This window comes from Polyodon spathula, chromosome 6 (assembly GCF_017654505.1).
Source record: "Polyodon spathula isolate WHYD16114869_AA chromosome 6, ASM1765450v1, whole genome shotgun sequence".
Taxonomy (NCBI): domain Eukaryota; kingdom Metazoa; phylum Chordata; class Actinopteri; order Acipenseriformes; family Polyodontidae; genus Polyodon; species Polyodon spathula.
In genome coordinates, this window is record NC_054539.1 from 34,120,336 (window position 1) to 34,192,424 (window position 72,089).

At 38.7% G+C, this 72,089-nt stretch overlaps 1 protein-coding gene across 1 annotated transcript; it reads right to left on the minus strand.

Moving 5' to 3' along the window:
- Window positions 1-5,596: 5,596 nt before the first annotated feature.
- On the minus strand, window positions 5,597-42,058 carry lbr (lamin B receptor). The gene is made up of 12 exons (XM_041252776.1): window positions 41,920-42,058; window positions 25,667-25,845; window positions 25,041-25,238; window positions 18,002-18,079; window positions 17,392-17,581; window positions 15,995-16,191; window positions 15,818-15,872; window positions 15,239-15,433; window positions 14,639-14,742; window positions 6,619-6,744; window positions 6,112-6,280; window positions 5,597-5,717 (listed from the first exon to the last, which is right to left on the minus strand). Exons 2-12 carry the CDS (start codon window positions 25,829-25,831, stop codon window positions 5,629-5,631), a joined length of 1,566 nt encoding a protein of 521 aa, XP_041108710.1. The 5' UTR covers window positions 25,832-25,845; window positions 41,920-42,058; the 3' UTR covers window positions 5,597-5,628.
- Window positions 42,059-72,089: the final 30,031 nt, after the last annotated feature.

The window sequence follows — 72,089 nt, forward strand, 5'->3', positions numbered from 1 at the left end:
ATGACATGTACCTTTATAGTTAGAGATATCGCCACAACAGTGAAAAACAGCCAAAAAAAGCTAATACCATAAAGGGTCATGTATTGTCTCGATTTTACACAAAATGTTTCAGTTTGAGACGTGGCACGCCGCTGGACACAACACACATTTGACTAAAATACAAAATAAAACTCCTCCCTCTCTATAATGCACATATAGTGAAGCAAAAATGTAACTTTCTATGAATTAACCATGCATAAAGCACTGTGTAATTAACACTATACACTTCTGAATCATTTTAAATTAGCAATTTTTAAACTATAGATAACTTGGCTAAATGGCGGTCGGGAGTTCAGTTTGAAGCGACAGACAAGCAAACTAAGTGCGAGAAGGTGAGCAGGTCAGGAGAAGGGAAGAGGCAATGGGCTCGCCCCAGGTTTGGCTGCCGGAGCGGGGCTGAAGCATCTCGGCTCTCCCGAGAAAGCCGCAGCTCCTCTCCCAGCAAAAAAGTAAATACATTAGGAACGCCACATAAGGCCTAACATTTATACAAAAATAAAACAAATGTTGATAAAGTGCCAGCGTAGCTTTTCTTTAGTTCAGATACTGTATCAAAAGGGAGAGAAAAACGGAAGTTAGACCGAGACGTTATTTACAGTTTGAACACCGGTACTGTATTTACTGCATGAACCATTAGTATAGGAAATTGGGGGACACACTGAAGAAGCGTTATATCCAAGGCGTGTTATAACCGAGAGCCTTAGAGCGAGAGACTACTGTAATAAATAATACATTATAGTAACAGTATTATAATAATACTACTAACAATGGACCAAATTCATAAATGGCAAAATTAAAAAGGAACCAATAAATGTAAAAGATGATAATAAAATGGGTAACACGATCAGCAGCAGTTAACTGGTGCATTATTGTAAGTGTAAGACATTAGCCTGTAACGAAATGTGTCTAATAATAAAGTTTGGGTGCCAGGGAAGTATATATAAACTTCCCAATAAAAAATAACCACAGCTCGTTACTCGGACCTTGTAGCAAAACTAAGTTTCTACCTACGCGACCCTACAATACAGAAATTACAACTGACTTGATAACTTAAGAGAACAGGGCTTTAAGTAAACAACAATCGACATTTATTACATAACCAGAACTGTTACTTATTTCTGCACAGCACTCAAAACATACATTTTCAAAAGTATTCTTCCTCAACACCTTTAGTTCTCAATTAGTTTCAAATTACTGTTAAAAATATATCTATTAAAAATAACAAGTGTATATTTCTTAATTTACATAATTATCCTTGCAACAAGAAATTAAACTGAACAATAGCCAATAAGATTTTGATAGTTAAATGGAAAGTAATTAAATTAATCGTATTGAGCCCCCCAAATGATTGACTTTTGTTGTTGCTCAGGTACATTCCATTATACCATACATAATCAAATTGGAAAACATTTCAATTGTCAAACACGACCAAACATTTCATATGTAAATACAATTATGTCAATTAGCAAGAAGAATTTAACAAATTAATTAAGCAACTAAGCAATAATACTATATTTAAATATGGCATTCACATTCATATCACATGTTCAACCAAACTTGTGCAAACAGCAATTGTAGCTTTAAGTGATTCATATGCAAAGAACCAATTTATACAATTTTAAATAGAGAAGGAAATACATTAGTATGAGAAATATTCAATAACTTTCTGTAATCTGATCATAGATATACTTGGTTTTCAAACAGGCAATATTTTTCAAAACATTACCCAGACAAACACGCTATGAAACCAACAACAAACATACAGATAATGAACAAGGCTTTTGGCATCAAGGGAAGTATCAGCAATAATGACCGAGACGCTAATATAGCAAGGAAAATAACAAAGGAAGCAACATAGGTCTGAACAGTCACTTTCCCAAACAAGAAAGAAGGAAAAAAAAACGATGGGATCTTCCGTAATAATAATAAGAAATACTGTTTAAATCCCGCTACAGATGTCAGCAGTCCTCAAATAAATTGTAGGATAGCTCCATAACGATTTTCTGTAGGCAGCAACACACACACACACACACACACACACACACACACACACACACCTACCTACCTACCTACCTCCAGGTCTGTTGGTGTGAAGAAGTTTGTAATCTAGAAATATTCTTCTCCTAGCATTTCATCAACATCTTATATAAAAATGTCTTCCATTTCTTTTGGATCAGTAAGCTTTCTGAGTCTTGCAAAACGACTTAGAAACCTCTCCAGTAAAGCACTGCGCTTTGATGCCATGGTCTACGGCGGTGTTGCCAACTCCACAAAGCAGAAGTCGCTATTTAGACATTCTAAAGTTGCCAGAAACGTCACTAGACAATTTACCACTCTTGGAATCACTTAATCAGAGTAAACACCAATATAAACAATAATAAATGTATTAAATGAGGGTTGATCATTTTTAAACATCCTATTTATATTTGTCTGGATTATCTATAATGATGATTTATACAGAGTTAGTCTGATGCAACTGAATTTACTGTAACATTATACATCACTTATCACTGAAACATTATGTTTGTTTAAATAATTAATGTTGCTCGCTTCCGCTAACAAGGGAGCAGGAGCTGTAGTAGTTATTTGCATTACAATTAGCAGGTCACTTGTGATCTCTATGGTTCACAGCCGCAACCAGCTCAACTTTTCAAAGCTGTGCTGGGCTGCACAGATTTCAGCAGGTGGAGCTGAATGACATCACGCAGTAGCCCTTGAAGAATACGCATCTCTGTGATTATGTCCGGAACTCTGGAAATCTGCACTATGTAAAGAACACTACCACTGTACTACTTCAGGACAAGTAGCATAGTGTATTGAGCTGTGTGTGACTTATGTTGTGATGATACAATTTGGCGACTTTTCTCTGAAAATCCCTGTGACTAGTGAAAGTCGCTAGTCACTTTGACAATGTTTTTGTCACTAGGGAAACCCAAAAGTCGCTGGATCTACCAACAAAAACCACCAAGTCTACGCAGTAATCTCGAGTAAACACTGCAACCATAGACACTGAAATGCTGTACTATATCCAAAAACTCAGCTCCACTGGTTAGGGGCTTTAATGAAATACATTTTGATTGGTTTGTCATGCCTGACGTTTGTCACAGATATTTCACTACAGTAAATGTTGTGTTTGCTTATAAACATTTTGGGCGATTTAGTATGCAGTCAGGTAATTCTTTGTACTTGAACACACTGTGATCGCCAAATCTCCTGGCAGAAAAAAAAAAAAAAGTTGCTAAAAAATAATATGAATATCGATCTTGACCTACAGAGCAGACTAACTGTGGGTCAGTTGATTGTCTGAAGTCTAACGAAAGTGTTTATGATAATTTGAAATTTAAAAAAAAATAAAAAATCCAAAAGATATAAAGCGCATGTCTCTAGTCGTTTTTTCTCCGGAAAAAGTCAAGAAAACCTTCAATGGCCGAGGTGCGACCGATAGGAGCCGAATGAAGCCGAAAAAAAAAGGGACCATGCACTAACAGAGATAACACAGACATAAACAAAGGAGATAGCAGAGCTTTTTGGAGATGTTATAGTAATAAAATAATGACTTGGATCTCATTATTGAGGAGTTTGGTGATAAAACGAGTGATCAGGAGAGGATATATCAGCATCCACGACTAGAAAGAGGTATGGGAAAATACAGCGAACAAGGGTGGGGCTTGGCTGTAGATACAGTGACGAGTTTCCCTTTTTTCTGTTTTGTATTTGTAATTAAATTTAGAACAATTTGTAGATTTTATTTTTCACTTTGACATTATGGACTTTTTGTGTTGATCAGTGGCAAAAACTCCTAATTAAATCCATTTTGATTCCAAGTTGTAACACAATAAAATGTGGAGAAGTCCAAGGGGGGTGAATACTTTTGAGATCCACTGTATTGCATCAATATAGAGTCGGTACCGAGTATCTACTCTAAGGTTGCGTCCACTCTTGTACCAAGGTACAAAGAAGAAGATGTCAACCTTGTGCTAAAGCGCAACAGTAGCAAGGCAATCCCATAAAAGCAGGAGATCTCACGAAAAGATGTACGCCAGCTAACTGCTCCAATCACTGGATGCTGGCTTACTGTCTGTACCTATTATTCAGAAGAAAACTCGGTAGAACAAGTGGTAGAACCCATTTCTATAGCCTGGCATTTTCATCCAGACGAGGGGATATCCTCTTGCCCCCATACTGTTCCCTCTGCTTTATTTATTTTATTTTATTTTTTTCTAGATTAAAATCATATTTATATAATACAGCTTATTATTCTGTTTTGTTTGTTTTTTTAAATGCAGTTCAGTAATACTGTACTACTTCAATTCGGCGTTTATTTTAAATTGATCAAAATGATTGCGGCCCTTAAACGAGGGCGCCGATAATACGAGAGTGGCCTTTATTAATAATACTATGCTTTACATATGCTGCAATATTTTATTACATGATTTTAGGCATTTTAGAAGCGGCGCCGTGAGAGGCTCCGATCTGCAGCACTATACTCTTGTGTGTTTTTGGGGCTTGAATACAGTATATCTACTGCTGACAGTTAACGAGAGCCTATTAGATGAGAGTTGGGAGGTCAGTGGAGTACTGTACCAGCAAATCAGGAGTGTGTATTGTTTGCTATGGGGCAGGATAGGAAGAGGAGAAAAATTACGGTACGGTAGTTGAGTGTGATGCAGTTGTTTTTCTTAATGAAAAATATTACCTCTGAATATCGGTTTGATTTCTGTTAAAAAATAAAATATATCCTACGTGGTTATTTTTTTTTTCCCTCACTGAAATTTACCTGCTTGTTTGTAATTTCACTAAGAGAAACCAAAACTAAATCTCCTCATAGATAGTAAGCATGTTTTTGTTTTATATATAAAATTGTACAGGACTGAGTAAAATTCCAATTGAATGAAAAATAAAACAACTAAACCCCCTCCAAGAAGATATCTTCAGCCAGCTTTCGGATAGCGCTTAGAGTGACCAGCAAAGCTGTAAGTTCCTAGTCTTACGTTTTCACCATCCAAGCTGACGACGAGGTAAACAGACAGCCCTTGTTTTATCCCCTGCTGTGTTGACACTGAACTGTTAGAAAAAAATGGACATGAAGCACTGCTGGGCTGTAAGTAGTTCATCTTTGGCTGTATGCTGGGACTGTACCATAAAATAAAATGTGTTTACTGAGGTGTGTGTGAATTAGTTTGTATTACATGGTGGATTGAGGGTGCAGTCTCTTTGGGGGCGCCACATGTACATAGCCAGCTTCTTTATTTTATGAGCAGGGGTAGACATAAATGACATATTCTGAGAATAAGGGTAAATGCATAAGACAAAATAGCTTGCAGATGTTTGAAACTCACCACATGGCAGGGACCACGCAAGAGCCATGATGATGTCACCCAGGTAATTAGGGTGACGAACAAACCCCCACATACCAGAAACCAGTAAACTCTTCCCAGTTGCAGTAGGAATAGTCCCAGTTTGCAGTAGGATCATCAGTCAGTCTATATATATATCATATATATATTAAAAAAAAAAAAAAAAAAAAAAGGAAAAAAGTTAAAAATGGCCAAAAAAACAACAAAGTAAATGACAGACTATATAGATGTGTTACTTACGTGCAACTTTAGGGTCATAGGGATTTCTTCTAAAAGCATTTTTTTGAGAGTTGGCTTTACGGAACACAATGTAGCCAATGACTATGAAACAAAAATCAAAATTAAGTATTTAACAGCCTTACACAAATGTATTTACCCAAGCTTATGGGTCATCAGAGAATACTTAATATAATCATAAGTCAAGATCCCCCCCCCCCCCCCCCAAAAGTAATCTCAACACATATTACAGTATTAAATGTAAAACATGCTCTACATGAGGACATTTGGCAAGTTTGTGTATTAAGTTTAGCAAATTCAGACTGACGTTTTGTGTTTTAAGGTCAGCAGTCGTGGCTGATGAATGAATACAAGTGCATTCCCCACCCCCCCCATCATCCCCAAGATAAGGTGTTTTTTTTTTTTTTTTTTTTAATCCAATTAGAGACACTGAACTTAGATATAACATTTAATGTGCAATCGATGGACTCTTACTTACAGTTAAGAGTGATAATAGCTGCAGCGAAAGGCCAGGAAACTTCATTAGGATGATTAACCAGGTAGAAAGCCTGCAAACTGTAGGTGAAGGGAACCCAGACTAAATCTCCAAAAGCCAGCATAAATCCAAATCCATCATGAACAATGTCCATAGTGGTCAAGATAGCTTCCTGAAATGAAAAAATGTAGCTACAGATTTAACGGAATCTTACTTTTGTTGTGCAAATTGCATGACCCCAAAATTCAAGATGTGCAACAATTTGAGGACACATTTTAAAAGTTATGGTTGCACTAAAACATGAGGCCAGGAGATGTCACCTTTGGAAAGCGCCCACTTAACAGTACCAGTGTTAACATGGCTTACAAGTAAGCAAATTCAAGAGTAAAAATGGGTTTCACCATATATTCCTTAAAATTATGTCACGGTGCTTCCAATGATACAGTTACTACAAACAAAAAAGGTGTCAATATAGTGAAAATATAGTTACAGTATGGATCTGAAAGTTACCTCATTCCAAAGAGCATCCAAAACATAGAGAAGCTGGAAACTGTTAACCAAAATCATAGCCAACGATGGATATTCAAGTTTTTGCAGCTTCATTTCAGCCAGCATCATTGCAAAGTTAATTACAACCTGAAAAGGTAAACATTAAGTTTACAATCCATTAAAATGATTAAGTCCCCTACTACATTAAACTGGCATAATAAACTATTGAACCTGTATTTACTCACCATGGCATCAGCAGTGTACAAATTCTAATAGTGTACAAATTCTAGTTTGTAGCTCTACAGTACATGCAATACTTTGATCCATAATTCCCTAGACACACTAAACAGTCAGCGGTTACATTCTGTGGCATAGATAAAGCGGAATATTGGGTTATCATACCCATGGTTCCCTTAAATAAAAATGTAACCATTAACAAATGGGAGTTTACCTGTAAAGATCCCAATCCTGAATCGTATACCAACGCTGCAGGCAAGCACCCATGATGTAGTCATGCTCACCCCCAAGAGCATAACAGGACTACAGACACAGGTACTAGTAATCATTTTTCCTTCAAAACATGCTGCAATCATGGGCGCAGCGACCTTGAAGGTTTTAACGGTTACATTTCTATTTCAGGGAACCATGGTTATAATAATAACCCAACGTTCCCTATCAAGTACGAAATGTAACCATTACCGAAAGCCAGGGCAAAGCAATATTACAGAATGACTGGACTTCTACAAAGCTAAGCTAAGGCTTCCTTGTGCGTTACCATTCAGAACCCCAGTAACAATTACCTAGGGCTAGACATTGAAGGAAAACTCAACTCTATGTTATGTTGTAAGGGTTGACCCTGAAGCCACCCTCAACACTCGTTCCAAAGCCATACATAATCTTGTAAAGGTATGGGGAGTAGCCCAAACCGCTGCATTGCAAATGTCATTGACACATGCACCCTGGAACAAAGCCCACGAAGTTGCCATGCACCTGGTGGAATGGGCAGTGAGCTTTTCTGGAGGGGACAAATTGGCTCGCTCATAGGCAGTCCTGATTGCGTCTTATCCATTTTGATAGCCTCTGTTTAGACAGGGTTTGCCCATGGGACTTAGCCCCATAAAAAAGAAAAAAAAAACTGTTCAGACTGCCTCCAACTTTGTCCATATAAAGCTAGTGCACAGCGTATGGCGCTGTTGTTCCCTGTCAAACTGGAAAGGAGGTGGATGGTAAGCTTCCAATTCCACAGATTGGTTGATGTGAATGCCGAGATAGTTTTAGACAAAAAAGCATTGATGGTACGAACCGTAACCTTTGTCCTGGCTTCTGAAAAAATTAAATCAGGCTTTTGCAAATTGAAAATGCTTGCATCTCACTCACCCGCATAGCGGAGGCGACTGCAAGCAAGAAAGCCGCTTTAAGGTAACAAATTCAGCTCAGCCGAATGTAAGGGCTCAAATGGAAGCTTAATGAGTACATCAAGAACTATGTTACGCCTCCAGCAAGGAACAAGCTCCTTTCAAAAACTGCCCTGCCAGGAAACTAAATGGCTGCCAGATAGAAAAATCGAGCTTCGTCAAATAGGGACTGCAAAAATTGCAGTATTACTGTCATGGGACAAGTCGTAGGGTCAAACCCACAAGGCAGACAGCAGTCTGAAATACGCCCCACTTGTACCTGTACTGGGAACGCGTGGACACTGCTCTGGAATTTTGCAGGGTCAATGTCTCTACTGGACAGACCTAGACTGCTTAAATGGAGCTGTTCAGGGGCCAGACCGAGAGCTGTAGGCTCGTTGGATCAGGATGCTATAAGGTCCCCCATGCCTAACTGAGCAAATCACGCAGGCAGGCTCCAAGGCTGGCCACTCAGAAGCTGCATCGGAGCCGAAAACCAGTCTCCTGGGCCAGTAAATAGCACGGCTATAGTCTGCACTCTGTTGTCCGACAGAGTGGACAGCATGGAAGTAGATAACTGCATAGGTGTGAGCTGGCTCTGCATGATTCACCATCAAGCACAATCGATGATTGTGGTCAATGACGAGTTCCATGTGGGCCTCTGTCTGTGCTGGAGACTGGGCACAAATGAGCCAGTCGTCCAGGTAATTGAGCACTCTGATGCCTCAGAGTCTCAATGGGGGCAGGATAGCTTCAATGTGATTTGAAAAAGCATGGGGAGCTAGAGGTACCAAATGGCAGTACATGGAACTCATACACAGTTCCTTGGAAAGCGAACTGCAGGTACTTTGGGGATGTGGAAATACGCGTCCCTTAAGTCCACCGCAGTGAACCAATCACCTGGCCTGGTTGACTGCAACAGCTGTCGCATGGTCAACATTTTGAACCTCCACCGACTCATAAACAAGATAACCTGCCTGAGGTCGAGGGCTGGTCCGAGGCCAATGCAAACAGTTCGCTTTTGTAGCAGAGCTGTCACCTCCCGAGGCAGTACTGCAGCGTCTCATGGGTCTAAAGTTGTACTCACACACAAAAGGAAGGAGGACCATGCTTGAATTGGAGAAAATAGCCGGTCTGTACAGTAGAAAGCACCCAGATGTCCATGGTACACTGACGCCAACACTTCAGGTGGTTCCCTGAAAAGGAAGCCACGGGCCGGTTATGAAAATCCCCTCTGGCTGTAGGCTGCTGGGGCCTTAAGCGCCAGCTTGTGCACCTGGTGTGGCCGCTTGAGAAGCAGACACACCTGTTCCTTTGTGGACTCCCGTGCACAGTGATAGCGCTGCAGCATCTTATCCACCGCAGGACCACAGGTATGCCCCCAATGTAATCGGGGCGTCCAACAGCGGCCAAAGCAGCAAGATACCTGCGCACAGCCTGTCCGTTCAGTCTGGAGATACACAGCAGGTTTTTATTCACCAAGTGCAGCTCCTCTAGCTGCTGTGGTGAGGGTTTATGACTCTCAGGAAAGAGTCTTCAATAAAACAGGTCTGCTAAACTATTAACATGCGATTACAGTTACCCAGCCGTGCAGTGAACGCACCGGCTGTGTAAGTCTGCTTCAGAATGTTTTGAGACCCGACACTGTTTGTTAGGGCAAGTAGCGTCCTTGGTCAACAGCACTAGTTTAGGCACCTGCACCAGCAAGGCAATTGCAGCGTCTACGGGAGGAAAGTCAGCCAGCCCCAGTTTTTCTGCATCATGCAGGCTGCATAATGACCCCATCAACCGGGAAACAGCTGGAGATGTAGCAAGGTGATGTCATGACAATTCTGCTTCAAAAAGAAAATCAGACTCATCGTCAATGATGGACTGTTTCCTTGTCCCATCCACAGGCCAGGGCACTAGCAATTTTGCAGTGGCCCTCTTAAATAAGGAGAACAGCTCTGCCGACAGGGATACATTAACTGGTAATAGGCTGTCAGAGTCTACCTCCCCAGAGGGAAACTGGGCCGTCAGCTTCATCAGAGGCGGCGATGGCCAGCGTATGCTCGTGGTGCCAGTCTGTACTTAAAGCCCTGTGTTGTTCCAAGGGAACAGAGTGGGCAGGCGATCACGCAGCAGCTCAGCAAGCACTGGGCCCTGATGGGAAACAGCTGCAGAGTTTCTCCATTTTTCGGAGTCAGACAAAGGAGGAGGAGAAGGGGAGGCAGAGGAAGATGAAAGACGACCGTAAGGATGGCTTCTTAGGTGGGCTCTTGCCTTGGCACAGAGCCATCTGCAGAGGATGTAGCCACGTCTTTAGCCGGCGATGGGGGAGAGCCCTGCCCAAGTGGAATGGACATCTCTTCAGAGCAGAGACACACGCTTTTCTAGAGTATGCTTAAAAACTTGCAGAAGCTGCAGTCAACAAGTTCCTGTCTTGCATGCTCTGGCCCTAGGCAGGAAGAGCACCTGCCATGCTTATCCTCCACTGGGAGACTGGCCTTGCATATATATGTCACAGGAAACCGGCATGATGCAATAGCAGCACAGTGAAAACCTGTTGCCTCAGTCTACCCAAGCACCACTGGACAGTAATATACCAGTACAGTACTCTCTCAGGCTGTTCAGCAACAATACCACTGTACAGAATGTAACAAGACAATAATGAAATACTGTGGGGGAAAAAAAAACAAAAAAACTGCTGTGTCAGTCTGCTTAGCAGCAGCACCAATGTACATAATGTAACAGGGTGGTTGCAGTGTACAGTACTGTAAAACTGCACAGTAAACCGAAACAGTAAAAACTGAACAGCCTCGGTGCTACAGGAACCTGGGTACAGTACAAATGCAGTGGCTTGCACCCCCGGCCTCAGTACTGCATACCTGCAATACATTGCACAGGCCCGGTACGGTACTTGTCCGGTAACCTTGCCCTTCGTTACCACAAGCAGTAGTATACAGGGTGCTTCTGGCAAGCCCACAGTTGGAAAACATGCAAACTGAGGGCAGCTTGCTGTTAGCCTAAACAGTCTTCATAATGGTGCTGCAAACAGCCACCAAGACGGCAGTTATATACTGTGGCAGACTGCAACAATCTACTTGAGCTCAGCAGCTGTAACCGTGTTTATTTATTTTAAAACAAATATACACAAGAGAAACTCACAGTAAACAGTAATCACAACATCATAATTAGGGCTCTTGTTTTGGGTTTTAGTAATTGTAATTTTCGGTGCTTTAATTTTTGATACACTGTATGAAATTAGTGTTTTTGGTTACTTTTCAAAATGCTTGAGCTTTTTTTTTCTGTCGAAATGTGTATATTAGTAACTCAACAGTACTTGCACACTTAAATTGTACCTTGTTTCCTTTGCTATCTTCCAAAACGAAATCCCTAAAGTCACAGGGACATTCTTCTGGGGTTTTTGTGTGTAGGCATTTTTGTACATTTCGCCACAATTCGGTTTTAAATCGTCCGTATCTTAACTGTAATAAAGCTTTAAATCCTGCTAACAAGCCTCCATCCCGTTTTAAATCCCATTTTGAGTCTCCAATAGAAATGTAGGAATATGCTGTCTCTCAGTAGTTGGGGCAGGTTTAAACTATTCAGAACGAATCAATGACAGATGCAAGTCAGGAAGGCGGGACACTGCCCAGCAGTACTGGGAAATGTATTTATTATTTTTGTAGTAGGTTTTATTTTTTTAATAGAAAAAGGGTAAAGTCAACATGAATTGATTAACCATTTCCACAGTTTTACACAATATACTTAAAACACAACTCTTGGATTCATTATTTTACCATTTCATGGATTCATCATTTTTTCATTTATGGTGGATTGATCCACCAATGTCTCAGAACATGAGGTGGTCTAGATGCAACTTATCCAGGAGTAAAAGTCAATAAATCACCTCACTGGAATCTAAGTTGTTCAACACTCTCATGCAAATTGTACATAACACACTTTGTTTTAATTTTGTTTAGTAATACATTTTGTTTAATTTTGGGATGTCATTATTTACTGCTGCTGCAGCGGTCGTTAGTGTAACAAAATACACTGGCGAGTATTGGAGACACGGTCACTGCCAATAATATTTAATTACAGTCCTTCATATTTTTGGTGTCAAAGCAGCCACTGAAACTTCCTTTGAGGAACCTGAGGCATTCATTTGTGGCATCTATCATGGGCCGTGCAAAGAAAGTCAGGAAGACCTTGGAGTCTGTGTTGGGTTGCTTTTTGACACTTTCTCTCAGACCCATTCAGAGTAATCAGTTCTTTAAGTCTGATTTTACAGAGGGAACACCTAAAGGCCCTTACACACCAGATGAAACGCGATTTTTACTTGGGCGACACGACAAAATTTACTGGGAAAACACAGTGCACCCCAGAAGCGATCACAGAAACGACGCGACAGCTGGAAATTTGCCAGATCTTTCAGAAAGTATGATTACTAACAAACGCAATAGAAAATGGCTGCTGCTTCTGGGAAATTAGGTACTGCAAGGGTTAAAAGGAGTATTTCTACTATAAGAAGCCTGAAGACACAGCCCCTGCCAATTGGTCTTTACAGGAATTTCTTAATTGTGTAGCCTCTCAAGTTACTTCTGGAGATGTGCATCAGGTCTTGTTTCAAACAGTGAAATTATCACTAAATACTTAAAACCAACTGCAACCAGTGTTGTGTCTGATACCGAGAGCCAGATAAACAAAACAATCGATCTGACAGTAAAAGGCCTCTTAGAAAGGTTTGAAGACCTAATTGGAGCTGGAGAAGAAGTGTTGCCAGATGCAAAAATATTCAAATCTTTTAAAGTGTTCAGCCATGATTCGTGGCCCAATGAAGATGATTTCTTGTATTATGGAGATGACAGCATTGCCTTTCCTCAGACTGGTTTGAACCTGTGCTGAGGGAAAATGGCTGGGGCAGTCAAATTCTGATCCAATGGAGGAGTGTAAAAGCTCTGGTATATAGTAATAATCCTATAGTAGTGTATTATTAGATTATGCTAACCAAGCTTCCTTACACCTCTAGGATTTAAGGAATTCATAAGAACATAAGAAAGTTTACAAACGAGGAGCCATTCGGCCCACCTTGCTCGTTTGGTTGTTAGTAGCTTATTGATCCCAGAATCTCATCAAGCAGCTTCTTGAAGGATCCCAGGGTGTCAGCTTCAACAACATTACTGGGGAGTTGATTCCAGACCCTCACAATTCTCTGTGTAAAAAAGTGCCTCCTATTTTCTGTTCTGAATGCCCCTTTGTCTAATCTCCATTTGTGACCCCTGGTCCTTGTGTCTTTTTTCAGGTCGAAAAAGTCCCTTGGGTCGACACTGTCAATACCTTTTAGAATTTTGAATGCTTGAATTAGGTCGCCACGTAGTCTTCTTTGTTCAAGACTAAATAGATTCAATTATTTTAGCCTATCTGCATATGACATGTCTTTCAAACCCAGAATAATTCTGGTCGCTCTTCTTTGCACTCTTTCTAGAGCAGCAATATCCTTTTTGTAGCAAGGTGACCAGAACTGAACACAATATTCAAGATGAGGTCTTACTAATAATAATGCATTGTACAGTTTTAACATTACTTCCCGTTATTTAAATTCAACACTTTTCATAATATATTCGAGCATCTTGTTGGCCTTTTTTATAGCTTCCCTACATTGTCTAGATGAAGACATTTCTGAGTCAACAAAAACTCCTAAGTCTTTTTCAATTCATCAATGTGAAAGGGCATTTTCTTCCCAAAACCAAACAGAGTGACCATCGATCATGCTTGTCTGTGTCAGTCACTGAACATCATGAGAATTTCTTCACAAAGATCTAGTTTGGATAATTTTAATCCAGAAGAGGCTGTTGATCTTTTTAGCAGTGTAACCAGGAGAGCTCAATACAAGCAGTGCCCTACAGACATGGATATTCATTGTACTCTCACTAACTCACCTTAACTCATAGACAGACTCTGTGGACTGGTTTACGACAACTTCAAACAACATTACATTTTATTTTTGTTTAGTTTTTTTCACTATATGATCTGATATACAGGTGACATCCCTAGCTTGGTGTTCATTTACTTTTGATTAATTTAGAAACTGTGATGGAAACTATTGAAACCTGTTTTTCTTTTCTTTTTTTTAAATGAAAGAAATGGGCCAATAAAGCAATGCACAAATTTGCCAAACTATAAAAGGTGTTTGTTTTGGTACTGCCTTCATTAAAATTAAGAAGAAAAAAAAGTTATCTTGTCTGGAAAAATTCTCTAGATGCCAAGTATTGTGTGTTTATTTAAAAAATAAAAACACAAACATGCTTGAAAATGCACATTTTTGTTCTTTGTTACTTAATTATCAAGGTTTATTAGTTATACATTTATATGGTTATTATTTTGAATAAGTAAGTTTGCATTTAGCTATTAAAAATGAAGTGCAATAATAGAAGTCTGCAGGCTCCAAAAATAAAAAGCTTTTGCAGTCAAGCATTGCAGTGTCATAAGATTGCAGAAAAAAAGTTTCTCATGTTACTGTAGTTCCTTGACTTTCATCCAAACATAAATTACCAGCAACTAAGAAATGCAAAATTTGTTATTACAACTCAAACCATTCCAAAAATGAATAAAATAAAAAAAAAAAAAAAAATGAATAAAGCTGTGTTGATTAAATTACTTACCCAACCAATTAAACCTGGACGGAGCTCACAGAAGTACTTCAGATCAAAGTTTTTAATACGAGGGTTCAGCTCATGTCCGATGAAGAAATCGTAAATTAAGTTACCTATAAAAAGAATACATTCTTCATACAAAACCTAGAACAAGTTTTCATAATATTTTGAAGAAAATGACTTCATTGATGTTACCAAAGCTTAGTTTAAGTACTCATATGATTGCAACTTTAAAAGGAAGACATCTGTACTTAGTATGAAAAAAAAACTGTAAAATAGTGAAAAATGCAAGATATTTACCTTAATTACAGGTTCCACCAGACAATAAGAGCAAAAAGGTTACATTCTTTAAATGCCTTAAATACCATAAAGATATGGTTTAGACATAAGCAGCATGTTATTTGAGCTATTTTACATAATATTTAACACAGGCAAGTTACTGACAAACAAATAAAACATAGAAAGCCACAGTGCTGTTGTATTTTTTATGACTGCAGAATTATTATAAATTCATAATTTACTTTGTCAAAGCAATCCCTATTTCTACATTAGACAGCAAATACATTAGCTTGACTCACAGCTTATGTGATAACATATGCAAGGTCTTACCCGAGTTTCCACCTGGTGCTAGTTCATCCTCAGAAGCCCAACGGGATCGTATGTAAAGATATATACCAAGTACCAGAGAAAAGGCCATTGCTGAAACAGCAAACTGCATGAAGTGCCCATGGATGTAGCTCAAGTCTATTCCATGGTTTACAGCTGCCCCCACCAGAACTGCACTTACACAAACTGCATAAAATCCTAGAAAATGCAAAAACACTTGTTTGTGTCAGAGATCTTTAGAAATTAATCTGTGTACATCAACGGGAGTCAACCTTTTTTTTTCTTTTTTCTTTATGCACTCAAAGGCGGCAATATGGAGAGCAAATATTTTATATTTTGTGACTGGTGTTTCATGCAACATTTGTTGGAGTCAAATCATATCAGTTATCATATCATACATCAGGCACTGCCTCATCAAGAGCAACATTTTAAAAGTTTTGTCCAATTTCTTTTTTTAACAGTTAACTTTTTTAAAAAATTCTAGTCATGGATATTTGAGGGGGGAAAAAGTAACACACTGACAGCTTATATTACATTTCTTTATTATTATTATATGACGGAAGCACTTTAATAAAAACTTACCATTAATCCTGTATCTCAGCCTGTTCCCATTTTTAAGAGGCAATCCATCCACAACCTTTAAAACAGATTTTTCTTTTTATTAAACTGTCTTTTGCATGTATCATTTTCTAAAAAAAAAAAAAAACTATCCTTAGATGGAAAATAAATAAATCCATAAAAGTTACTGAATTGACTTACCTTCCCAATCGGCAGTACATAGATCAATGCTTGAACGAGAAACCACAGAACAACAATTCCAAAAACTTGGTTGTCCCACAACGTGTTGAGTGCAGGCAAAGCAGGAGGGAAATTTAACACACTGGCATCCTTTCTACCACAGATCAACAGGAGAGTAAACACAGTGGCTGGGAGAAGAAGCAGCATAAAGAAGGCACCTGTGCAATGAGAAAGTTAGATAAAGACACAGCACTTCACAAGAATATTTAGTTCTAAATATGCTGCATTACACAGTTGCAAATACCCATTAAGTGTTAAATCAATGTCTAAACCATAGGGCTGCAACAAAGGGTCCATTTTGACATTTGAAGGATCGTAGCACATTACCGAAGAAAGGTTCGAACCTTCAATGGTACTAATTTGCATAATTTACTGGCAACGTCACCATAGCTACTTGTTTATATCCGACTAAAACTCTTATTGTTCTACAGATAAATCCATAGAAATGTAATAAAACATTCCCATGTAGTTTAAAAATATGTTATATAGAACAGTAATCATGTTTTTAGAATTTAAATAAAAATACGTTTATGTACAAGTAACTGATGCCGATTGCGATATATACAGTAAGCTTGCATTGCAGCAACACCTTATTGCGGCCAATTAAAAGATCTGCACAAAAACACATCTTGATTTAACAGTCACCGTTCAAAGGCCTTTTTTCAATACAGCTTACGCTATACAACGCTTTGCAGTCAAGATAGTAAAATAAATTAAAGTTCTGGCTCTAGATAACACAAGCTGGAGGGGGGAGGGGTGGACGGTGCTCAGTTTTCAAAATGAATTATTAGTGTTGGTGTATATTTTTTAGGTTTCCAACATATTCTAGTATAGCCCTTCTCTTACACTGTCTTGTACACTAGGTATTCAGTACACATTTTGAAGCACTGCAGCCACCATAGGTACCTGCAGTACTTTGGCATAATATAATATACCCTGCTCAAACATGGCAGCAGCACCATACAGGGTTGTTACATAGAATGATTTGGTAGTGGATTTTAATATAACTTTTGTTTAAGTAATATGCATTATACAAATCAAAAGATTGAAATGTGCATGACATGATATTTAAAATGTGTGATTTATATTATTCACAAATTGTTAAACGGTTTCTGTTAACAGAGAAACACACAGTGCATGCATGCCACCTGACGAACTTTCGAAGGTTTAGAACTAACTTCGAACTCCTGGCTAGTGATCAAACCTTCGAATCTTTGAACACAGCCCTAGTAAACCAGTAGACAATTGAAAAGTCTTAAATTTATATTTAAAAAAAATTTGTTTCTTGTATTTCAAGTTTAAACTTTGTTTGTTTTATGACACAGAACAGAAAGTTGTAAGCGAGATAAACCACATACCTATTTTCCCCCCGAATTCAAGTTCGGTTGTTTTAGGCACTTTGTATTTATGAGTCTTCTCAACAATGTTTTCCATTTTTCTCTCAGGCTCTTCACTCTCCATCACTTTACCAGCAGTCTCCTCTTTTCGTGGACGTAGGTTGTAGCGCACGTCTAAGCGGCTGCTGTCCAATTCTGACTCAATTTTATGCTTTACAAAGTAAAAAAATTAATTAAATAAATGTATTTTAATATATTAAAACCTGTTGAACAAATGTATTGATGCAATTTTAGAAGGCATTTAATAATAATAATTTAATATCAAAAACTGACATTTTGTCAAGTCAAAACATCAGATTTTGTTAACAAGGTTAACTGATTTGTTCATTTTGGGCAAATGTCTCCATTAGATTCCCGTCCCTGTCATTCTACCAGTTTTTTTATTTTATTTTTTTAAATGATTCAGGGAAGAGCACAGAGAAATCTAAAAACTTTTTGAAAGGATTGGCAAATATTATAAATTGTTGGGAGAGGATCCAGCTACATAAATAAATACTGCTAAAAGGATTGAAAGTTGTGGTATTCCAGCATGTTCAGATATTCACTTTTTAATGCATCTACTAGAAATTACCTCAATGTTTTTGTGGGCTGTATCATTCACCTCTTTCTTCATGTGCGGATTATTGATATTATTTATGACAGACTTCGGCTGCAATTAAAAATATAAAAGATATAAAAAGTTAAGTTATTGTCATAACCCTGGTTCTCTCAAATAGAATTCTAACAATTACAGAATGGGATATATCTCTTATAGCCTGAAATACCTGAGCATGCAGTGAACGCATCAATGTTGAAGGGTACTAGTTCCATTTCTAACTTCAGGGAACCAGGGTTATGATAATAACCCAACGTTCCCTTTCAAGTAAGAAATGTAACAATTGCAGCATGGGTAAGTGTGCCAAAGCTGTTGCAAAGGCAATACTGCAGAACAACTGGAATGCTACAAGGCTAAGCCGTGCGGCTGCCTTGTGCGTTACCATATGGAACCCAAGTAACAAGTAGCTATATAATATCTCAAGACAATAATAGGATAGCAAGTTGTGTGCAGAACAGACAATGCTACATTAAATCCAACAATTAACTGTCAATAGAATATTATTCTGATGATTTTATTAAAAAAAACAAAAAAAAAAAAACACATTTACATGAGAAATGTCTCGTGTAAAATGCTTTCTTGGGTTTCTGTTCACTCAAGTTTATTTCACTCTGGTAAACCGGGCTTTTCACCCGACGTCATGCAAACAAATGGCAAAGGTGGTGGTTGATATGTAAATGAGCTATGCATAAAGTACTTGTTCTTTTTTTCAAGATTACTAGTGAAATTTTCTGAAAATATGGTTTCCATGTGAAGAGAATTGGTACATGAGAGAATCTAAACTGCTCTAATAAAGCAAAATACCTTGTGCCTGGTTGGTTAATAATGTGCTTTACTGCTCTTGCCAAATTGTTTTTCAATGTCATTAGTGGGGTGTCATGTCAGTAGTGAATACTGTTTCAACTAATTTATCTTCCAACTTGAATTAAAATGCATTAAAATTGTTTTTTTTTGTTGTTTTTTTTCATTTATCTACACATCTTACCCTACAACAATATTCTAAAAATTTGTAGAAAATTAATAGCTTGGTTGGATGAGTGTCCACCCCCCTTGTAATAGTAATCCTAAATTAGCTCAGATGTAACCAAACGCCTTCAAAATCACACACCAAGTTAAGGGACCTACACCTGTGTTAAACTGTAGTGATTTACATGATTTCAGGATAAATTCAGCAGTTCCTGTAAGATCCCTCTGCTGGGTAGTGAATTTCAAAGCAAAGACTCAACCATGAGCACCAAGGTGCTTTCAAACAAAGTTATGGAAACGCACAGATCAGGGGATGGGTATAAAAAAAAAATATCAAAAGGCCTTCAATATCCCTTGGCGGTCAAGAGGATTATTAAGAAGTGGAAGGTGTATGGCATCACCAAGAACCTGCCTAGATTAGCCCGTCCCTCCAAACTGGATGACCGAGCAAGAAGGAGACTGATCAGAGAGGCTACCGAGAGGCTAATGGCAACTTTGCAAGGGCTACAGGCTTTTATGGCCAAGACTGATCAAAGTGTGCATGTGACAACAATATCCCAAGCACTCCACAAATCTGGCCTGTATCGTAAGGTGGCAAGAAGGAACCCATTACTCAAGAAAGCCCACCTTGAATCATATTTGAAGTATGCGAAATAAAATAAACTCAGCACTCTGTAGCTATGTGGCAAAAAGTTTTGTGGTCTGACGAAACTAAAATGGAGCCTTTTGGCCTAAATACAAAGCGTTATGATTGGCGCAAACCCAATAGAATGCAGCACCCAAAGAACACCATCTCTACTGTGAAGCATTGTGGTGGAAGCATCATGTTATGGGGATGTTTCTCATCGGGAGGGACTGAGGCACTTGTCAGGAAAATGAATGGAGCAAAGTACAAAGAAGTCCTTGAGGAAAACCTGCTGCCCTCTGCAAGAAAGCTGAAACTGGGACGGAAGTTCACCTTTCAGCATGACAACGACACAAAGCACAAAGCCAAAGCTACACTGAAGTGGCCCAGTCAAAGCCCCAACCTAAATCCAATCGAAAACTGTGGCATGACGAAGATTGCTGTCCATCAATGCTCCCCAAGGAACTTGACAGAACTTGAACAGTTTTGTAAAGAATGGTCACATATTGCCAAATCTAGGTGTGCAAAGTTGGCAGAGACCTATCCCAACAGATTCACAGCTGCAATTGCTGCAAAGGGTGATTCCACCAAGTATTAACTCAGGGGGTGGAGACTTATCCAATTACGATCTTTCAGTTTTGTATTTTTAATTTTTCATAATTTTTCTCAATAATATTTTTTTTCTCCTTAACAGTGTGGAGTATTGTGTAGATAAAGTGTAAAAAAATTCTCATTTAAATGCATGAAACTGAGGCACTGTCACAACAAAATCTCAAAAAAGTTCAAAGTGGAATATAGATTTTTGTATACGCGGTTTTGCATGGAAAGATCCGCATTTGCTTCCGCTCCATCGTGTGTGTCCTTGCGCGTTCTCATGTCGCCAGCATCTCTCGCTTTGTCACGTGTACTAGTCATAGTAGTATGCGCATGCGGTCTTGTTGCTCTGTGTTAACTCTAGGGTTCTTTGTGACTTCCTGGACAATTTTAGGCCTTGTTCTTTGAGATTTTGGCAGGACGGCCACTCCTGGGAAGATTCACTACTGTCCCAAACTTTCTCCATTTGGACAGTATGGCTCTGAATGTGGTTTGGTGGAGTCCCAGAGAGTTAGAAATGGCTTTGTATCCCTTTCCAGACTGATAGGAATCAACAACTTTTTTTCCCTGGATCTTCAGGAATTTCTTTTGATCGTGGCATGATGTGCCTCCAGAACCTGTGTGCTGACAACTTCACTCTGATGGTAAGGGCCAAAGTTAGTCAGATTCATATTGGGCAGAGCTGGCCCAAATCAGGCCTGATTGTTAACTTAAGTACTCAAACAGCTGACCCTAATTATCCCTTTAATTGGGTTGAGTTAACTAGGGGGGCAATAACTTTTTCATACCTGAAGATTGCATGTTTGATTACCTCGCACACCAACAAATGAAAGAAGCACCAAACTGGTGTCATTTTTTCTCTCAGACCCTCTATATACTACTACAACCCACAAGAAGATCTGACCAAATTCAATGATAAAAATGTGCAAAAATCACAGCACTATATATATATATATATATACATATATATATATATATATATATATATATATATATATATATATATATATATATATATATATATATATATATATATATATATATATATATAATAAGTTGTGTCATTTTAACTTCGTAAAACATAATTGTACTGTACAGACAGCTGTCGATTAAAAAAAAAAAAAATGATGGAAGAGGAATTTGGTGAACGCAAAAGTATTATTGATCCTGGACACCGCCATTGAGGTCCAGTATCTTTAGACGCGTTGGTGCTCAGTTTCACAGTAAAGCCTGGATGACAACATCAGGCTTGTTAACAACATGGCCTGGCGCAAATATAATCTTGAATTCCAGTTACACCCGACCATTACTTCTGAAAGAATAAGTAATCCGCTTAGGTAGTGATTTCTGAAATGTAGGCTATTACTAATTGTGCTTAAAAGTACTGTGAAATTCAAGCGCTGTAAACTTATATATTTGCTACACAAAATATCTGTCTGATGTTTGGAGAAATGTAGTGACTTAGCAAGTGAATGGGAGAAAAGTATTCTGCGTACTACAGTACAGTTTATAGTACAGTAGATTTCTGAAACAAAAACTACATCATTGTTTAAAAAGAATTAAAAAAAAAAAAAAAAAGCCTACAGTAATGTTATACAATGTATGTGTGTATGACAAAAAAAGCTGAAATTCAGGGCCAAAACAATTCAGCATGTGTTAAGCGCCAACTGCTTCTTGACCATTTCGGCAGTAGGCCTATAACGGCTTGAGATATACAGTACTGTGCAAAAGTTTTAGTCAGGTGTGAAAAAATGCTGTAAAGTAAGAATGCTTTCAAAAATAGACATGTTAATACATTATATTTATCAATTAACTAAATGCAAAGCGAGTGAACAGAAGAAAAATCTACATCAAATCAATATTTGGTGTGACCACCCTTTGCCTTCAAAACAGCATCAATTCTTCTAGGTACACTTGCACAAAGTCAGGGATTTTGCAGAAATATAGTCAGGTGTATGATTAAACAATTATACCAAACAGGCGCTAATGATCATCAATTCAATATGTAGGTTGAAACACAATCATTAACTGAAACAGAAACAGCTGTGTAGGAGGAATAAAACTGGGTGAGGAACAGCCAAACTCAGCTAACAAGGTGAGGTTGCTGAAGACAGTTTACTGTCAAAAGTCATACACCATGGCAAGACAGAGCACAGCAACAAGACACAAGGTAGTTATATTACATCAGCAAGGTCTCTCCCAGGCAAAAATTTCAAGGCAGACAGGGGTTTCCAGATGTGCTGTCCAAGCTCTTTTGAAGAAGCACAAAGAAACGGGCAACGTTGAGGACCGTAGACGCAGTGGTCGGCCAAGGAAACTTACTGCAGCAAATGAAAGACACATAATGCTTACTTCCCTTCGCGATCGGAAGATGTCCAGCAATGCCATCAGCTCAGAATTGGCAGAAAACAGTGGCACCCTGGTACATTCGTTTCCTGTCCGGAGAAGTCTGGTCAGAAGTGTCCTTCACGGAAGACTTGCGGCCAAAAAGCCATACCTCCGACGTGGAAACAAGGCCAAGCGACTCATCTATGCACGAAAACACAGGAACTGGGGTGCAGAAAAATGGCAGCAGGTGCTCCTGACTGATGAGTCAAAATTTGAAATATTTGGCTGTAGCAGAAGTCTCCTCAATGCTGAGAAGTACAGGCAGATACTTATCCATCATGCAATACCATCAGTGAGGCATCTGACTGGCCCCAAATGTATTCTGCAGCATGACAACGACCCCAAACATACAGCAAAAGTCATTAAGAACTATCTTCAGCGTAAAGAAGAACAAGGAGTCCTGGAAGTGATAGTATGGCCACCACAGAGAGCCCTGATCTCAACATTGAGTCTGTCTGGGATTACATGAAGGGTGAGAAGCAACTGAGGCTGCATAAATCCACAGAAGAACTGTGGTTAATTCTCCAAGCTGTTTGGACCAACCTACCTGCCAAGTTCCTTCAGAAACTGTGTGCAAGTGTACCTTGAAGAATTGATGCTGTTTTGAAGGCAAAGGGTGGTCACACCAAATATTGATTTGATGTAGATTTTTCTTCTGTTCACTCACTTTGCATTTAGTTAATTGATAAATATAAACTATTAACATGTCTACTTTTGAAAGCATTCTTACTTTACAACATTTTTTCACACCTGCCTAAAACTTTTGCACAGTACTGTATATATAAAAATAAATAAGGAAATAAATAAATAGATAGATAAATACAGTGGCTCTCAAATTATTCACCACCCCCAAAAGCTCTATTTTGGTCTCATCAGACCATAGAATCTGCTTCCACTTTGTCTCAGAGTCTCCCACATGGCCTTCTGTCAAACTCTAGCCAAGATTTGATATGAGTTTTTTTTTTTTTTTTTTTTTTTTCCCCCCCCAACAATGGCTTTCTTTTTGCCACTCTCCCATAAAGGCCAGTTTTGTGAAGCACCCGGGCTATTGTTGCCGTATGCACAGTGTCTCCCAGCTCAGCCGTGGAAGACTGTAACTCCTTTAGAGTTGCCATAGGCCTCTTGGTGGCCTCCCTGACTAGTGCCCTTCTCACCCGGACACTCAGTTTCTGAGGACGGCCTGTTCTAGACAGATTCACAGTTGTGCCATATTCTCTCCATTTCTTAATAATGGCCTTTACTGTGCTCCGGGGGATATTCAATACCTTGGAAATCTTCTTATATACTACCCGATTGGTCCTTTTGAAGAACCTTATTCCGGATTTGCTTTGAACATTCCTTCGTCTTCATGATATACTTTTTATTAGGAAATGTACTTACCAACTGTGGGACCTCCCAGAGACAGGTGTATTTAACCTGAAATCATGTGAAACACCTTAAATCGCACACAGGTGGACTCCATTCAACTAATTATGTGACTTGTAAAGACAATTGGCTGCACCAGAGCTTATTTAGGTGTGTCATAGCAAAAGGGGTGAATACTAATGCAATCAATTATTTTCTGTTTTATATTTGTAATTAATTTAGAACAATTTGTAGATTTTATTTTTCACTTTAACATTAAGGACTTTTTTTGTGTTGATCAGTGGCAAAAACTCCTAATTAAATCCATTTTCATTCCATGTTGTAACACAATAAAATGTAGAAAAGTCCAAGCCAAGGGGGGTGAATACTTGAATACTCTTAAATCAGAACCTAGGTTAAAAAAGAATTATACATTTAAATACTAAAGCAAAATTATTTCAGAATTGACGAGCGAGGGGGAAAAAAAAAAGTGAGTTTGACTGAATAGGTCACAGCTCACTCCTCTCTCAGGCAGGCTGAAAAAAAAAGAAAAACATGGCGTTGATCCCTATGCGACAGCTGTGAATCTCTCCTGGGGCGGACCAAGTGGGGCATCTTAAAAGGAGCAGCTTTGATACAAGTGCTTAGGTAATTTCAGGCTATAAGAGATATATCCCATTCGGTAATGGTTACATTTCGTAATTGAAAGGGAAACAGTTAACTTTTTAGAACAGTCTGCGCTATTAACTCCCTGTTTAGTAATATTTAGTACCATATTGTTTTATTTCGCTCTGAAAATGTGCCTTTGCTTTAAAATTAGGGACCATGGTATCAATCTGCTGTAGCAGTAAACTGAATACAACTTAAATTGCAGTGAATATTTGTTATGCATTAACTGGTGAACAAGATTCTATTAAAATAGAGATCAGCCAGACACCAGGAAACCCAGTTACAAATTAATTTGCAATTTTTAATCAGCCTATGTAGTCTAGATCCAATAGTTGTCCTAACAATAAAAACCTTGCTACCTTAAAACTGATGGTAATGCAAAACCCAAAAGTGAGCATCCTCAAATGTATAGCATTTATTTTTTCTTACCAGTGGAGACATGGTGACTTCCAGGACCTCTTGCACCTTGACCTCTTTTTTGGCCTCTCTGCCACGGGAGGAGGAGCGCCGTGTGGTCCGGCTGGAAGAGCGGCGCGATGTCCTGCCTGGGGAGCGTGAGCGACTGCGTCTTCGAGACGAGGAGTTCGAACGAGAGCTCTCCCTTCTATTTTTAAACAAATTCATTTTCTGATTTAAAAAAAAAAAAAAAGTTGGTGACAATGTCAAACTTTTTTCAGCATTGGGCTGACAAAAGCTCACTTTGCATGACTCAAAAGCAACTGCAATTTTGTTTTGTTCTGTTTTTACCACTGAGAATAAGAAAAATCCATTTAAAAAAGTGCCACCAGTACTTGCATAAATCTCATACACCTTGAACTGTTTGTATGCCCATGGTAATCAAGCTGGTCATGCAGCTTGTAGCTAGCCACAGAGTTATTTGTGAACAACCTGGCAACCAGGATAAGAAAAAGCAGCGCATATTGCCTAAAAAAATGGCATTTGAAACAGATACACAGTAATGATATACCAAAATTAGCTTTTAGTTTATTTGTAATTTCCTGTAACTACAAATAATTGGCCACTTAACTGTGTGCACCATTTTATAAACTTCTCACCTGCAGATCAGCCTCCCTCAGTTCCAGTTCAGTGCCGTCCTTGTACTTTACTGTGTAGAGCTGAGTGGATGTGTCATAATCCATCACCTTCACCTCGTAATAGAGACTGCTGCCAGGCCAGCGCCCCATCACCAATTCTCCATTCTCAAACTTCCTGCTTGGCATTCTATATAGTACACCTAGGTAGGGAATGATTCAGAAATATTAAAATAAATACTTGCAATGTTTGTGGGTGGTCTATTTAACCATTATAAAAACCAAGTTTTTATAATACTAGCCTAACCTACTCTCTATTTAGTATAAGAGTTAAGGACTGACAGAAGTACATGTCACATTCTTGCAAACTCTTACATGGTTTTTCAGTAATTAAGACTAGAATGAAGTCTTAAACTTAATGGAATTCCAGTTTTGTTTTGTTTTGAGAACGGATTCCGCAGTTAGAACATAAGAAAGTTTACAAAACGAGAGGAGGCCATTCGGCCCATCTTGCTCATTCGGTTGTTAGTAGCTTATTGATCCCAAAATCTCATCAAACAGCTTCTTGAAGAATCCCAGAGTGTCAGCTTCAACAACATTACTGAGGAGTTGATTCCAGACCCTCACGATTCTCTGTGTAAAAAAATGCCTCCTATTTTCTGTTCTGAATGCCCCTTTGTCTAATCTCCATTTGTGACCCCTGGTCCTTGTTTCTTTGTCAGATCGAAAAAGTCCCTTGGGTCGACATTGTCAATAACTTTTAGAATTTTGAATGCTTGAATTAGGTCGCCGTGTAGTCTTCTTTGTTCAAGACTGAATAAATTCAATTCTTTTAGCCTGTCTGCATATGACTTGCCTTTTAAATCCAGAATAACTATGGTCGTTCTTTGCACTCTTTCTAGAGCAGCAATATCCTTTTTCTAGTGAGGTGACCAGAAGTGAACACAATATTCAAGATGAGGTCTTACTAGTGCATTGTACAGTTTTAACATTCCTTCCCTTGATTTAAATTCAACACTTTTCCTAATATATTCGAGCATCTTGTTGGCCTTTTTTATAGCTTCCCCACATTGTCCAGATGAAGACATTTCTGAGTCAACAAGACCTCCTAGGTCTTTTTCATAGATTTCTTCTGTTGTACCGTCCGAAACAATAAAGTCTACCAAAAGATTTCACAGGAATTGAGAAATATGGGACTAAACTGCAGCACGAAACAGTGTTGTGAAAAAATAAAATAAAAACTTCTCGTTTGTGTTTGTTTTTCACATGTAGCTGAATACAAATAAACACTAAATAGTTTAATTTTAAATTATTAAAGTTAGATTAACTAATAATAATAATAATAATAATAAATAATAATAACAACTTTAATCCTTTGCGGTCCCATGTCGGACCAGGTCCGACATTACAATTTTCCCTTTCCAGTCCAATGTCGTACCCTGTCCAACCTTATCAAAAAAATGTAAAGCACAGGTCTCTAGTTGTTTTTTCTCCAGATAAAGCAGAAAAAAACCTTTCAATGGCCAAGTGAGACATATAGGAGCCGAATGAAGCCAAAAAAACATGGACACAAACAACAGAGATAGCTGCTTCCGCATCCAGCATTCCAAGAATATCACAGACATTTGCAGAGCTTTTTGAGATGTTATAGTAATAATGACTTGGTGTCACAAAGACGGCTGCAGTGGGTGACGTCAGACCAGAAACCAGGAAGCAACACAAAATAAATAGAGAGGTGGAGCTTGGTGAAGCTGAGCGATTGTTTGCGCTCAGCATTTAATAATGAAACAGACAGAAAATAAAAGGTTGTAAAGACAAACAAAACACTGGACACGGCACTGGCAGCCAAAACAAAGAGACAAACAAAAACGAACTACACAGACAAACATGGTGAGCTGCTATTATTATATATGTTACTTTTTTAATTTCTCCTCTCCACACCTGTTCTCCACTCACCGAACACACAACCCAGAGTGAGTGAAAACATGCTGCTTTTATGCAGCTGTACCAAGACTTGATTGCTAATCAATCATTCACCTGGAGTCTTGGTACAACTGCATGTGAACTAATAAACTGCAATTCCCAGTGCTCGCATATTATTACATTTTACCTGCACGTGAAGTGCTGTGCAATCCTCGTGCCTAAATACAAATATACATTTTAAACCACTAGTGTTACACAGACCCATTTATACCCCATTTATATCCTATGTACCAATGACTATACACCAATATTAACATACTACACAAATAACTAGCCCATGGGCGGGGCACTTTGCCACACCTGGATCGCATTATTGAGGAGTTTGGTGATAAAACGAGTGATCAGGACAGGATTTCTCAGCATGCATGTCTACTAAGAGGTATGTGAAATACAGCGAACAAGAGGTGGGGCTTGGCTGGAGATGCAGTACTGAGTGTGCTGTTGATATGCAGTTCCTTTTAACTGGTTTTACTCTGAATTTTTTTTTTTTTTTTTTTAAACAGCGCGTGTGAAAATAAACTGGACCTGACACGCCTGACAAGCGCTCAATAAATGGACCGCTAAGGGTTAAAAAGTTAGATAGTATTTGAAAAACATCAGTAAACACTTCAGAAAAATAGATTTAAAGTACGCCTATTAAAAACAAAATCTAAAAACATGACATTTAAAGATATTTCTTTACAACTTTATACATGCAATGTTATGGTTTTTTAAAAATGACTATATTGAATGTGATTTTCAGATACTTTGCACATTTCCAATATATGTACCTTATTTTTATTTATTTTTTCTGTTAAGGACTGGTTTATAAAGAACAAAATAATATGAACAATTACTGACCACTAGAAAAAAAATCTATGAAACACAATTAATGAAACAGCAGCAGATCTTGCAGTTAACACACTAAGTTTTTTTGTCTCCATTTTAAATTCCTGTCAGCATTTAACAATTTAAAGGAGAAATATTTTAAAATCTACAATTCTGAATGTACAATTTTCACCATTTCCTGTTCTTACTACAATAGCTAGAATAGAGAGAGCCATAAGCAAGAAGAGTAAACAAAACAAACAAAAAAACAAACAAACACTGAGTATGGAGTATTATCAAGGAGTTAATGATAAATTAGAAATAATAAGTTATAAAACTAAAGGTTTCACCTCAACCACCATGTCGTTTCCTTGTGTTGAGCGGGTGACGGGAGTAACGGATTTACGATAACTAAATTAATTAATACATACATTTGTTGGGGTTTTTTTTTTTTGTTTGTTTTTTTTAAAACAGGGGTATATTTTTTTTCAGGTAGTTTTCACTTTCTGTATATACAACTCCAAAATTAATCCACAGAATAGAACTCACAAAACTGCTAGTTGCTTTTTTAAACTACAATAGTTGCTTTTTTAAACAACTCGATTATCCAATGATCCAAATAAACATACAAAAACGTTTTATACAAGCGTCATAACTGGGCTTCTGGGCAGTGTAGTTTTCAAAGCAATCCATTATTTTTTATAGGAGAACAAAAGGTGCAGTTGCAAAGCAGAATTTCATTCCCAAATTGACAATTCCGTTCCCAATGCCTAATTCCGCAATTGAGGAAAAAATCAGTAGCCCTATGATTGGTATGTATAGGATTTGTTGTATTTGATATAAAATAAACTTGATTATACTGTGTTTGTATTTTTAGCAGTTTAACAATAAAAAGTGTGTCTCTGCGAGTCTCTCTCTCTCTCTCTCTCTCTCTCTCTCTCTCTCTCTCTCTCTATATATATATTTTACAGGTGCAACGTTGTGGTACGCTTGTGTGTGGATTGCCTCGCCCTGTGTGATTAGCCTACCTGCCTTAAACGACATTGCTACAATATAAAGGGTTTAGGGTTTTATTAATTGTACTTTTCTGCGCCTATTTTGAGCTATTTTTGAGTTTTATGTAAATCGTTTTTTTTTTTGTGGCTTTCGTTTTACTGTATGAAATTAGTGTTTTCGGTTACTTTCCAAAATGCTTAAGCACTTTTTTTTCTGTCAAAATATGTGTAGCAGTAACTCGACATGACAGGCACATTCTTCTGGGGTTTTTGTGTGTAGGCATTTTTGTACATTTCACCACAATTCGGTTTTAAATCCTCTGTATCTTAACTGTAACAAAACTTTAAATCCCGCTAACAAGCCTCCATCCTGACTGCAATCTTGTTTTAAATCTTGCAATCGTAGTCTCCAATAGAAACAAATCAATTATAGATACAAGTCAGAAAGGCGGGACATTGCCCAGCAGCACCGGGAAATGTATTTATTATTTTTGTAATACGTTTTATTTTTTTTTAATGGGAAAAGGATAAAGTCAACGTAAATAGATGAACCATTTCCACGTTATTTTCTGGTGTTTACTGGCTACTATCGATGCATTGTTTTCATAAAGACCCGGCGCACTGATGCATCATTTTTTCAGAACGCAAAAAAAAACCATGTAAATAATAAGTATATTACATTTTCTAAAGAGACTGTTAAGGCAGTGACACTACGCTTTGCTACTATTTTATTTATTTTTACTAACAGTGCAATTTTACAAGAGAGGCAGTATTGAGAATGACATACAACACATATTACTATACATATTGTGTTCAGATACAGCATCTTTTAATGAACAGTATAATTGAGATAAAAAAAAAAAAAAAACTCAGCCAAACTTTGTGTTTTCAGGTTGGTCTTCGGAACAAACAAGATATCAGGTTTGCATGGAGGCATTTTTTTTTTGTGTGTGCGATACAAATAGAAACATTTTCGCACAGGATTTTACAAACAAAGCATGAGCTGGACACATTATGTTCAAATATGAGGCAAGATATATATATTTTTTTAAATTTGACAATCAATCAAATGAGACTGTTAAACTTAATGCTTCACTATGAGATGCGAGTCTGAGACATTGTTGTCGAGCAAGCCCCCCGCTAGACATATGCAAGCACAAATGCCCTAAATGCCCCAGGAATTACAAAAATAAAAATAAAAATACTGGAAGTGGCAGTGTTCACAGGAAAATCATTCTCAATTAGAGTAGATGTACAGCACTCCCTGTTGGGGTCCAAGCCTTTGTTCGTTCTATTGAGGGGCTCGTTATAGCGAAAAGACAATCAGCATGAACGATAAACTGTTGAGCAAGTTAATGTTGAGATGAGACTGTGAATAAAAGTAGAATTACATGTACCTGTTTGTTTCATGTATGCAGTATTCTGCCTTTATCTAATCTGTTAAATAATTAAAATGCAGTACAAAAAGCAAAAATTCCGAATTGAAGCTGAACTTTTATTCAAAATCAATCTGACATGAATCGTTTCAAAGTGCACCAAATCTTAATCCAACATGCAAGAATCCCAGATTGACTTTACACTCCAAATCAACCAGACATCAAAAGTCTCCCCCTGGTTTTAGACCCAGCTAGTCCCGCCTTGTCCCACTTCATGGCCAATCACCAGCAGCTCCTGTGGTTCATGCCTGCCCCCCCATAGGCCGATATGACACACAGCCGCTCCTACTCCAAGTGTTCCTGGACTTCACATACCTCACATTGTATACATTACAATATTATCTTTTTTATTATTATCATTTGGGGTCCAGAAGCCAGGTTCGTTACAGCCGAAGGTTTGTTTTAATGAAGGGTGTTATATCGAGGGTGTACTGTATTTCAAAATGTTTAACAACTGACAGCTAGCTAAACGCAATCATGCTAAATTGGTTAAAACGGACATTAAATGGGCTAGTTTTTAACATTGATGTTCATTTGATTTTCCTTTGTTGATGTGCTTCAAATTTTGACTTGGCTGTTTAATTTTTTTTTTTGGGGGGGGGGGGGTCACATGGTTTTGACTTTGCATATGTTTTTTGGTGGGCTGGCGCGGTATGTTGTCGACGCCTACGTTCTCAAATCTATATGTGACGACGTGGCCTCAAAAATGACAGTATTAGCGAATATCGCAATATTTTTATATTATCGTCACGGTATGAAAATTACAATATCGGCACAACCTTAGTTGCAGGGATACTTAACATGCTCTTTGCCAAGGCTGCTAGGTTGGGAAAGCGTGTCTGGTTATTTTTCCACCAAATCAATAACTGGACTTTTTAATTTAAGAAGACACTCACCTTGTTTGTATGTCTTGTACTCACTTGTGTGGTGCTTTTTCTGTGTTCAGCATTTATGTTTGTTTCCCATTTAAAGCACTTGTTGCCATCTCACTCTTTTTAAAATGTGCAACCAGTCTCCTTGCTGCTGCCACTAACGTATGGACTTGTCGTACATCCTCCAAGCTTTTCTGAATGCATAGATTTACATTGTGCCCTGCGCAGCTCACACTTGCCATGCCACCAAAAAGTAACACAGCATGCTCGCTTGCAGAAATCAAAGACAGAGCTCTGCACACGTTGGTCATGTTGTCACGAACACAAGCTATTACTTTTGTAGCCGCTTCAAACTCTTGTATTTATCTGATTGATCGCTTCTGCTAAATTCACAGATCTGTGTCTCTTATGTAATTTTCGTGTCACAATACTTTTGACTTGAGTTTCCAGTTTTGTAATGGCAGGTGACTTAAAAACGCTTCCTGTGCCAAGCTTGTCCATACATCAGTAGTGCTGAACACTGAATTACACTCCTCATTTAAATCCTGTCAAAGCTTTTACTTTGCAAGTTCATGATCCAGAGTAATGAATTTGGAGATTGTCTTTCGACAGGGCATTTCATAGCCCAGAGCAAGATTCAGTCAGGTTTTTAAATACAGCTCCCTCTACTATACTAACAGGTCTGATATTTTGTGTGACAACATCCACTATCAAGCCTTTTATTTATTTTTCTCCAACGCTTTTTGGATCAACTTTCTTTCCAAAATAAGCTGTCAGTGAAGGGGTTGCTTCCTTTTCTTTTTTACTTGTGTTTCCGGTGTCGTATTTTGTCAGGTGCTGTCTTATTAAATGATCCTGCAGGTTGGTGGTATTGCCAGAGAAGCTCATTAAAACTCCAAAAACAGCACATTTTACCTTTCCATTTTGTTCTTAAAAAAAAAAACTTCCAAACGTCTGACAAATTTAAAATTAAATCAACAATTTAACAAGGAAAATCTGATCCTGAAATGCAGCACACCTCTAGCCTTCTCTAGGTTTTTTTTTTTTTTTTTTTTTTTACGCTTACTCTGAAAACATACATGCTGTGTAGTGGGCAGGGAGGTTTTTTTTTTTATTATTAATATATATTAAAGGAACCACAGGAAAGGCAAGGCTTAAGAGTGTAGATTTGCATTTTGCAGGTTTCTAATAAAAAACGGTCCTATTAATGAACTGATAGATGCAGGTTTCTTTTTTTCCCCCTCAACCAGATGGTTATTTTATCCACTGATGGTTATAACAACGATTCAGTGCATCAATGCATTTACCAGCCCTAAAAGCTATATAGGCCACTGTTTAAATTTCAGGTTACATCCATCTATTTAATACTGTACTTTTAAAATTAATCACGAGATATGGAAGCTTCAAAAGGCCTATGCAGTACTTACACTCATCTCTACATCTTCTGCTTTTCTACTCAAAACACCCTTCCGACTCCCCATCCCTACTTCCAAATACCAGTCACAACATGGATACGATCGCATTGCACTCAACTGCTTCCCCTGCGATTAGCCACGATTGCATGCAAGCACACATTCGGATTGCATGCGATCGGACTGTACCAAAATTGCATAAGCAACAGCCTTGCATTAGTTCCATTACTTCGCTGGGCACAAGGTTGTTTCAATAAATACTTTAATTTAAATATAGACCTACCATGTGATAAGTTTGGGATATTCAGTCTATTTAAAACAGTATGTAGGTGTTTATTTTTTAAAATATTTTATATATAAATAAAAAACGCTACCGAAGAACATTTTGCTCCTACTTTCCAGGCAAGTAGCAAATCCTCACTACTGCTAATTAACTTCTAGCACTGTTTAAAACTACCTTCGAACTCCTGGCTAGAGAACGAACCTTCGAACACAGGCCTAGTGGCAATAATTATTTACTTATTTTAATTGTCAACATTACATTTATTTTCAACTTAATTATCACTAAACTGATTTAAAAATAAATAAAATAAAAAAAGTGTGAAACTGAATTTGCTATTCCCAGGAATGGAAAATCAGTAGCCCTATACTCACTTTTTATACAGCAGACTAGATGCCAATTCCCTTGAAAAAGTATCCCACCCCACAACAGCAGTTTGTGGCTCTGCAGGGCTCGCAAAATCACTAGCCCGACATTCTGGGACAACAAAAAAAAGTCATTTTTTTGGCTGCTTGCCGACGGGCAATCCTATTTTTTTACTCTATAACAACATAACGTTCTGTGCTTTAATCAAACAGCGGTTTGTCAATCGAGATTCCGCTCACACATCCTCCCGGTAAAACACATTTAGAGGGATCAGTGTTTTTCGTTGGTAATGCTTGAGTGACTTCCGGGATGTCGTACACGTAAACATTTCTCGTCAGCGCACTGGTATGTGTCACGACTGTCTTCTCCAGTGAAACGAAGGGTAAAACTGACACTACGACAGCCAAAGTATATATTTTTGTATTGAAGACTATGATTTTAGAAGTTACAGACTGGAATTACAAGCTACTGTACTCTGCTCATCAAGATTCACATTTTGTAATCTTGTTCTTACCTTTATTAAATTGCTAACGTTATTTCCCAACCCAGGGGGAAAAAAAAAAAATAAAAAAAAAAAAATAAGAATACTACAGCAATAGTCTCGGATCCATATCCTTGCTATATGGCCTTAATTATACGATTGAATACTGATGAAAAAAAAAAATCTAAATGCTGATGTTTGCTCGTACAGGTCTATGCAACCGGCAGGGCAAAGCAACATTATTTATTTATTTATTGCAACCGGCAGGGCCAAAGCAAATTGGCCGTCCCGTTATATATAATATATATATTATATATATATATATATATATATATATATATATATATATATATATATACACACACACACACACACACACACACACACACACACACAGTACTGTGCAAAAGTTTTAGGCAGGTGTGAAAAAATGCTGTAAAGTAAGAATGCTTTCAAAAATAGACATGTTAATAGATTATATTTATCAATTAACTAAATGTAAAGTGAGTGAACAGAGGAAAAATCTAAATCAAATCCATATTTGGTGTGACCACCCTTTGCCTTCAAAACAGCATCAGGTCTTCTAGGTACACTTACACAAAGTCACGGATTTTGTAGGCATATAGTCAGGTGTATGATTAAACAATTATACCAAACAGGTGCTAAAGAGTCATCAATTCAATAAGTAGGTTGAAACACAGTCATTAACTGAAACAGAAACAGCTGTGTAGGAGAAATAAAACTGGGTGAGGAACAGCCAAACTCAGCTAACAAGGTGAAGTTGCTGAAGACAGTTTACTGTCAAAAGTCATACACCATGGCAAGACTGAGCACAGCAACAAGACACAAGGTAGTTATACTACATCAGCAAGGTCTCTCCCAGGCAAAAATTTCAAGGCAGACAGGGGTTTCCAGATGTGCTGTCCAAGCTCTTTTGAAGAAGCACAAAGAAACGGGCAACGTTGAGGACCGTAGACGCAGTGGTCGGCCAAGGAAACTTACTGCAGCAAAGGAAAGACACATAATGCTTACTTCCCTTCGCAATCGGAAGATGTCCAGCAATGCCATCAGCTCAGAATTGGCAGAAAACAGTGGCACCCTGGTACACCCATCTACTGTCCGGAGAAGTCTGGTCAGAAGTGTCCTTCATGGAAGACTTGCGGCCAAAAAGCCATACCTCCAACATGGAAACAAGGCCAAGCGACTCATCTATGCACGAAAATACAGGAACTGGGGTGCAGAGAAATGGCAGCAGGTGCTCCTGACTGATGAGTCACAATTTGAAATATTTGGCTGTAGCAGAAGGGCTGGACAGCGGTACACGAATGAGTGTCTGCAGGCAACAGTGAAGCATGGTGGAGGTTCCTTGCAAGTTTGGAGCTGCATTTCTGCAAATGGAGTTGGGGATTTGGTCAGAATTAATGGTCTCCTCAATGCTGAGAAGTACAGGCATATACTTATCCATCATGCAATACCATCAGAGAGGCATCTGATTGGCCCCAAATTTATTCTGCAGCATGACAACGACCCCAAACATACAGCAAAAGTCATTAAGAACTATCTTCAGCGTAAAGAAGAACAAGGAGTCCTGGAAGTGATGGTATGGCCCCCACAGAGCCCTGATCTCAACATCATCGAGTCTGTCTGGGATTACATGAAGAGAGAGAAGCAACTGAGGCTGCCTAAATCCACAGAAGAACTGTGGTTAGTTCTCCAAGATGTTTGGGCCAACCTACCTGCCGAGTTCCTTCAAAAACTGTGTGCAAGTGTACCTTGAAGAATTGATGCTGTTTTGAAGGCAAAGGGTGGTCACACCAAATATTGATTTGATGTAGATTTTTCTTCTGTTCACTCACTTTGCATTTTGTTAATTGATAAATATAAACTATTAACATGTCTATTTTTGAAAGCATTCTTACTTTACAGCATTTTTTCACACCTGCCTAAAACTTTTGCACAGTACTGTGTATGTGTATGTGTGTGTGTGTGTGTGTGTATATATATATATATATATATATATATATATATATATATATATATATATATATTATACACACATACACACACACACACACACACACACACAGTACCAGTCAAAAGTTTCAGTACACTTGCTGGAAACTGGGTTTATTTCATAATTGACAAGTTTCAGCATGAAATCACCCGACATGTCTTTCCAGCTCTTCTGTAGCAATTCCCAGAGATGTAGGGCACTTGTGGGTAGCTTTGCTTTGACTCTTCTGTCCAGTTCGTCCCATACAAGTTCTATGGGATTGAGGTCTGGAGACTGGGCAGGCCAGGTCATTAGATTGAGTTGTTCTTTATTTTCCTTTTTCGCCAGACAGTTCTTGCACAACTTTGAAGTGTGTTTCGGGTCACTATCTTGCTGAAGAACAAAGGACTGCCCAACTAGCCATAATCCTGATGGAATGGCATGCCTCTGAAGTATGCTATGATAGCCATGCTGGTTGAGCTTACCATGGACTTGGTAAAGATCACCAACTCTGTCACCAGCAAAGCAACCCCAGACCATGACACTGCCTCCTCCATGCTTGACAGTTGGAACCACACATGCAGAACTCATGCGCTCACCATCTCTGCATCTTACAAATACTCGGCGGTTAGACCCAAATATTTCAAATTTTGACTCATCGGTCCATAAGACTGACTTCCACTCCTCAAACGTCCAGTTTCTGTGTTTTTTGGCTCAGGCAAGTCTCTTCCTCTTATTCTTCCAGTTAGGCCAGCTTCACGCAATCTCCTCTGAACAGTTGATGTTGAAACATCTGTACTTCTAGTAGCATTTAGCTGAGCTTGTATTTCAGGGGCAGTTAATCGCCGGTTTCACAGACTTGAGACTCAAATGAATTTGTTCTCCGATTCTGAGGTCACCGTTGGCCTGCCTGAACTTGTTCGGTCCTCATGAGTGCCAGTTTCTTCAAATCATTTGATTGTCTTGACCACAGCAGTTAGACACTTGCAAAGTTCTTGCAACTTGTCTTAAAGATTGGCCTTCATTTCTTCAAGTAATTACAGACTGTCTTTTTTCTTTGCTTAACTGAACGTATTTTGCCATGTTCTGCTCCCTTACATTCAGGAATGACAAACCTGTGCCTATGCTACCTATATTTATAGTTATCATGGACCCTCACCTGTTAACAATAATTGGTGACAAAAGGTTAATTAGGTAACATGCGAGTTAACTCACAGAATATCTAACAAAGACACTTTTATACTTAGGCCAGTGTTCTAACACTGTGTTATACACATTTCAGACTTTTAACTGACTTGGGCTTCAGACTGAAATCCCCTTGCTTTGGGTGACCATTTCATTGAAATTGACAAGATTTACATTTTCATTTAAAAATTTAATTTTTGAATGCAATTCACTTATGATTATCAACTTATATAAGTACATGTATCATATAATTAAATATTAAGTGTTTATAAGCACAGATAATCATGAAAAACCTGGTTTCAAGCAGGTGTACTCAAACTTTTGAGTGTGTGTGTGTGTGTGTGTGTGTGTGTGTGTATATATGTATATATATATATATATATATATATATATATATATATATATATATATATATATATATATAAATAAGGAACCAAGATTTCAATTAACATATGCAATTGAAGCAAAACAAACTTTGTTGACACTTTTTTTTTGGGGGGGGGGGTTGATGTGTTCAATGAATAGGATATAGCTAGAATACTGGAATAGAATACATACCATAAATAGGTACTGTACTTGTAATTCTACTTTTAGTCACAATCTCATTGTTATTATTATTGCTAGTAGTGACAAATACTGTAATGAAAGAAAATCACAGAATAAAACAGTACTAATATTATTAATAATTTAGCTAATGCCTTTAACCAAGGTGACTTCCTTAACTTACTCCAGCAGCTTATATTGTTCATTTTGGATTGTCCTTTTACTATAGCAAACAAAAGGCTATTAAAAGGGTTATTATAGCGACAGTGTACTGTATTTAGTATTTGACTTATATGCTTAATACACTACACTTGCACATTTTAATATATAATTTGCACATTTGTTATTTTTCACCATCCATAGTATTCAACATTTAACAAAGGGGTATAAAGAAGTTTGATTCAGAATCCAATATTACCCCTTACAAAAAAAATAACATACTGCAACTATACTTGTGCCAGAATTGTCTGGTTTTAGTATACTATTGGTACCATTATTCTATCCTGTTTTGGTACAAGTATACTTGCAGTATACAACTTTGTATATTCTTTTTGTAAATAATGCAATGTAGTTCTTAAATATTGGACATTTCTTAGATTGTATCTTACTTCTCGTTTGCATACCTGCATTGTCTCTTGCTAGATATGCACCTCCAGATTCTGACAAATACTTTTAGAAAACCAGGAGCAACTTCTGCTCTGGATCAAAAAGCTGTAATGCTCTGCGGCTGCCCGCCTAAATGTGGATAACCATCAAAAAACTAGTAGAAACTAACTAAAACACAAGTCAGGGAAAACCAAATGGAAATCTGGAAAAAGTATGGATTTTTGATGTTGAAAAAGTGTATGAACCCTGAGATACTGTACCTATATTGAGTAAGAAACTAAATGAGGTCAGTGGCAGCTGTCTGGGACACACTTGCTGGGCTGGACACCTTATAGGGCCATTGTACAAAATCCCTGGTAGGCCCACTACGTGATGTATGTATGGGTACTCTAGTTAGATTACATAGAAGCAACCTAACAATAGTAAATCATCACCCCAGTACTACTGGATTATGAATAGTATTTGACTGTACTGGAGTTTTAAAATAATGTTATTCACTCACATGTCCAGTAGTAAGCTTTGTGTCAAAAAGCAACAAAAGCCACTTTTTTTGTTTTTTTTCCTCCAGAGTGATAGACAACCGATAGACCAAGATAAGCTGAGAAGGCCTGAGCCAGCAGACTTTGCTCTATTGAACCAGACTGCACTGAATGCTGGCACAGGCAACAAGTACAGTACAGTAGAACTTGCTTTTACCAACATAAGAACATAAGAAAGTTTACAAACGAGAGGAGGCCATTCGGCCCATCTTGCTCGTTTGGTTGTTAGTAGCTTATTGATCCCAAAATCTCATCAAGCAGCTTCTTGAAGGATCCCAGGGTGTCAGCTTCAACAACATTACTGGGGAGTTGATTCCAGACCCTCACAATTCTCTGTGTAAAAAAGTGCCTCCTATTTTCTGTTCTGAATGCCTCTTTGTTTAAACTCCATTTGTGACCCCTGGTCCTTGTTTCTTTTTTCAGGCTGAAAAAGTCCCTTGGATCAACACTGTCAATACCTTTTAGAATTTTGAATGCTTGAATTAGGTCGCCGCGTAGTCTTCTTTGTTCAAGACTGAACAGATTCAATTCTTTTAGCCTGTCTGCATATGACATGCCTTTTAAGCCCGGAATAATTCTGGTCGCTCTTCTTTGCACTCTTTCTAGAGCAGCAATATCTTTTTTATAGTGAGGTGACCAGAACTGCACACAATATTCAAGATGAGGTCTTACTAGTGCATTGTACAGTTTTAACATTACTTCCCTTGATTTAAATTCAACACTTTTCACAATGTATCCGAGCATCTTGTTAGCCTTTTTTATAGCTTCCCCACATTGTCTAGATGAAGACACAGATCCAAGAAAAGTTCTCTTTTATAAGCCTATTTTGATATGCTATTTTCAGGCAACACACTTTTAAAAATATTTATTTTACAAAAATATAACAAAAAACGTTGTCAAGTAAAAAAAAAAAATACATATAAAATAGCAAAAATTGTATGCTCCCTGAAAACAATATTTGAAAGCAAAAGGTTAACACAAGCAAATGGCAGAAGCAGCCTTGTATGTTATGTGCTTGTGGTAACAGTTTAAATGACCTGTATTTGTTCATGCCACTGTAGGTCACACTCAAAGCTTGTTCCTTTTTCATTTTTTAAGTTTACATAAGAGCATGAACCACAAAGTGCCATCGCGTAGGTATAGTAATTAGAAAAGAAAAAATAACATAAATTAGGCATCATAAATATTTGCTCCATGAATCACTGTCTAAACGGTGGTATAATGCACATTGCATAATAGGTGAGGCTACACAATAACATGCATTAGAAGGCATGCAGACAAATGCATATTCTACAACAATAAATTGTATAAAACAAGTAAAACGCATTGGGCCGAGTACAACCCCTATGGCAACAATTATGGGAACGATTGAAAATCTAAAATTAACCAGTTTTATACACATCTGTCCATTGTCTTGTAACAGAATGAAAGTGCAGGTTGCAGCAACGCACTTTACTTTTATCACTAAAAACCGATATTAAAACATTTCACGTGCTTTGTTTTTGTACCGTGGCACCTTCATGCACTTGTGGAAAAGTACCATAATCAGAAATTACATCATACAACAACGTACTGTACATTAGTAACCGAATGAAAATATAACTCATCTCATATCTCAAATAAACTCGTGAATCCCTACAATTAGAAAACAACGGAAATGCATCAACTTATGTTCTTGCGGTTAATATGTATTTCTAATTTAACCCATTATATATATATATATATATATATATATATATATATATATATATATATATATATATATATAGGATATATTGTTTAATTTGTAGCATTGCGTCAAAACGGACTCAAACGCAAGCCTTGCCAGACATCCAACCAGATACGATTACGTTTCTAAGGCTAATTTTACAGAGAAATATACAAAACCATAAAACATTTCCGTATTCAATTTTAAGATATTATTCGTTAAAAATAAATCAAACCACAAAAGCATAGCTTTACCAATGCGATTTTGTAGAAAATGCACTGCTCCTTTAATGAGCGACATTCTGTGACAACAAAATGGAGGGAAAACGTCATATATTCAAATAACAAGCTTACCGAAAAAAATATAAAAGTAAATACTTTAAATTTAGTTACATGTTGAAATACATTTTTTAGTAAATTAGCGAAAACCATACAAGTCCATTTTTCAGTTTTGGCGAAATAGGAAATACTACTATTTTATTTTGTTTTAATACCTTATGACCACCACTAATAAATATTGCGCTCTCTCTCTCTCGCTCTCTGTCTCTCTCTCTCTCTCTCTCTCTCTCTCTCTCTCTCTCTCTCTCTCTCTCTCTCTCTATATATATATATATATATATATATATATATATATATATATATATATATATATAGCTGGCATATTTATTCTTTCGCCACAAAGCACAAGGGTTAAACTATTTTGTTAACAACAAAACAAATACAAAGAGACCAAAAACTACTTATCGACACACTGTACCGACACACTGTAACACATGGAAACGCTCATGATGTTAGGAAGCTTAAATAGTTAATAACAAAATCCCAAAACTGCGAAATACACCACGCGCAGGACGTGTGTATGAAAACAACCGCAGCTAACATACCAAAATAAGTATTACATAAACTACATGCACTTTTTTCTAGTTTCAGTTTTGAGAAAAATAAGGCCGTTAAACTCAACATTACTAGTACTACAAGGCTAACAAGATAACAAATGTTGTAAATAATAATTAAAATGCTTTAAATATGCCCAAGTACAGTCTATGCGCTAGGTACAAAGCTGTGTACTTACCTTGTTTACACGTAGAAATCAGGTGAACAAATTATTATTTAAAATAATAATAATACGTTTAAAAAAAACGGCACTACTACGTTCCTCCCTTACAGTGAGCCCCTACTGGCAACGATGGCGCGAAGTATTCTGATTGGCTCTTAATAAATTATTAAAAAATTATGTGCTTATATGATTGGTCATATTGAGATTATACACCATTGTGGATTGATGACGATAGCGTCTCCCGCCCACTGTTACTTGCGTTGCTGTTGATTTCTTTTATGAGTGACACAAAATGGACGCAAAGAGTTGACCGGTTTCTAAAACAGGATAACACCCACCCAAAATCTGCTTCTGTTTATGCTAATTAACCTATAGCACCAGCTTTTAAAATGTAGAGCGTTTGGATAGGAATGCTTGATACAAAGTGCGTGCGTTTAGTATTACACAGCTTTGAGCATTGCTAGACAAGAGAGTCGATGCCAAAAACCAGGGGCATAATTAGTACTGCGAGCTTTTTATGGTTATTCTAACAACCTCAGTGTACAACAAAAATAAACTGCTGCTCGACCGAATTGCATGGGAACAGGAGGGATTACATACATGCACTTATTTTAACCCCATGGCAAACGCAAAGTCCAGCAAACACCTTTGCTAAATATATATTTTTGACAGTAGTTCTCGAACTGTACGTAGTTACAAAAACATTTGAGAGTGACTTAGTTGATTTTGAATTTAAAAAAAAGTCTCGTTCTTTTACTATTGAAATATATCTAACTGGTCATGAAGGGTATTAAAAGTCGATTTCAGTTTAAAACCCAGTAAGGACTTTATTTTTATTTACTTATTTTTTCAGAGCATTACAGAACCAAGGTATCCACTTGGGTTGCATCAACCAATTATTTTGAGTCTCTGGGATAACCGTAATGGATGGTGATGTAATCCAGGGTGAGTCACTACCATTAGGGTGCCTTTTGCACCTTCTAAAAACATTGAAAAGCAACATGCATTTTTTTTTTCAATAAATGTTTCTTATTAGAAAAATATACCAAAACACCTTTGCTGAGCTTAAAAGAAAACATGCGAGTAAAAAGCAAAAAATCCCTGTCTAAAATATATTTTGCGTCAACCATGTGACATAAGCAGTAATTTGACAAAGTGTTCAAGCTGTTTAAATGTCAAGAAATGCAGTTCTTGAAACAAAATAACTTGTCAAAGGACTCACTTTTTATTTAAATACTATTGCAGAATCCACAAACTGCACTTTGAAGCACTACATTTGTATAGAAAAGTTTTAGATAGCAGTATCATTTCCACAATAATATTTGGGATGGATCATTCTCTTCCCTTTTGTCAATCAACAAAATTATAAAACATAAAATAAGATATTCTGGAGTAATATATTTGCAAGTAACATAGTTGACATCAGATTAACAGTAGATAAAAGTAACATAATTGAAGGGACAATCAGTGCAATGGCTATTCATTTTTAACATGTGTTCACATAAACAGTATAAAGCTTTCGTAATCACAAATGTCACTGTGATACCATTAGACACTTTTTGCCTTTAGATGAGTTGCAGCAAACATAATTGTGTCTTAACTTGTTGTTGAATCTGAGGAATTAAGCTAAACAATTATATTCATTAATAGGGGAATTATTGTTTACTTAGTCCAATAAAAGGTATCACCTCTCCTTCTCGTTGCCTAATAAATTATTATAAAAATTCAAATACATGCTGTATGCATTTTCTCATACTGTAGCCTAACCAATGGGGTCTTGAGAGGCTTAAACCTCCCCAAAATGTACCTTAGCCTCCCATACAGCCCCCAAAACAAAACTGCTAAGTCAGACTTCTCTTTTACCGAAAGTGAAGCCATATTGCCTAACACTAACCTAAGCAAGCACAGAGAGGGCCAGCTTTTCACATGTGAAAATATATTGACACACCTCTACCTCACCTTAGACATGCTTGCAGGTGTTTTCATGTCTATTCCTTCTTCATGATAAGGTCACATGCTATAGATCATGTGATCTGTAGGATAATCCACTGTTTTGCAGGGGGAGTAACAGGGTTGATAGTGCATTTATGGACAGCATTAATTAAATATCTTAATTTATGTTAATTAATATTTATTGATTGTGTAAATATATAGTTGAGAAACAATGAACTGAGTTGAAATTGAAATTGTATAAATTTATTAGCATTTAGTGGGTTTTTTCCTAAAAGAATTAAGAAAAAAGATGAATAGGGACATTGCTAAACGCACCATTTCACTTAAAAAAATAAGCATGATTTTCACTTAATTCTTTATAGTGTATTTTGTCTAGAGCTTGCAAATATGAATCACAATACTTTATTATGCATCAATTAGTATCAGTAAAATCAGTTTTACCAAAATAAGGCCTTGGGACACAAAATGGCAGACAACATTAGGTTGCTATCATAACCCTAGTTCCTTGAAATAGAAATGTAACCATTACGAATGGGATATATCTCTTATAGTCCAAATTACCTGAGCACTTATATCAAAGCTGCTCCTTTATGAGCCCCATGTGCGTCAGACATCATCTCCACCCCCAGGATATAAATACAAGTGACGCAAAAGAGGCTCGCCGCCATTTTCTTTTCAGGCCTGCTGTGTTGGAGTGAAAGCAGTGACCTTGAAGATTAATTGTTGCATTTCTATATCAGGGAACCAGGGTTATGATAATAACCTAATGTTCCCTTTTAAGTATGAAATGTAACCATTACCGAAACAGTTACAGATGTGCCAAAAAGGAAGATAAACTGTCTTTAGCATTGTGGCCGAGAACCGATAAGTGTTCACGGCATATAGTCCACAGTACAGTGAGGGAGAGCCCTCATGCAGTGTATATGCTGCACAGTAACACCGAGTAACCTCAGCATTTAACACCAGAAGTCCAAAGAGGTGTGCGGCTAACTACACAAGAACTTAAAGTGGAACGTAATAAAAATGTGCTAAAGAGTAGAATGAGTGGCTGCTCTTAACATTCTGGTCTCAAATCATTTAGTCGGTAGAATCTGGTAATAGTTTGAGGTGTGGCACGTACTGCAGTGTTACAAATGCCTGCGACAGATGTGCCCTGGAATAACACCCAAGAGGGTTAGGGTTAGGGTTAGGGTTAAATAAAATGGGCCTTGGACCTGCGGCCGCAAACCCTAGGACTGCTGGCTTGCAGGGGCTTGCGCCTGTGGCTGCTGCTGGGGAGCAGGGAGCTGGTAATTGTGGTATCCTCCGTGCTGCGCACCCTGAAAGCGGTTTTGCACATTAGCCCTAGCAGGGGCTGTATGAGCCTGCGCCTGCTTCTGGAGCTGATGGTACCTGTTTCACCATTGCTTTGCCAGTTCATAGGCTGGGGGCTTCTGCTGGGAGGACGTGTTGACAACTCCTTGGAAGTTTCTGTTTGGCGAGAGCGCTTTAGCATCTCATCCACTGGTGAGCAAACATAACAGGGTGTTCCGGGTACATCAGCAATGACATCTTGTATTTGTCAGGTACTCCTGATTAAGCTTAACCAGTGGGATGAGGGCATGTGGTCAGTGGATACAGCCTTAATGGCTGGTATGTGCCTTGCAAGGCACTGTGTGTGTGTGTGTGTGTGTGTGTGTGTGTGTGTGTGTGTGTGTATATATATATATATATATATATATATATATATATATATATATATATATATATATATCATAGATAGCTGCCCTTTTATATAGATATAATATAATATATATATATATATATATATATATATATATATATATATATATATATATATATATATATATATATATATATATATATAGAGAGTGGCAGAGCGGAGCATGATGAGAGATACTGTTTTGGCCAGTGGCACCTATGTAAATATTTTCAGACACTGTAACTAAATGCAAATAGTTGTGTAAATGCTGTATTGGCTTGCCCTGTTTCCCCTGTACCTGTTCCATGTGATTTTGGTGAATCTTAACACACACCCCTTGTGCTTCCTTGTGTGTCTGGTTTGATTTCTGTCTCTACTAACAAAGAGCTTCTAAACTTGAAATTGGGTTCCTGTCTCTTCATCCTGAACCATGCATATCTCTCTCTCTCTCTCTCTCTCTCTCTCTCTCTCTCTCTATATATATATATATATATACATATACACACACTCACACAAAAACACTACTGTGCAAAAGTCTTAAACATGTTGCATTTTTCTACTCTGATCCATTATGAGTATCAACAATTTACTCAAAAAGTCTCCACTAGTGTTTTCTACTATTATAACAACCTTGCCTTGCATAAAGAAGGAAAAACCTTGAGTGAAATAGCTTGCATGACTCAATTTTCATAGTGTGGTATCCAAAAGCAGAATCTACAGAGAAACATCATCTGTAATTGACAAACCCAGGACTGGAAGACCCATAAAGCTGTCTAACAAGGATGAGTAATACTTGAACAGAACTGGCAGAAGGCACAAGGGTCATTGTCTATCCATCAACAGTGCAAAGCACCTTTGACCATTGTTCCATAGTCCAATTTCTGTGTTCTTCCGATATTTGCCCCTTTCTTAACAGAGGTATTCTTACTGCAACACATCCTTTTCTGATTTCAAGAGTTACCTTCTGTGACAAGGTAGCTGAGTGGATGTAGGTGCAGCGGTGATGCATTTTTACATGCTTGTTTGTTTGTTTTTTTCTAAAACTACACATTTGGGATCTATATAGTGAATGGATGTGAATAGTGTGGACAATTTATGGAAATTAGTTTAATAGCTACACTAATTTTTAACCAACCATTCCTTAAAACAGTTCTTAATTTTGTGAAAAGGTGTCCAGTGCCAGTTCTTCTGTACTGCAAGACAGAGTTACACCCTTTATTGTGTTTTTTTTTTTCCAGATTTGTTTAAGTTTCTTACATCTGCTGTTTTTGTTTTATAGACTATTTTCACTTTTCAGTAATGGGACCCATCTGCTGTCCATAGAAAACTATGGGTCAAGCAGTCATTACCTTCAATACAGGACATAATCTCACAGTTAACTGGCAGGATAAATGTGCTTCACAAGAGTCAAATTGAAAATTAAGCTTGGAAAATAAAAGAGAAATACAGCAATACAAAAAGGAACTGCTAATGTTGTTTTGCTTTGAGAGGAAATATGTGTAAACATGTTTTAGCATGTTTTAACCCCCTTAAGGAAGCTAAGAGTTTTGTGTGTTGCGGATGTGTTTGCAAACAAAAAGAAAAACTATTTGAAAAAAATTCAGTGTTACTGGTGTATTTACAGTGAGTTGTTTACTACTGGTACTGTTGTATTACTATTATGTTTCCTTTAATATAACTAGTGTAAACCACCCAAGAGTCCAGTCCAGGGATAAATAATAAAACACATTTGCTTGAAATTATATATATATATATATATATATATATATATATATATATATATATATATATATATATATATATATATATATATAAATAATCATCGCTTAAGCATTTGTCCATCCATACCATAACATGTAACTTGACCTGCACATTTTTACACAGACGATACTCAAATCTATATTAATTCTAAACCTGATATCAGTGTAGTTGTCTCTGCCTTAACTGCCTGTATCTCTGATATAAAAAGTTGGATGTCGCAACATGTTTTACACCTTAACTGTGGCAAGACTGAGGTAATGCTGTTAGGTACTCCCCGCCAGCTAAGTAAAACCAGTACTTTAAATCTGTCTGTTGATGGAACCATGCTTGAGTTCAGATCTAAGATGAAAAATTTGGGTGTGATTTTCGATCCTGAGTTAACTTTTAACTCGCATGTACTGAATACTGACAAGGTTTCTTTTTTTCACCTTAGAAATATTGCCAGACTGCATCCCATGCTTTCTCTTTTTCTTTCTCCATGCTTATCAGGTTTAGAATTGATTTTAAAATTTTATTGCTGACATATAAGGCTGTTCATGGGCTAGCGCAGACTTCTGTCAGATCTTTTACCTTTTTACACTCCCACTCGCAACCTTTGCTCTGCTAATCTCAGACTGCTGCATGTCCCGCCAGCTCACCTGTGCTCTATGGGCGACAAGGCCTTCTGTTGCTATGCCTCCAAATTATGAAACTCTATTCCACTAGAGATCAGAGACTCTGCTTCTTTGTGTGTTTTTAAAGTTAATTTAAAGACTTATTTTTTTAGAAAGGCGTTTTTATGATTGTTTTATCTCCTGTGTTTCTTTTATGCATAATCTGTTTATTTATTGCTGTACTATTAATTGAAGTGCTCTGAGGTGACTGCTTTTAATGGGCACTATACAAAATAAAGTTCATTATTATTATTATTATTGCATATTGAATATAATGATTTAATGTTAAATATGTTCCAGGTTGCAGGCCGTGTTCATCTTCTATTGCATTGTGACACATTCCTGCCATGTTTTTCATGTATCTAGATGTAACAGGGCGTAGGCTGGATGCAAACTGGAGATCCCACATGCTGCAATAGAGTGTCTTAAAGAGAAAGTATCGGGGTTACGACAAAGATAGTGTTAAATGCGTTGTGTTGCTAGAACTGTTTAAGTAACGTACCTGTAATTTTTATTTCCATCGTTAACATCGTGACAACTTTTTACACATAACTTTAAAGTCTGTTTCAAAGCTCATTTCAAAATGTCCGCTGTAGTGCACTGGGTTTCTAAATCACTTCAGGAAGTGCTCTGGCTTTTCTGTTCTGTGCCACATCATAGCCCATTATTGCTGTGTTACCTGTTTGACAATGTGGGCAATAATCCTTACACTACTTGTAGCAACAGTGTGCTAGTTCACTGCATAGTTCACACACCCTAGTCTCGTATCTTGTAAATAACTTTGTGATTGTGGTCCACTATGAAAGTCGCTATATAAAAATAATTATTACTACTATTACTAATATACAGGCCATAAAATTAAATAATTATTTTCCTATGAGTATTAATCTACATGAATTCCCCATCTGTTGGTAAGATAGCTGTAACTGCAGTATAATTTATATGCAAAGTATGCCCTCTAGTTTTAACATTGCACACTTCATGACAGTCAAGTACTGTACTTTCAACATTTAACCCATTCTTCATTTAACTCAAAGTGCATCCTTCACATTGGTTTAAGTACTCTTTTTTTCTCTAGTCCTCATCTGTACAATAAGCCAAATTATCCACAAACAGTAATAGCCGATTCAGACACATACGAAAATGTACAGCTGTATTACCTGCATTACATTGCTGAGAGTAGCGTTTTCCTGCAAAAGTGACTTTTATTAAAAACACTGGAAACTGACCCTCTGCTTCTTTACACAAATTATATATGTGCAACAAAACAGTCATATTATTTTGTGTGCAAATAATTTTGAATATGACTTCTTTATATACAGCAGCAAATTGTACAAAGGCACTGTAGGTGAGTAGACCTTGGTGCAAACAAAACATATATAGAAAGGGTTAACAATAATTATAGGATTCTGTTATGTTCACTGCTTTTGCCCACCTGCATTTAGTATTGTCTAAAATGTCACCTGGTTCTTGGAAACCTGAGCCAAGGTTATTATTAAACACTTTGATCCAGAGAATTCTAGGTGGTTTAAGTAATGTAATGGTTCATATATAGCTACGGACAAAAGTTTCGCATCACCCTGTAGAATGAACTAATTTTGCTTTGTAAAGTCGAATGAAACCTGCTGAATAATGTTACATTAACATATTGAATTCCATGCTGCTTTATAGTTTTCCATATACCTAATGCAAAACTGACAAATTTAAAAATGTGACATTTCTAAATCTAACATGAAATACTGTACTACTATTATGGATTCCAGTAGACTTATGCAATATCATTTTATAGTTTCTTTGATTTAATCGCAGTACTAATCAAATAATCTGTGTTTTTAAATTTGGTAGGTGGGATATGAATGACAGAACTTGACCTTTATCCAAAATTCAGAAAGCGTTCAGTCATATTCACTAGGAGGCTGTTATAAAATCAATCTTCCCAAATAAGAAAAAAAAAAACAGTTGATTGCCAGAGAAACAGATGTCTTCTGCTACCTACTCATTAGGGGCTCAGCATAACAGTCTAATTACATAGGGCTATACCAAGGAATCCCAATGCTAAACACACCAGTGATAAGACCATATGTCTAAAGTACAGACCAAGCTGCATTATCTTTATATAAAAGGACATCTGTGGCATTGGAGGAATAATAGGGTTGCTATATGGCATGAAATATTAGCTTCAAATGTTCTACTGATTAAAGAATCCTCCTCCAGCATAAAATTGAAAATAATGGGCAACTGAAAACTGATTGAATGGTTCCTTCAGGTAATTTGTGACAGCAAAGCCTGCTGTACAGAATTGCCCTCAATCATCATTTGTCTTTCTTATTAAACACCTGTAATTTGTACAGTTTTGAATATGGAGTCAACAGTCAATCCTACATCAAAGCCTATCAGATCTAAAACGCAAACATACAGCTTTTTAGATAATACTGAATAACTGTCAATGATGCCATTCACATAGCAAATCCATCAGTTATGTGAGGGCTAGCCCAGTTCCACAGAACATGTTACATATTGCAGGGGATTTAAATTTTGTTGTTCAATCACAAGGCTCACTTACCTATGAAATGTCTAGACCATTTATAAATTTAAGCAGGTGCAAGTCTCCATGAGGAAATGCAATCTATGAGTGAAAGGGTAAATACCTTTTTACGTAGTGCAGATGTCTGCATGCACTACACAGGGGTGTTTTCAGTATACTGTAAATACCTATCAAACTTGCATCCCACCCAGTTGCTACAGTTTTTGTTCTCTCAGAATTCCTCACAGAACCTTTGCCCACTAAATAGAAATGATGTTACGTACGTTCGTAAAACCAAGGCACAAACATATGAACATTAAATTGTGTGTTTCTATAATACACGTTACTTACTGTTACTACATTGTATAATCTATTATATTGGTGTTATTTAGATTAAAAATAGTGTGAATTATAATGAACTTACCTGTTTAGCAGTCTTATCTGCCTATCAGATAGGACCAGTTCCAAATTGGAGGAGCTCAGATTTCAAGCAAATACAATAAATACTTCCGGAGACACAGACCAGTCAGATAGACCAGTGCTCCTCAGAAGCCTTTGAGTTCTCAAAACCTTGTATTGGTTCATTGTCCTTTAGCAACTGAGGCAATCAAAGGTTTAAGAAAACATGATTTTATGCAACAGATTATAAACACATTTTAGTATTTGCAAAGTTTAGAATGTTTATTTTGGTAACTGTTGTATAGCCTAAAATAATTCAAATAATCACTCAAATGTATGGATAAGCAGTTCTACAAGATTTTTTACTCTCACTCTAAATAGACTTTGGTTTAAGTTGCAAGTACAAATCTAAAATGTCTCACCATTGTTTGTCAATTTAAGTTCTAAATAAATTAAATGTCAAAAGCCAACCTATTGCAAGTGCCCAGGAAATTATTACACACTGAAGGCGATAGTATTCTATTGCTGTGCATCTTAACTTTGGAACTTTTGTTTTGGTTGACCATGGGGTTAAAAGTCAAACCTCAGAGAAGCTGCTATTTCTTTTCTGCTAATTAAATACAATGAGTAACTGAATAAACATTTTCTTTTTACAGTCAGAAGAGTAACCTACAACAAGCCTGTCTGTTTTAAATTTGAAATTAACCAATCAGGATGCAGTGATTACATTTGCATTTCAACTGAGGTAGTATTGTTTGAAAAAAGTGCTAGTTGCGGCTATGTTTCTTGTGCCTTCCTTCCTGTCTCTCAGCTGCTAAACGCACAGCTTGCATCTCAGTTTTCAGTTTCCGCAGATGTTAGATTCAAGCTGCAGATTCATTAATTCTTCACATTTAGGTTATAATAAAATATTAATCCTTGGTAACTTTCTACTACATTCTGTCCTTGGTTTTGCTTTCTATGGCCGGTTTGTTTACATTCTTTAAAGATATTTCAGATACAGGCACACAAGTTTCCTCCCCTGCTTCAGGGTGATGGCTGTGATCTGGCCTCAAGATGATGCATTTTGACTATTTCGTTGTTAAAACCTATTCTATTAAATTTCCTCTGTTGATAGTGTCATTAATAACAAGGTATTTGTAGATGGGACTGTGATAAAAGCAGAGTTTTTTTTTTTTTTTTTTTTTTGCCCTGTGGAAGTGTGAAAGTCCTGCCAGTGCACATGTGTATGTGTTGGTGGGGGAAAATGTTGGGTTGACAGGGAGGGAGGTACATTTCTTCCTGTCAAAACAAATGGGAATGTGGCTGGAGCTGACAACTGAATGTGTGTTCCTTGCTGTCCTGTCTGTTTACGTGAGTGTTTTGTGCGAACCTTTGTTTTGGCCCTTGTACCATTTTATTTTGTTAATGTGTTTTGTTCTGTGTAGTGTTTTGTTTATTTGTTGTCATTAATTGTGCACATGAGCACTTGAAATGGCAACTTCTGTACTGTGGTGTCAACTATTCTAGACCGTTGTCAATTTTCTTTAAAAATAAAAATGAGCAGTGTGCTATTACAAAGAATGATGACAAATGATCATTACAGTTGTTGAATAAAATGTTTGCATGAAAACTATTGTGTACAGTACATCACCTGAGAAAAACAAACAATTGGCCAAGCAAACAAGGCCACAAGCTTCACCCATTCCAGCTGCATTCTCACATGGCTGGAATGGGAGCTATGGGCCAATACTAAAGCGATAGGGATTATTAACCTCATCCCTGCCAAACCAGAATAAAACAAAACAATCAGTAACAATGCAACCGAGTCCTCTGCTTAATTAGGCCTGTTCTATTACTGGGTTGCCTTTTTGCCATTTAAATATCTGAAGTCTAGACTAGCTGTAGTGAATTAACAAGTATCATTTGTAGTGTGTTAGGTATACAATTTATTTAGAAATAAAGGTTTATAGTCGCCCATCCGGGAGCATAAAAATTTAAGAAATGACATTTATATACCTTATGCCTTCAGCATCATGTTAAACCAGAATTCCCTTGACAATAATCGCCATTCACACAACACATGTCAGAAATATAAAACAAGATTTTATTTAAGAATAAAAAGGGTGCACAACTAAATTAATATTACAGAAAGGAAAGACAATTGGTTACAGATATGCATGAATAGTATACAGTTCATGGACTCCTTATTCCTATGGTGTCCCCAAATTTTGTTTTCTAGATTTTTTGAACAAAAACCTAAATAGCAGTATACAAAATGATGTGAATTACCTTTAATAAAACTCTGAACCCTTTGAACTAAACAGACATTGCCTGCTGTTATCTTCTTGTTCTACATTTTACAGTAAACAACCTATAGAGCTCATGTTTTCAACAGCTTTATAAGGTAAGACTTGGATTTTGGGGGGTCCCTCAGTGGCTCACCTGGTAAAAGCGTAGCTACGTCCATCACACAGTGCAGGTTCACCTCGCTGACATCCGCTCTCGTGTTTCTGGGTGAACCTTCGGATCAGCTGAGCTGTGTGGAGAATTGATGTGGTGAGGAGAAAAATTAATTGAATTTAAATTAAAAATAAATAAATAACTTGGATCTTGCCTTTGAAACATTGATGACAAATAAACTGAATATTCCCACGATATGAACTACATTATAGTTAGCGTATGTGCCATCACTATATTTTCCACCTCTGATCATGACTTATTGACACCACCCTTTTACAACCTTGTGGTTCACAACACATTTTACTAATACCACTGAAAGATTTTGTGTTCTAATCTACACCACTTCCATTCTATATGGAGAGATGTGCAATTTAACCAAAAAAAACCTTGTTGATCAAGGGTCAAATTGTTAGAAAAATCTATTTGCCCCCTCCCAGTTCTGCAAAACACACACACAAAAATAGAATATAACTTGTAGATTTTGGTTTTATTTAACAGTGAACACAATCAATAAATCAGTGATTAACAAGGGCGGATCTGTATTAACCATATGTAATGACCTTTCGTTAAACATTTTACCGAAGGTCGACACGTTGTACACGACTACAGGGCTTACGCCACAAGAGAGGGTAAACGTCCATCTGACAGGTTTGCATCAATTTAATTAGTAAAATCAAAACGAAAATTAACAAAATGTAATTTTTCGGGTTCACTATAAATCAAATTTTCTTATCCACAGTTTTAACAAAAGACTACATTACATAGTATACACAAACACAAGTGACCAAAGACTTTACTTCTGATTGTCACGTTAATGGTCCCCTGGGATCAAACTAAGACGTCAATTTATTTTTGTTTAAGAGGTTATTTTTTAAATTTTTTCGTGTTATTTTAGTCGTAATAAGGGGTTAATTTTATTTTCCGATTATCAATTGTGTCCTTCATAAATAATCATGTGAATTTAAGATTATATATTCGAGTGGTAACGGTTAGAAAAATAATATAAACAAACTTACCATTTTACTTTAAACATAAAAAATACTTACGTGTAGTAATAATAAAAAAATTACAAATAGTATTCATATTAGTTTATCTCGACTTCTCGTGCATCACAGGTTTGTACAGGTTTTTTTGTTTGTTTCATCTGTAGCCAGCTATTCTGAAATTATCATTACAGAAAACAGGAATTCTGGTATATTTCCTGTTTCTAAAACAAGAAATAGCTCCTCCTTTTTTCACATAAATTTGCATACATTTACTGGAAAGCAGTGTTGAAATGTCTTCCAGCTGAAGTCCCGCTGTATGATGCCTTCTTTCCCTTTTGCAGAACTGAAGGAAAATGTGAGGGAAATTTATGTATTCTAATATAATTCTATTTTTTTTTTGTATGTGCCGAGTTAATCCTGCATTCTTTCTCTCATCTCCCCTCAACTACTTAAAATAGAAGCTTCAAAAGAAACTGAGGAAGCAGTCTGCAGATCTGCTAGCCAGGGCCAGGAAGAAATTAACAAGATTGTGTTGATTAGATAAGGATGCCAGGCCAAGTGGCTCAAGAAAGTGTGTTTGTTTTTCTAAATGGTCAGACTCTGATAAAATATCTGTCTCTAGCCCAGGTGTTAATGTCCATTGAAATTTATGACTAACTCTAAGTGGGTTATAGAATGTCTCTGAATTAGCTTTGCAGTCAGCAAACCTTTAAAATGTTTGTATGAGTATACATAGCTTTCCTAAAACTTTCTAAGTACAAGATTGACACTAACATTTTGTTCATACATTTCTTAAACTAACAATACCAAACACTATACACTTTGTGATGATTGTTGTATGTCAAATTGTATTTTGATAATTGTTGGTACGATATTAAGGATTGAAAATATTTGTTTTGTGCCTTACAATGTTATTTGGAACTGTCACAAAGACGGCCGGAGTGGATGACATCAGACCAGAGCCAGGAAATAAGCAACAGAGAGAGATGGAGTCTGGTGGAGCTGAGCGAATGCTTTCACTCAGCATTTAATAAATAAACAGAACAGAAAATAAAAAAGGTTGTAACAAACAAAAATACAAGGACATGGCACATTCGCCAAAAAAAGAGACAAACAAAAAAAACAGACTAACACTACACAAAACACGGTGAGCAGATATTTTAAATGCGATTATTCTTATCACAATTATTTCCTCTGTCTCCAATCCCATTCTCCACTCACCGAACACACCACCCCAAGTATGTGAAAACACACTGCTTTTATGCAGCTGTACCGAGACTCGACTGATAATCAATCATTCAATTGGAGTCGCGGTACAACTGCACGTGAATTAATAAAGTGCAATTCCCTGTGCTCACATATTACATTTTACTTGCACGTGAAATGCTGCGCAATCCTCGTGCCTAAATACAAATATACATTTTAAACACTCGTGTTACACAGACCTGTTTATATCCCATGTACCAATGACTATACAGCAACATTAAAACACAACACGCAACATATAAAGAAAATACACACATGGGTGGGAACTTTGTCACATATACCCCTCCCTGTGCAAAGCACACATGGCCTCTAATGGCCACCTCCCCCCTTAAAAGCCCAAAAGTCCAGCACAAAGTCCTGGGCCAGGACCGGAGGCTTCAAGGGGCCCACAGGTCGAAAGGCTGTCAGTCGAAAGGCTGTCAGCAGCAATGCTGACAGCGGGGTGGCATACTCCTGCCACTCTTCTGCTGCTGGTGGCAATGCCGGCAGCTTCCCAGCTGACAGAGGAAATGCTGTCAGCAGAGACATTAATAGGCCCCAGTCTGGCTCTTCCAGCCGGGGTAGTCCTGGCAGCGGAAAGGCTGCTCCTGACCTCCCCCCTTCTTCATAGCTGGCAGCTCCCTTGGTGGGGCTTTGACCACAGCACTTCTGGCAGCAAAAATGCTGCAGTCGAAGCAGGTCTCCTGACCTCCTCCCCCTTCTTCGTGGCCGGTAGTAGTAGCTCCCCTTGGTGGGGTTCCGGCCACAGTACTTCCTGCTGCGATGCGGAGCAACAGGCAGTCCCAGGCGATGCGGAGCAACAGGCAACCCCAGGCGAAGCCACGCAGGCATCCTTGGGCGAAGTGTGGCAGGGAGTCAGGACAAGCTGGTGTGTGGGTGTTGGCCCTCTTCTCGGCCATTGCGGCCGGGTGGTTCTTCCTCGTGCTTCCCTCAGCAGCCTATGCAAGGGCTGCTGAGGACCGCCAGCATCTAGTCCTGGTCCTTCTGGTGAAGGGAGAGGCAGCTCCTGCTCCACTCCCCCTGATGGTGATGGAGGCGGAGGCAGCTCCACCTCCTCTCCTCGTGATGGTGGGGGAAGTGATACCAGCAGGTATTCACCCTCTGCTGGTGGACAGGGACCCAGTAGGCATTTACCCTCTGCTGGCGGACAGGTGGCGGAGGCAGAGGCAGCTCCTGTCAGTGGAGGTGGCGGAGGCAGAAGCAGCTCCTGCCGGTGGAGGCAGAGGCAGCTCCTGCTGCTCTGCTCCTGCCGGTGGAGGTGGTGGAGGCAGCTCCTGCTGCTCTGCTCCTGCCGGTGGAGGTGGCGGAGGCGTGTAGTCTCCTGGTGGCGGTGGTGGGAGCGGCGTGTAGTCTACCCTTGTTGCAAGGGACTGGTGCGGCTCTCCCTCACTTGCAGGGGTCTGGTGTGGCTCTCCCTCCTGCTCTGGAGACAGCGGTGGAACCTCTCCCTCTGGCGCTGGAGACGGCTCCTCTCCCTCTGGCTCTGGAGGCGAAACCAGCAGGCATTCTTCCTCTGTTGGTGGGGGAAGTGATACCAGCAGGCATTTACCCTCTGTTGGTGGACAGGGACCCAGCAAGCATTCACCCTCTGCTGGTGGAGGAGGCAGAGGCAGCTCCTGCTGCTCTGCTCCTGGTGGTGGAGGCGGCGGAGGCAGAGGCAGCTCCTGCTACTCTGCTCCTGCTGGTGGAGGTGGCGGAGGCAGAGGCAGCTCCTCCTGCCGGTGAAGGTGGCGGAGGCGTGTAGTCTCCTGGCGACGGAGGTGGAAGCGGCCTGTAGTCTCCTGGTGGTGGAGGTGGGAGCGGCATGTAGTCTACACTTGTTACGGGGACTGGTGTGGCTCTCCCTCACTTGCAGGGGACTGGTGCAGCTCTCCCTCACTTGCAGGGGTCTGGTGTCTGGTGCTATAGTTCCTCCTCCTCCTCCTCTTGCAGTCATTGCTGCCACTTTCCTCTCCTTCTCCCCATTTCTTTATTTTTTTTATAAATACGATTATTCTTATCACAATTATTTCCTCCGTCTCCTATCCCGTTCTCCACTCACCGAACACACCACCCCGAGTGGGTGAAAACATGCTGCTTTTATGCAGCTGTACCGAGACTCGACTGCTAATCAATCATTCAATTAGAGTCGCGGTACAACTGCACGTGAATTAATAAAGTGCAATTCCCTGTGCTCACATATTACATTGTTCTTGCATGTGAAGTGCTGTGCAATCCTCGTGCCCAAATACAAATATACATTTTAAACACTCGTGTTACACAGACCCGTTTATATCCCGTGTACCAATGACTATACAGCAACATTTAAACACAACATGCAACATATAGAAAATACACATGGGCGGGCACTTTGTCACAGGCACATATATGGTTAAATCTGTACAGAATAAGTTACAATTTAAAATGAACAAATAGTACTTTAGAACCAAATAGAATTTGTGTTACTCAGGCTCGGAGTAGCCACATATAAGGTATGGAGTTATTCATCTTTTTGTGAGCAACATGAATATGAAGGTTTTATAGAGACAGGAAGGAGCACAGTGGAGTTATTAATAAAAGAGACTTTTCTTAAATTACCTTTTAAAAAGATATTTGATGGACAGCCTTATCCAAGGCGTGGACAACAATTTTTTTAAGATCAAGGGCACACCTTTTTCTAAGGACAACTGCCAATGAGGTTACATTTTGGGTAAATCCCAAATGATTGGCTGGTGTCTCAGTACACCCATCTCATGCCAATTTTAAAAGACTGGAAATCAAATGATTTCTGGGTCTTGATTTTTCCAGCCATTCAAGATCTATTTTGGACCTATTCTTTGAAGAATCAGCTATATATCTGGAAGCTACAGAAGATGCCTTGAAGAAAACCTTCAACTTAAAAACTTTGATCTGCGTTGGAACTAAAAATTGAATTGACAATATCTTAAGAGGATTAACTGCAATTCACTTTCTATGTGGGATTTTAAAAGAAAAACTTCACACATTGTTCTTGGAAATCTAACAATTTGCAATGAAACTCCAGGACTCTTAAATCAAGTTTTGCACATTAATGAACTCTTTTTACAATTGGACTTGCAAAACTTTGAAACATTCCTGCTCTTAAAACCTTTCTTCAAGCTCCACAAGGGTAATATATAATTCTTAACCTATCAAGAGTTGCCTGTAGCTATTAGATTTAGAATATTTATTATGTGTTGAACACAACAAGCCCAAGACAGCATTCACAACACCTATGGGCTTGTTGGAGTGCAACAGAATGCAACTGCCACTTTCCAGAGGCTAATGTCCCACTGTCTGGGATACCTTAACTTCTCTGCTGTAGTAATATATTCAGATACTGTTTTTGTTTCCTCCAGAACTTTGGATGAACTCCTGGAGCAACTGGAGTTTTTGACCATCTGTGCAAACACAGTCTGAAGCAGAAGCCCAATAAATGCCACCTGCTAAGGGAAAATGTGAAGATTCTGGGACATGTCGTGTCAGCTAGTGCAATAGCCACTGACCTGGATACAGCAGATATGTGAATGGAAGACCCCAACTGACAGAAGAGAGGTAACAATTTTTGGGCTTCGCAGGGTACTATCGGAAATGTATTAAAGATTACTCTAGCTTAGCCACATCTCTCTTTTTACTTGACTGCGGGGTCCCAGAAGAAGGGAAAGCAGGCCTGGTAATTCGCTGGCAGACCACCGACCTTCATTTGAATGGAGGAATGTGACTGCACCTTTACTAAAGTGAAGAGATTAACAACTGCATCTGTCCTGGGGTAAAACTACAGCCTTCCACTCAGACTCCAGACTGATGCTTCGATAGAGGGGTTAGGGGCAGTACTGGCTCAGGTACAGTTGGTAAAAGAAAGGGTTATCACGTATGCCAGCCGTGGTCTGGCCTCCACTGAAAAAAAAAACCCAGCCCATAAACCTGAGTTTTTAGCTTTGAAGTGGGCGGCAGCGGAAAAGCTGAGGGACTACCTGTTGAAGCATCGTTTCATGGTATAGACAGACAACAACCCGCTGGTCTACATAACCAGTACTGCCCTGCCTTGATGCAACTGGCCAGAGCAGGATTGCTAAGTTAGCAGAGTTTGACTTTGAAATAAAATACTGCCCAGGAAAACGCAATGCAAATGCATACGGCCTCTCAGGCATGCCTAGAGACAAAGTTGCAGGTATGCTGAAGTTCGGCTGTATTGGCAACACGCTAACGTGTAAGAAACATGATTTCTGGGAAAACATGATTACTGTTCTATGTAACATTTTTTAACTACATGTGAATGTTTTATTCCATTTATATGGATTACCTGTAAAATAGAATTTTCAATTCAATACAAACAAGTAGCTATGGTGATGTCACCAGTAAATTATGCAAATTAGTACCATCGAAGGTTCGAACCTTCCTTTGGTAATGTGTTCTAAACCATTGAAGGTCAAAATGTACTCTTAGTTGCAGCCATACTGGATTGCTGCATTTAAATGTCAAATTCATGTATTAAAAGAAAGCAATATCACTTATTTGCTAATTTACAAAAAACTTAAACTTAAATTTAAAAGACTAGTCTGTGCATTGACAGAGGCTCTCAGGCAGCCATTTCTGGGTTTCTTTGTAACAAAAAGATCAGCTTCTTCCACAGCTATCCAATTAAAATGTTTGTGTGTAGAGTGGAGGTCACCGGTTCGAGTCCAGGCTATTGCACTGCCGACAGTGGACGGGAGCTCCCAGAGGGCGGCGCACAATTGTCCGAGTGCCACCCTGTAGCTCTGGGTTGTCTGCATGGTGGAATTGCAGAGGGAAATTAAGTGGTTGGCTGACAGCACACACATCAGAGGACAGCGTGTTCAACTTCACTGCTCCCAAGTCAGCGCAGGGATGGTAGCAGTGAGTTGAGCCTAAAAATACAATTGGACATTTCAAATTGGGAGAAAAAAAAGGGGTAAAATCAATTGGCGATTACTTTAAAAAAAAAAAAAAAAAAGTTTGTGTGTAGGTGTTAGACTTCCACAATTCCGTTTTTAGAAACTTGCATGGCTCTCTAGAAATATACCCAGTGTCTTTCTAGCAACAGAACGAACATAGGAAAAATAAATAAAAATAAAAAAACTTCTTGTCCTTCACACAAATCTTGTTGGCCCGGCCGTCGGGCAATACATGGATTTAAAATCAACATGCACACAATATAAATAAAATCACGTTTTATCTGCAGTGCTACTCACCCCTGCTGAATTATTATTTATTGAACCCTAATCACAATAACAGTTAGTACAGCTCTTAAACATTTATCATTGACAAATGCATTGCAAACTTAATGTTGCTTATTGAAGCAGTGAGGTATGGTACAGCTTATTAAAAAGAGGTAAATACACAGGATTACTATTGGAAAACTGCAAAAATCACAAATTAACCGTGGAAAAACTTAGTTTAAGGGCGCCACAAACACTTACAGTATGATAGGAACAACATTTTTGAAGCAAAAAGTGAGTGATTTCAACCACACACAAAACAAAATATACATTTCTAATTATATAAGATTTGTTTTGTTGCTAAAAACAATAAATATTTAAATACAGCCATTTGTTAAAGAATGGTGCAATCAATCTCCTGAAGATAAAAAAATAAAAATAAATAAGATGACAAATGTCACACAGGTTACCGTCTGTGTACAGAGGCAAACCTAGTACAGGGATACCATTTGCACCCTCAGCCATAGGCACCGTGTGTACCTTCTGATATGCAAAATGTAAGAAACTGCACACCTGCTGTTTTTACGCATGAAAAAAACCAAATTCACAATTATTAATTGAATGCGTAAAAATTAGCTTAGCAATTTTGCTGCACAGCTTGTCTGCCTCCCCTAAAACAAGGTCTTCAGTTTGCTAGGAAACTGTGCGCAATTAAAGCTGCCCAACAAAGCATTATCCAATCTCTGGCTAGATCTGTTGTCTTTGCAACCAAATCACAGTAAGAATAAAAAAAAATTTAAAAATCAAAGCTGCATAGGTTGAAGCATAAACACCCTAGTCCAGCTACAGGAGGAAAGAGACCCCATTGGCACTGGCAAGGGTTAGCTACCCTTTTCAGTGGTATCCAAATTTATGTTTTCAAAGGTAAACAGGATGCTGGAGACACCCTCCCAAGGCTTCTGAGAAATTAAAGAGAAAAATACCCTAGAGTCTGCGAGAGCGGGGGCAGAAGATGACTCAAGGTTAGATAACACAGTTATCGACTTAGGAACAGTAACAGATATGAGAACGGAGAGAACTTCACAAAACACTAGTTCAAGATCTGCAGTTAGCAAAGATATGGAACTCCAGGTTTGAGTCTGCAGCTGGACCAAGGTGATAATGGTCAGGGGTTTGAAGATTCATCAAGGGAGAATGAAATGCTTGAGGGAGAAGGGACAAGGGCCTCACATTGATCAGTATTTCTTACTAAGTCAGTCGAATGAAATCCAGCGACAGGAAACAAACCACAGTGTGCAGGATATCAGCACCCGTCATAGACGCGAGGAGGAGTTGCGTGGATACAACTAGTGATGAACCTAATGATACTTGTGAACCCCGTCAGATGAACCAGTATAAGAGAAAAGAACTTCAATGGACACAAGCCTGTAGTTAAATGGCCAAGAGCTTGTGAGAAAACTGCATGGGACACAGTTAACACGGATCTCTGTTTTACTTTGGAAAAGTTAGGTGGAACAGTTGAAAAGAAGCTGGATAAATTTGGGGATATCATCTACACATATGGAAGCGAGAGGTTTGGAGTTGAAAAAAGGAAGAAAAAAGTACAAACTATTCCTGGAAAGTCTAGATGGCAGAAGGAGGTTGAACACTTAGAGAAAGGAGGCAGCTGAGGAAGCAATGGAGAAAAGCAGAACAAAGTCAGGAGGGACTCAATCTGTTACAAAGGGTCATAAAAGATAAGCTTGCAACATTGCGCAGAGCGCCTATGAAAATGCTACAAAAGAGAGTGCGAGAACTAACTTTTATAAAGATCGATTCAAATTCGTAAAGATAGTGAGAAAAAGTGAGAAGACCATTGAGAAAAATGGCACAATAAAAGCATGTTTAAGCTACAGAGATATTTGGAGGAGACACATACAGATTCAAAAAGGCAGGAGCCTATGTCAGTTCCTTCAGGTGTCCCACCTATCAATCCAGTAGAATACCAAATGGAGGACTATGCACCAAAGTGGAAAGAAGTAGAGCAAGCTGTGAAAAATGCAAAAGCCTCATCATCTCCAGGGCCTAATGGAGTTCCGTAGAGAGTGTACAAGAGTGCTACAGGACTTCTACGAATCTTGTAGAAATTGATGCAAGTGGCATGGGAAAGACAGGTTGTACCAAGAGCATGGCACTGAACAGGTGGAGTCTTTATACCAAAAGAAAAAGATACTACAAGCAGTAGGTCAGTTTCGCCTTATTTCCCTATTAAACGTAGAAGGCAAGATTTTCTTCAGCATTACTGCTCAGAGATTGTCAACCTACCTATTAAAGAACTGCTTCATTGACACTTCAGTACAAAAAGCAGGCCATCTAGGTTTCCCAGGATGCTCAGAACACATCAGCGTAATCTGGCAACAAATTCAATTAGCTAAAAAGGAGAGGAAGGAGCTCCATTGGTCAGCATTTGATTTTTTCAGCATACCGATGACATTAACAAATTTAGTGAAAGCCTATTTTGGAGATTTGCAATTTAGTTTTTCAACTTCATAATTCAACACTACATGGCAATACCTAGAAGTTGGAATAATGGCAGGATGTACAATTTATTCACTTGCTTTTACCATAGCAACGGAAATAATTATCAGGGCTTCAAAATGGGTAGTGGGAGGAGAGCACTTGACTTCTGAAATGCGACTACCACCAATTCGAGCATACAAGAATGAAATGACAAACATGACTACAACAGTAGCCTGCAGTAATCAGTTATTGGGCAAATTAACCAATAACACTGAATGTGCATGAACGCAATTCAAGCCCACTAAATCAAGGAGCATCTCTATAATTAAAAGGTAAAGCAGTAGATAAAATGTCCTACATTAATGGCGAGGCAATATCAACAGTGTCCAAGAAGCCGGTGAAAAGTCTTGGGAGATGGTATGACGGGCATATAAAGGACAAAGTTCATGTGGGAGAAGTTAGACAACAAGCAGTGGAAGGGTTGAAGAGCACAGACAGCAGTGCTTTACCAAGCAAACAAACTTTGGTGCTTTCAGTTTGGTCTACTGCCAAGACTGCTGTGGCCAGGTTTCCTTGACAACAGTTGAGATGCTGGAAGCTTTAATCAGTTCATATGTCAGGAAATGGAGTTCAACGCTGCCTCAGCAGAGTGGGACTTTATGGTAAAGGAATACTGCAGCTACTAGTCTCTGCTCTAACTGAAGAGTTTAAGTGCGCCAAAGTCCGACTGGAAACGACAATAGTAGATTCATGCCACAAATGTATAAGGTAGACAGCACCTGTGTTGAAAACTGGAAGAAAATAGATGGCAAAGAAAGCTATGGAAGATGCTAAGACTGCCCTTCGAATCTGTGATATTATGGGGCAAGTTCAGCATGGAAGAGGGGGTCTTGGTCTCAGTTCAGCTCCTCCTACATGGCACAAGGCAACCCAAGCTCAACGGAGGAAGCTGGTAGTCAATGAGGTGCAAAAGCAGGAGAAGAGGATCAGGTGTGTAAAGGCCGTTTCCTAGGCCAAGCAGAGAGAATGGATGAGATGGGAGAGTGTGGAACAACGCAAGATCGGTTGCAAGACCTATGGACAATGGAACAGAGCAGGATCAGTTTCCTCATCAGAACATATGATGTTCTCCCATCACCATGGAACCTAAACCTCTGGGTGGGTGAGGATCCCTCATGACCATTGTGTTCATCACCTGCAACATAAAGGCACAGTTTGACAGGATGTAAGGTGGGTCTTTGCTAAGGACTGTTTACTTGGCGCCATGACCAGGTGCTGCGATATTTGGCCTTGGTATTGGAAGACAAGCGTAGATTGACCAATAAGTTGCCACCAGTTCCATCAAAGCATTACATACAAAAGACAATATTACTCCATCTAGGAGAGTAACCACCAAGAAAAGGTGTTAAAACCAAGCCTCGCCCAGGACAACTGGAAGCTGCTAGCAGATGTTGGTCAACGGCTTATTTTTCCACCTGAGATTGCCACCACTAACCTTCGACCAGACATTTTCTTGTGGTCTGGATCAGCATGCCTTGTTCATCTGGTACAGTTAACATTGCCATGGAAGGATGCTGTGGATGAGGCGTATGGAAGAAACATTGGTATGCTCAACTAGCTGCTAAAGCAGAACACTGAAGATGGAGAGTCCGGGTTTACCCAGTGAAGGTCAAGCCATCAGACACTTGTATAGATAGTTTCCCTGTTTCAAGCAGTTAAATTCTTCACTCTGGGAGATTTAGAACTGCACTGGAATAAAACAAGAGGTGAAATGCACTTTCATGTATTTTCAAAAAGAATTAAAAATGCAATATTTAATAAGTATGGAAAATCTCACTAATAGCTTATTGTAACAGACAAAGGACGATCCCATGTTGTTTAAATTATTGAGAACATACACTTTTGCTGCTTACTGTTAAAATGTATACCACCAAAACCATGTGCATGTGTCTGAGTACCAGTATATAATTACACGCAGTTTCACATAGTCTACAAGTAAAAAGTATAACCTGTGATATGACGTTTTATCTTTTCTGAAATATAACAACTGGCGAGTGGGGACTTTCACTGTATAAGTGGGTATCAGAGATTTGCACAGGGTACTACATTACATTGGAGAGCTATCTGAGTACAGTACTTGGTGCTTTGCCAGGGGAGGATTACACATGTTCATCTAACCAATTTAACTGCACTTGAGGACGGTCTGTATAGGAAGCCAATCATTTTGTGCGTTTCTCAAGTTATATATACACCTTAAAACACCATCTTCCACAAAAACAACATGTAGGTTTTCTATATTAACAGGTTTACATAGCCCACGTTGACTATGTTACAACGTCAAAAAAATCATTCTCTACATGAAAAAAAAAAAGTGTTTGTAACCACTTTCCCACTCAATTTATTGAAGAGATTCAAAGTCACCGAGCAATTTACAATGAAAATGATCTAACTTTGTTAAAGTGAGCCTACATCAACATTTATTAAACACGTATTTGCTGGGCCGTACATGATATAATAACAAAATACATTTTTTAAAGGAAATAAACATTTGGCAAATAGTTATTTTAACTATGCATAGACAAATTAAACCGACAAAATAATATTTTAAAAATATTTATGTTAAATAATAAAATAAAATACAGCGAGCAATCTCCTGAAGATAAAATGTATTTATAATACAAATTAAACGTAAATATACATTACGATAAATATCACCTTTAAACAAAAAAAATGCTGTCTGCCATCCACTTTGATAAATAAGATGTCAACACATTTAAACAAAAATTACAGTTTGCAATGCAATACCTGTTTTCATTTCTCAAAAAAATACAAATGGCGTCCTGTTATTTTGGATGAATCTCCACAGAGAACCTCGTCAGAAAGGCTTAATACGGCAAACGCTAACTTATTTCCTGTGACACCGGTATGTTCTGTTTCTGTACTTATCTTTAAAGTCGTATTAGCTGTTGTCTCTGATTTTATTGTAATACTAAGTTTGTGTACAATAGTTAAAAGTAACATCGCAGTTAACATGGAAGGCTTACTTTTTTAAAAAAAAAGCCTACCTGTGGCAGGAAATGGCGTTACAGTGACGTCAGGCCAGAAGGAGGAACAGAAAAAAAAATGACTGCAGGTACGGTGAAATGGCGCTTGCGCCGTTTTATTTAAACACACAAAAATAAATAAAATATTTAAACAAAAAAACACTTGATCACAGAGCAAAATAAAAGATTTAAACAAAATAATAACAAATACACAAGGAAAACGATAAACTCCAGGTCAGGCTGGGCAAATCGCTTTCACTGTTCCTGTACGTTTTAAAAATCTCTCTCTCTCTCAACATGGAGAGCTACCGGCTTTTTATACAGGTGGCCAACTCCCGATTAGCAACAAATTAATCACTTAATTCGGGAGATGGCCACCTTCTGCTCGAGATTTTAAATTAGCAACTGGCAGAGGACGGGCTGCCAATCTTGTCTTTACCAGAACAAAATAACAAAACAAACCCACGGCTACGCCGTCATAAATACAATAACAAAAACACACGGCATTCCGCCGTCATTTATATATATATATATATATATATATATATATATATATATAATAAATATATAATGAATAAATTGGTACGGGCAACGGATTATATATATATATATATATATATATATATATATATATATATATATATATATATATATATATATAACAAACAAAACCCCACCGCCACAAACCCCAGCTGGACGCAGAGACCCCGTTCTAAAAATGACTGAACAGGGCTACTCGCCCTGTTACATATTCGCCTCCCTTTTGTGCAATGCACATATGGCCCCAACAGCCACCTCCGCCCTCAGTCTCAATGTCCCGAAAGAGGGGTCTGGAGTAATCCATGGGAGTGGCCATAGTGGGTGGACCTCCTGACCCCATGTCTTCCAGGGCTCCAGCCGAACTGTAAAATGGGGAACTGGTCTCCTGACCTTCCCCCCCCTTCTTCATGGCCGGCAGCTCCCCTTTGTGGGGATCCAGCCACTGTACTTCCTGCCGCAAAAGGGTGGCAGGGGGAGCTGGGCCCTGTTCCTCGTAGGTGACTAACTAAGTTAGCCAGATAACTCTCAGGATAACTTGACAGAAGACTGGCTTTTTCCGTTCCTCGAAGCAAGCTTAAAGTCTAGCCGACTAAGTTACCATAGCAACACATCCTTAATCTTAAACCTGCTCCAGCGCAGGCTAACTTAAAGTTAGCCGGATCTGTGTATAAAAACTCGTACTTCTACCCAATGAAAGCACTTGACACAACCCTCTAAAATGGCTTGCTTAGAGATCCCATAGATCAAGGAGCAATTTTAATAAGGATTAGCTTTTCGTAGGGAAAGAGTATTGAGATCCTTTGCATCATTGAAATGTTTTGTATTTGAGTGCTATAGATTCGGTCGGCAAGATATCATTTACCTAATAAATCTACTTGAGCCGTACATTGCCCATACCACTCGGCGCAGCCGTGCGTTGACTGTAACACAGACTATATGCATAGGGCTGCGTTTTTTTGCTAGTGAGGCATTCCTATACTCAGTAGGCGATGCTGAAAATATCAGCAAAGCTGCTGCATGCCGTGCAGTTCGAAGGGTCTACCTCATCCTAAAGAGATTTCTTAATGTGTTCATCACATTTATGGGACATACAAGGAGAAATGCCATCAAAGAGGGCTTCTGTGCAGTCGCAGGTAATTTACTAGGTTATATGCAATTTAATAAATAGGAAATCCCATTGTTATACATTACATTATTAGTTCCCCAACATCACTGGTGCAGTGGACTGCAGTCAGATCCCCATCAAGGCACCCTCAGGACCAAATGAGGCGGATTTTGTGAACAGGAAATCCTTTCACAGCATTAATGTACAGGTACTTATGATATTATCACTTACATGAAATTAAAAATGAGCTACAATTCAGCAACTGATGCAAATAATCCAACATTTTAATGACAATTACACAATGCTAGTGCTAAACAGTAGGTATCAGACTTTGAATAATACTGCACATCATCCATGACTTGACCTCAATTATTCTCAGATGATCTGTGACAGATCCTGCGATATCATTGTCGCATGTGCAGTGCTCCACAAATTAAAAAAAAAAAGTACGCATTTAGCTTATCTGCAATTTTTGTCCATGCTTCCTCTCTGGACTTTGCAGCAGCAGCAGTATTGCATTTGGTTGTGCTAATGCTTTTATATTCCTCAAAACTTTCCATGATAAACTCTTTCTCAGTCAGGCTGAAAAAGGTTGCTCTCTTTCGACGTCACCTTTCGTGAAGATCATTGTTTTAGTGCTCTGCGATTCTTCCTTTTGAGGTAGCACAAGCACGTGCGATTACCCGGATTTCTTAAGTCGGAGTCAAGTTAATGAGACACACTTAGCCTGTATTCGCCGTCAAGGAACGAAGATAGCCTGACTTCAATTATCGGGTTAATCGAATCTGGCTAACCTCTGATTAGCCTGAATTAGTTGAACCAGCTGTGAGGAACAGGGCCCTGATCTCCTCACCTCCCCCCCTCCCTCTTCTTTGTAGCCAGCAGCCCCCTTTTCTGAGGCACTGGCACCGGTGCTTCCTGCAGTCCTGCAGGACTAGCAGCAGCCCCAGGCCACACAAGCCAGGCAGCAGCCCCAGGCGAAGCAGAGAAGAGACAGGCAACCCCGGCGAAGCGGAACCTTCGGCAACCCCAGGCAAAGTGGGACCCTCAGCAACCCCAGGCAAAGCGGGACCCTCGGCAACCCCAGGCAAAGCGGGACGCTCGGCAACCCTAGGGATATGAGAGACACAGGCAGCCCCAGGCGATGCGGAGCAACAGGCAGCCCCAGACAATGCGGAGCAACAGGCAGCTCCAGACAATGCAGAGCAACAGGCAGCCTCAGGCGGTGCGGAGCAGGCATCCTGGGGAGGTGCAAGGCAGGGCAGCAGAGGTCCCTCGGAAGGCGACGGCAGGAGGGGAGCCAGAACTAGCTGTGGTGCTGGGGTTGGCCGTCTTCACAGCCACTGTGGCTGGACTGTTTTCCCCCTTGCTTCCCTCAGCAACCTATGCAGTCTTGAAGGGAGAGGCAGCTCCTTCTTCTCTCCCTTGGGTGGTGGTGGCTGTTGCAGGGAAGGCTGTAGGGACTCCTCCTCTTCTGGCGGCGAAGGCAGCAGGGGCTCCTCCCCTTCTGGCGGCAGTGGGGGCACCAGCAAGCATGTTCCCTCTGTTGGTGGAGGTGGGAGTGTCAAGTAGTCCTCCCACGGCGGTGGAGGTACCAACAGCAGGTATTCTCCCTCTGCTGTTGGAGGTGGGAGCGGCACGTAGTCCTCCCATGGAGGTGGAGGAGGAACCAGCAGGCATTCTCCCTCTGTTGGTGCTGGTGGCAGGCAGTCCTCCCACGATGGTGGTGGTGGAACCAGCAGGTATTCTCTCTCTGCTGGCGGATACCTGGGCTGTGGACGACCCACCAACGGCGGGGGACCGGACCTGGGGTGGGGACCCACGAATCCCCCCTCTTGGGCTGTGGATGTTTGGGCTCCTCCCACTCAGGCACAGGACGTTCGGGAGCCTCCAACTCAGGCACAGGACGTCCTCCTTGGCTGCTCTCTCGCCCAGAACCACTCTGCAGCATCCACAACCAGGCCCTGATCAGCAATCTTCAATTCATGCCACAAATTTTCGATTGGATTTAGGTCGGCACTGTGACTGAGCCACTCAAGGACATTTACCTTTTTGTCCTTAGCCACTTCAGTGTCGCTTTGTCTGTGTGCTTTGGGTCATTGTCATGCTGAAAGGTGAACTTCCGTCCCAATTTTAGCTTTTTTGCAGAGGACAGCAGGTTTGATCAGACTCCTTCTTGCTCGGTCATCCAGTTTGGAGGGACAGTCTGATCTAGGCTGGGTCTTGGTGGTGCCATACACCTTCCACTTCTTAATATTCGTCTTGACCGTGCTCCAAGGGATATTCAAGGATTTTGATTTTTTTTATACCCATCCCCTGATCTGTGCCTTTCAACAACTTTCCCGGAGTTGTTTTGAACATGTCTTGATGCTCATATGGTTGTGTCTTTGCAGAAGGAACCTACAGGAACTGCTGGATTTATCCTGAAATCATGTGAATCACTACACTTTAACACAGGCAGAGGCCACTTAACTTGGTGTGTGATTTTGAAGGCGATTGGTTAGACCTGAGCTAATTTAGGATTGCTATTACAAGGTGGGTGGACACTTATCCAACCAAGCTATTTCAGTTTTTATTTTTAATTATTTTTCCTACAAATTTCTAGAATATTTTTTTCACTTGGAAGTTGTAGGGTAGGATGTGTATATAAATGAAAAAAAAAAAAACTATTTTAATTCATTTTAATTCCAGGCTACAAGGCAACAAAAGGTAACAATTCTGAAAGGGAGTGTAGACTTGCTATAGGCAATGTATATGAAAAGACGCTAACAAAAAAATAACATCAACTTTTGATCAGTTGAGCAGCAAGGGTGAGAGCATGAAAATGTTGCTGCACAAAAGGCACTGAATCTCAGGGATGTGGTGGGGAGAGCCACTGAGGGGACTTAATCAGAACCTAGGCTAAGAAGGAAATGACATGCTTAAAATGAAAGCTATTAAAATGAAGTTATTTAAAAAATAAATCAGAAAGTGAATAGACAACTTATCTCCATAGTTTTGATTAAAAGTCAGAGCTCACACTTTCCTAAAACATACAAAGAAAAATGGCACTGATCCCTATGCAACAGTCATGTTTATTTCCTAGGGGCGGAGACGACATGTTACGCATATGGGGCTCAAAAAGAGCAGGTTTGTTATAAGTGCTCAGGTAATTGGGCTCTATAAGAGATCTATTCCTTTCAGTAATAGTTACATTTCGTACTTAAAAAGGGAACCAAATAATAAGGAATGGGTTTCTCATTCAGCATATTTAAGAGTTGTGATCAGAATGTTTTTTCCTTTGTTCATGCGTGCTTGCAAGCTGTGCTGAAATTAATTGGTGATGTCATGCTGTGACAAATATAATGAACCTTGGTTGTAAATCTCCCTCCTGACTTGTGAGAGTGCTAAGCAAGGGCAGAGTTCTTTGGACGGGCTGACTTGACAGTTCTTTCCCCAGGTCGGGAGGTCGGTCAGTCTGGAAAAAGGCGAGGCTCTGTTGCAAGAACGTATCAACCTGGAAGGGAAACAATGAAGCAGCTGCAGATTGTAAAGGCAGCTGCATTCGTTTACCAAGGGGTCATGCGTGACAGCATATAAGGGGGGTGGAGAATCGTAATCTGTTCTTTCGCTTGGTTTGTGAACTTGAACCTGAAGGACCGTGAGAGACGCAGTAACCACTGCTGAAATAAACCTGTGTTTTAAGACTATTCATGAGTGTTTTGTTTGTTTGTGTCTGTTAATAATCACTAGACGGCTAACACGTTCCGGAGCTGTTGCCAGAGGCCACTACACCACTAAACTGACTTGCGTATGTGTTTTGTTTTTAATATGGGGATACAATAACGGGACTATTATTTCGGGACAAGCCCAGGGATTATAAATGTAAGTAATACACGCCGCTGTATTACTTACCAGCATTATTATTTACTGTTTATTTTGCTGTCCGGCACTGGACATAAAAATAAATAAAACAAACATTTTCACCTGGATTACAATTGTCTGTCTGTTCTTTAATCACCTGCACACTATCAACCACTTTGCCACACATGCACATACATGTATACAGGTAACAGATCACACAAGACAAGCTGTTTCTGCAATAGCGGCTGTCTGATAAAATATTTGAATATTGGTTGGTAGTAAATATATACC

Bases quoted from the DNA above. Each gene is read 5' to 3' on its own strand.
- lbr (XM_041252776.1), bottom strand. From the start codon at position 25,831: ATGCCAAGCAGGAAGTTTGAGAATGGAGAATTGGTGATGGGGCGCTGG. The intron at 25,239-25,666 runs GTGAGAAGTTTA...TTTTTAAATCAG, and splicing joins TGAGGGAGGCTGATCTGCAG to AAAATGAATTTGTTTAAAAA. The intron at 5,718-6,111 runs GTAAGTAAGAGT...TTTGTTTCATAG, and splicing joins AGCTATTATCACTCTTAACT to TCATTGGCTACATTGTGTTC.